The following is a 72,089-nucleotide window of genomic DNA, read 5'->3' on the forward strand; positions in this document are numbered from 1 at the left end:
AACCAGATAATCACTGCTTTTGAAAAATTTGGATAAAGCCTCAATGGTTTTATGTGATGTAAGTAAGGCCTTTGATTGTACCCCTTATGAAATATTGCTTGAGAAACAAGAATTTTATGGAGTACAAACTACAGAACTAAAAATAATTGCTTCATGCTTAAGCCACAGAAAACAATATGTACAGTGAGAAATAGATATTCTGTATGAAACAAGTAGAGGCAGGGGTACCACAAGGATCAGTTCCTGGCTCATTCTTCTTCATAACTGCCATCAATGATTTGCCACATAATGTTCGTCAATCTGTGGTCTGCTATGCAGATGATGCAACAGTAATTGCAGCTCACCAAGACACATCAGCATTACAAGAAATGTCATTGGACTCACTAAATGCTGTGGTAAAAGATGCAGAATCTTATGTTAGGACTACCTAATGATATAGGAACTAGAACAATTGAACTTTTAGAATTCCATATTGACATTTGCAAAACAATATTATGGGTAACATACCTAATGTGGAAACTGAGAGATTTACTTACTCCTAACTACTTAAGATTGACATATTTTGGATTGTTCCAGTCCCACATTTCTTACAGACTGCTAATATGGGGCCACTCTACACATATAAGTGATATAATGAAGATAAAAAAAAAGTAATAAGAGAAATGTGCAAGGCTGGACAAACAGATAACTGCAAACTATATAGTTGGCTGACTGAAAATCCATTTTATAATATAACAGAATTTTTTGATGCAGAAACGTGAACATATGTTAAAATTAAAAATATATGGCTAAATGTTTGTAGTGGGTAATTCAGTATAAATGCTTGTAATTCTGTATATAATTAAGCAAAAATGTCTGTGATTGAGCACTTAATAAAGGACACCAAAAATACACTCCTGGAAATTGAAATAAGAACACCGTAAATTCATTGTCCCAGGAAGGGGAAACTTTATTGACACATTCCTGGGGTCAGATACATCACATGATCACACTGACAGAACCACAGGCACATAGACACAGGCAACAGAGCATGCACAATGTCGGCACTAGTACAGTGTATATCCACCTTTCGCAGCAATGTAGGCTGCTATTCTCCCATGGAGACGATCATAGAGATGCTGGATGTAGTCCTGTGGAACGGCTTGCCATGCCATTTCCACCTGGCGCCTCAGTTGGACCAGCGTTCGTGCTGGACGTGCAGACCGCGTGAGACGACGCTTCATCCAGTCCCAAACATGCTCAATGGGGGACAGTTCTGGAGATCTTGCTGGCCAGGGTAGTTGACTTACACCTTCTAGAGCACGTTGGCTGGCACGGGATACATGCGGACGTGCATTGTCCTGTTGGAACAGCAAGTTCCCTTGCCAGTCTAGGGATGGTAGAACGATTGGTTCGATGACGGTTTGGATGTACCGTGCACTATTCAGTGTCCCCTCGTCAATCACCAGAGGTGTACGGCCAGTGTAGGAGATCGCTCCCCACACCATGATGCCGGGGGTTGGCCCTGTGTGCCTCGGTCGTATGCAGTCCTGATTGTGGCGCTCACCTGCACGGCGCCAAACACGCATACGACCATCATTGGCACCAAGGCAGAAGCGACTCTCATCGCTGAAGATGACACGTGTCCATTCGTCCCTCCATTCACGCCTGTCGCGACACCACTGGAGTCGGGCTGCATGATGTTGGGGCGTGAGCGGAAGATGGCCTAACGGTGTGCGGGACCGTAGCCCAGCTTCATGGAGACGGTTGCAAATGGTCCTCGTCGATACCCCAGGAGCAACAGTGTCACTAATTTGCTGGGAATTGGCGGTACGGTCCCCTACGGCACTGCGTAGGATCCTACAGTCTTGGAGTGCATCCGTGCGTCGCTGCGGTCCGGTCCCAGGGCGACGGGCACGTGCACCTTCCGCCGACCACTGGCGACAACATCGATGTACTGTGGAGACCTCACGCCCCACGTGTTGAGCAATTCGGCGGTACGTCCACCCGGCCTCCCGCATGCCCACTATACGCCCTTGCTCAAAGTCCGTCAACTGCACATACGGTTCACATCCACGGTGTCGCGGCATGCTACCAGTGTTAAAGACTGCGATGGAGCTCCGTATGCCACGGCAAACTGGCCGACACTGACGGCGGCGGTGCACAAATGCTGCGCAGCTAGTGCCATTCGACGGCCAACACCGCGGTTCCTGGTGTGTCCGCTGTGCCGTGCGTGTGATCATTGCTTGTACAGCCCTCTCGCAGTGTCCGGAGCAAGTATGGTGGGTCTGACACACCGGTGTCAATGTGTTCTTTTTTCCATTTCCAGAAGTGTATCTTAAGACTTAAAGTGTATAGTTAACATCTGTAATTGTGTATACAACTAAACATACCGGGATTATGTATAAGACATAAACCCTATTCTGTTATGTTAATGGTCAATGGCAAATAAAGATGAAAATAAAAAGTTGAATGAACTGAGTGGGAGGCCTGAAGCAGAAACTGGTGGCTCCCAACCCCAACTAATGGGATAACAGTATACATCAGTATTTTGTGATGCACCTTCACATATCCTTGACTTCCGGAAGGCATTCGATACAGTTCCGCACTGTCGCCTGATAAAGTAAGAGCCTACAGAATATCAGACCAGCTGTGTGGCTGGATTGAAGAGTTTTTAGCAAACAGAACACAGCGTCTACAGACGTTAAAGTAACCTCTGGTGTACCACAGGGGAGTGTTGTGGGACCATTGCTTTTCACAATATATATAAATGACCTAGTAGATAATGTCGGAAGTTCCAAGCAGCATTTCGCGGATGATGCTGTAGTATACAGAGAAGTTGGAGCATTAGAAAATTGTAGTGAAATGCAGGAAGATCTGCAGCGGATAGGCACTTGGTGCAGGAACTGGCAACTGACCCCGTAACATAGACAAATGTAATGTATTGTGAATACATAGAAAGAAGGATCCTTTATTGTATGATTATATGATAGCGGAACAACCACTGGCAGCAGTTACTTCTGTAAAATATCTGGGAGTGTGCGTGCAGAACGATTTGAAGTGGAATGATCATATAAAATTAATTGTTGGTAAGGCAGGTGCCAGGTTGAGATTCATTGGGAGAGTCCTTAGTAAATGTAGCCCACCAACAAAGGAGGTGGCTTACAAAATACTCGTTCGACTTATACTTGAGTATTGCTCATCGGTGTGGAATCCATACCAGGTCGGGTTGATGGAGGAGATAGAGAAGATCCAAAGAAGAGCGGTGCATTTCGTCACAGGTTTATTTGGTAACCGTGATAGCATTACGGAGATGTTTAGCAAACTCAAGAGGCAGACTCTGCAAGAGAGGCGCTCTGCATCGCGGTGTAGCTTGCTCGCCAGGTTTCGAGAGGGCGCGTTTCTGGATGAGGTATCGAATATACTGGTTCCCCCTACTTATACCTCCCGAGGAGATCACGAATGTAAAATTAGAGAGATTCAAGCACGCACGGAGGCTTTCAGACAGTCGTTCTTCCCGCGAACCATACGCGGCTGGAACAGAAAAGGGAGGTAATGACAGTGGCACATAAAGTGCCCTCCGCCACACACTGTTACAGAGTATAAATGTAGATGTAGATCACTTCAAAAGGTGTACTCTTGAACATTTTTCTCTGCATTTTCAGACCATGAAGTGTTTGATTGTATCGGAGGAGACTTCAATTATCCAACGATCAAATGGGATAATTACAGTTCTGCAAGTGGTTTACATGACAAAACACCCTGAGTACCGGTAACAATACTAAAGGCCTTCTCTGAAAACTACCTAAAACAGGTAGTTTGTAAGTCCCCTCATGATGGAAATGTGTTGATTTTAATGGCAACAAATAGACCTGATTCTCTTGATGATGTCCATGTTGAAACTGGTATCAGTAAGAGTGATGAGACTGTAGCAATATTGATTACAAAAATGTAAAAGGCAACTAAAACAAACAGATTTGTGTGTTCAAAAAATTAGATACAGATGATAATAATAATAATAATAATTATTATTGTTGTTGTTGTTGTTGGTGGTGGTGTTGTTGTTGTTGTTGTTGTTATTATTATACCTCAACCAGCTGCAGATGAAACACACAGACTCAGCAAAGACACTGCTTAGCAGTAAACCATCTAACATTAACTTAAAAGGTGAGAAGAACACTTTATCAAAAATTCTGATTAAGACATTCCAATTCTTCCACTAGATGTGGACAGTGCTACAGTGGTGATGAGGAAAGAATAATACCACATTAAATTTGGGATATATTGCACCAACAAAGATACAGAGAGCTTCCACAGCATCTGAACTTAGTGCAATGAACAAGCTAACAAAAGCTGCCTCCAATTTCTCCTGCAGCTACTTGTATGAAAAACTGATCATTTTACCAAAAAATTAAAATCGTGCAGGTTGAATCCAACAAATATTAGGGTCAATTTCGATGTTGAATAACTCTTTTTTGTTCCTCTTAATAAAGTGATATTACACTTGGAAGTTTATTTCACAAAGGATATGGTAGATCTCTCTAAAGACTGTCCCTCATACCCTAAATTTCAATGGGACAATAAATTCTATGAGGAAAATGATGACATGACCATGGGGGACAGCCCAGTTACAATGAATTACTATATGGAAAAATGTGAAGAAACAGCTCTTCAGACAGTCAAAAATTGAACCCTTGTTGGTTTGGTTATGAGACTGGTATTTTCATGATTACCTTAAGGGGAAAACTCTAAATTTTCAAAATGACAATTGTACTATAAAGTTTACAGTGAGAAAAAGTCAAAATTCATTGTTGGATCTAAAGGCACACAGAAAATCTGATGTAATTTTAAGGCTGAAGTCTACAGAATGCCCATTCAAATGTACAGAAGCCTTTAAAAAACCTTCATTCACTATACCAAGCAGAAATTGGTGTACCAGACTAGAATCTGCAACACAATCTACTTGGAATAGAGCTCCATCATTTAAGAACTGACGACCTGGATCTTCTAGTGAAAAAGAACCAACCAGAAAAGCTTTTCTCCCATTCATAAACATCATCAAAGACGGTAAAATTAGAGTATTAAGAAGAAACGGGTATTGGTACAGTGTTTAAACCACCAAAATAGGAGTGTGACTATTTGAAACCTTTAAAGGACCTACACATGCCACTTACCACAGTAGAAGTATATAATATCCCTTCCACAGGTGCACAAGTTTACGCAGAAAATACAAAAAAAATGCATTATCATGCAACTTATGGAACACAAGGTCAATTTTTGTCTGGGAAATACAGATAAATCTGCAGTAGCAAATCTTGCATTGGGACCAGGGAACTACGAAATTTGTTACTCCATTACTGTGGTTTTATCGGGCTCCAATCATTATCACACTATGATGTGGAAGGAGGCCACAGAAATTCAAAGGCATAAACACAACTTTAATAGAAAAGGAGGAGGATTGAAATTAGACCAGTTGTGGACCTTAGTGCTAAATAAAGTACACAATGCCACTATGAGCATCATAACACACATCAGTGTGACGGACCTTGGGCAGCAGTCTGTCATGACCCAACTGTAGTGTAGATTGTATGGAGTTTGGCTAGCTGGGGACTGTCTAAATTTGTAACTGCCATCTATAGATTGCAGTTAACAATCTAAGTAATTATAGAACCGGCATCTCCATCACCAGGAGATGAAACATTAACCACAGAAATATGCCGCAGACCACACATTCCAGCTAGTACGCCTGCTTGGGAGCAGCAGTCAGTGTCGGCACAGCCAGAAATGAGTGGGCAAACTTGCACCCGGGCTATAGCGTATGCAGTCATGTTCTACTGATTGAGAGAAGCAGACAAACTGAAAAGCACTTGTGACTAAAGATTTAGCCACAATGGCAGCACCGTCATTTTTATGTTTGAGAAATAGGGAAAGAAGGTAGTAATAGCATACAACCCAGTATTCTAACAAACATAATGCTGTCACAAATACATGCCAAAATGTTAAGGCCCTAGTTAGCAACATTAAATGTAGACCAAACTTTTTGTTTAAAGAAACTCCTCTGCTTTTTTGCCAGCGTATATTGACAGTGTAGTATGAATCCACTTTTCCTCTAAAACCAATTACCAGTGATTTTTATGTTTCACTTTATTGTAAAAAATAATGTTGTTTGCCTTTTTTAAATGTACAATATCTAGTTCACAGATATTAACTCTTATTCTGCCACTTTTAAAACAAAGCTCATAGATAAAATAAATTTCCTCACAAGGGGAGGATACAAGGTAATGGAATCGAAAGCAGAGTGAATGGTGATGTAGTTAATGGTGTCAGTTATCTCAGACTAAAGCTGATGATGTGCCACTTTCTGTACAGACAAAATATCAAAGCATGGGTAATGTTAGTCTAGAACTCATGGGTTATATGTTTCGATGCAAGTTATTTCATTTTTCTCAGCATCAAATTTAGATTACACACTGGTTTCATGCTACAAAATTAACATGCAACACCAATCATTATTGTTGAATGTTAATCACGCCATATTCCCTTATGTTTATTGAAAACTTAAAGCCAATATTGCATGGTATCGTTGTTATAAAGCTCATAGTGCAAAAGCAGTTTATGTTACCAATGTTTCTATTACTAATTTCAAAATAAAAATTATAAATCTTACCAATAAATAAATTAGTGTGTTCCTGCTGCATATTACATATGAAATAAATGGTAATTTATGTCCTTGTCTTTTACTTTGTAACCAATGTCTTGTGGGAGATTATCAAAAGTGAAAGCAGGGCAGGGATAAGGCAGGAAAATAAAATGTGTTTTGGATTAGGATCAAACTGATGCCAAACAGCTCATGGATGTGTCAAGATGAACACTTTACACTCTTTGAACTACAGCAACCATCGGTCAGCAGCCATACGCTACCCTTCACACAGATTAGATTAGATTAATACTAGTTCCATGGATCATAAATACGATATTTCGCAATGATGTGGAACGAGTCAAATTTTCCAATACATGACATAATTAAGTTAATTTAACAACATAATTAAGTTAATATAACAACTTTTTTATTTTTTGTAATTTTTTTGTTTGTTTGTTTTTTCTTTTTTTTTCTTAATTTATGTCTAAAAATTCCTCTAAGCAGTAGAAGGAGTTGTCATTCAGAACTTCTTTTAATTTCTTCTTAAATACTTGTTGGTTACCTGTCAGACTTTTGATGCTCTTTGGTAAGTGACCAAAGACTTTAGTGGCAGTATAATTTGCCCCTTTCTGTGCCAAAGTTAGACTTAATCTTGAATAGTGAAGATCATCCTTTCTCCTAGTATTGTAGTTATGCACACTGCTATTACTTTTGAATTGGGTTTGGTTGTTAATAACAAATTTCATAAGAGAGTATATGTACTGAGAAGCTACTGTGAATATCCCTAGATCCTTAAATAAATGTCTGCAGGATGATCTTCGGTGGACTCCAGCTATTATTCTGATTACACGCTTTTGTGCAATAAATACTTTATTCCTCAGTGCCCCAAAATAAGATGCCACATGCAAGCAATGAGTGAAAATAGGCGTAGTAAGCTAATTCTCGAAGATGTTTATCACCAAAATTTGCGATGACCCTTATTGCTTACGTAGCTGAACTCAAACATTTCAGCAGATCATCAATGTTGCACAAAGTGTGGGACTATTAATGTACACACACACATTTTCTTACTTTAAGTTCTAGTATTTAATTTGCAATTAAATAACGAATTTTGCATGCTTAAAAATTATGACCATAGTTCAAGGGTTGTAAAATAGACTCTGAAGTGTAAAATAGACTTGCAAGTGGGTTAATAGAGGGGTGAAGGCAGCAGAGGCAGTTCAGAACCCTGTAATTGTATGTGGAGAGAGTGCCTTTTGACAACTCACATCAGGAAAGAATTTTATTGTTTCTAAAAAGATCGTTCAGACATAAATGATGTTCCATATTCAGGAAGTCTCAATAGGGTACGACCATTCATGTGTCATACAATATTTGCATTCAATAGGGGAGGTTAAGAAGTCGAGTGTAGAGTACTGAGTGGTGTAATTCAAAGCAACAAAAGTCAATGGGTTGACTGTTACTGTACTTTTGCTTGAGCATTATCAGTCTGCTCACTGAATAATTTCTATGCAATATTGTTATTTGTGGTGAGTTATGACACTTTTATGTTAACTTTCTCAGAAAAAATTAATGGCTGAGCAGTAACAAGTGACGTATACACAAGCACAGGTCAGTGTGAACATATTTTGCATCTGGTGGCTGAAAAAGTGTGCTGTGTTCTAGCAACTCCTCCCTCAGTTGTGCCCACCAACAAATGAGATACATTTCGGTCACAAAAAAATGACAGACAACACACAAATGTCAAGAAAATTTGTTTCCAGAAGAAATGCACTTCAAACCCTGTTTGGCAATATCTGTAACTCAGAATGAGTCCGCTTCTACAGGTGTGAAATTGGTGAACTACCTGAGCACTGTCTAGGAGTTTTAGATAATTTGAAAGAATATATTTTGATGATTGATAAATGTTTGCTGTTGTGATGATCTATTGACATAAAACACTGTCAAAATATGCACTGTAGAAATACAAATGAAATACAACTTTCCATGATAACCTAACAACAAAAGTCTATTTTACTGAAAAAGTGAAGTAACACAAGTGTGCCTATATCAGCACGAATTGTTAAGATCCGCTTTGGGCTTCGAAATGGCCTGTGTTTACTTGCTGTCTTGTCATACTTGAGCAGTATGAAAATGAGGAATTTCATAAATATAGTTAAGTATTTACATAAACCATAAGTTATGTCAGCAGAAGAAAGAGGCATTATAAGTTGTGCAGTATCATAAGTTTCTCGTCAAGCCAACAGAGCCTTCGTTTAACAGGTGACCATGTTACCCAGAGCTAGCGAAGCCCTGCAGTGGCTAGGACAGATAGAGCACAACTTGAAAGACAAGATTAGTTGCAATTTCCACTTGGAATTACTTTCCTGGACTCAAAACCATAAATTGATAACCTTATTTCACACCTTACATAAGAATCATAAAAATTATTCAACAGCAGTGACAAGTACAATAAAGTGATAGCATGTTAATTCTGTGCCACCCAGAAAGCAGCTTGTCAGTAGTCACAGAGGCACCAAACTTATTCCATATGGTTGCCAACGGCTGAAGGTTGGAATACCAAAAGTACACATCAGTGTGTTTTACTGCCATTTCTGTAACAAACTACAGGACTAAGAGTAGTTACTTATAATACACAGGTGCACTAATTCCGAATTAAATACAATGAATCAGTAAATGTAACAGTTATTTCTCTTATTCTGTCTAAAATGCACTGAATACTGTAAAGCTCATTCACCAGACAGGATTCACATTTTTGGAGCTTTCAAGTGGTTATACTGCCATCATTATGGGTAGGCAACACGTCTTTTGATCATTATACACTTTGAAAATATTTGTCTTAAGCACATTGTCATTGGCAAAATCCCAAAACAGAGGAACTCAAATGAAAAGACAACAACACAGCATTGACTGCAAAATGTGAACCTCTAAAGACACACTTCACAGGCTATGAATAACAAAGTTTCGAAACAAATAGTCTACTGTGCACAGAAACTGTACGCCACAATTGAAAAAGCGGTCTCCGAAATGAGTTGAGACAATTAGACCAGCTAACATGAAAGGAAAAGCAGTTTTCATGAGAATGGAAACAAGGAACAAGGAACACTGACAGTAATGGCCAGAATACGTCATCCTTACATAAAACAGTTGTTCAGTCTATAAATAGTGAAAGAACGACAAAAATCATCTACTCATAATGATCATAATATGATCACTTCTGATACTTTATCAACTAATGTGAAAAACATCTATCTTAAAGAGCTTTTCAACTTGCAATACGCGTAAGACAGAGAGAACCCGAAACCGAAATGAAAACTGGTTCACCAAGCTGAATGTGGTGCTGAGATTCTATGAACCATCTGCCTAGAGGGTTGGTAACTTAGCCATTGAAATTTTAGTATGTATGGCACCTCTGGGCTACGATGAAAGTCAGATGAGAATTATCGAGTTGTAATGCAATGGCATAGATGGTTGTAGAATTTGTAGAGAGTATCCATAATGTCAAACTACCACTATGTCAGATTATAGCCCAGAATTAATCTGTCTGTGAAAGAATTGCTCAGTACTAAATGAATAGCATCAACAGCTATGCACCCCACAGAAAATACAGTCCGATTATATGGCAATTATAGCAAAATGCTCTATGCTTACAACTTTCTGCCAACAACTTAATTTCTTTTGTAGTACACTGTTACTCTGTTGTGGAGGCAATAAACTGGTGTTACAGTCTGCCACGACATCATTCTCAAGCACCACCTTCACCCATCCACTCCACTCCCACTGTGGATGTCTGGTAACGTATGACAATTAGTGCAGATGTATATCTTCAGCTTGATTCCTTGATGATGGCACAGATTTTCAGAGATGATGGGGTAAAGTAATTGCATAAATCTGGAGTGAGTGACCCTAGCCCAGAAATGACCAACTCAAAATTTATAAGGGAAAATCTTTCTGATACCTCTGACAGTGGCCCTCTTCTGCGGGATCTAAAGTGCATACTTTTAAGAGCTATGAAAACTTTTTCATCTTTACTACAGCGAAACACTTCTCTTCCAATGAACAAGTGCTTGTAGCTCTCACACTATGCATTGGAGAGCTCATGTTTACTACATAATGTGTTCTTGTTTTGGTTCCATACTGCCTCCTCCCAAAACATGTGAAGTAAAGAGCTTGCAGTAGAAGAGGTCCAATGTCAAGAGGTATCAAAACAGTTTTTTATTATGATTTTCGTTTCAGGACCAGGGTCCCTTACCTCAAACTGATACATTTATTCTTCTCCATCATCTCTGAACGTTTGTACAATCATCACATGATCACCCTGTTGTTATCGTTCTCCTTCGAGACATCCACAGTGGGTATGCAGGAGAGTTGGTGTGAACAATGGTGTGGTAGAACATCAAACTTTTTTCTCGCCTCCACAATGGGGTGACCATCTGCTGCGAAAAAAATTAAGTAGTTGACAGAAAGATGTAAGCGTAGAGCATTTGGCTATGATTAACTGGTGTATAATAGGCCTGTTTTGTTAAAATTCTACAGTCGTCTGCTCATCTATGCTGTTGCATCACAACTCTATAATTGTTCTCCGAATCTCAACGTAGCCTAGAGGTTCCATTCATATGTAAACATCAGGGGCTAAGTTAATAACCCTCTACGCAGATGCTTCATAGAATCTCAGTACCACACTAAGCTTAGTGGACCAGTTGTTATTACAGGTTATCTCTATCTTGGTAGCAGATATATTGTACTCATAATGATTAGATACTTCTTGTTCTTTCACTACTTGTAGACTGAGTGGCAGTTTTCCTTGAGGATGACTTATTCTAGACATTAAGGTAACTAACTGCTTCTTTCGTGATAACAGAGGGGAAAATCGTATGTGCACTGCATACATTTACAGGTTTAATTTTCAATGGGTTTTTGAGCCCACATTTTACATCATTGCACAAGATTTTCTGCGCAGTAGCCTTTATTGATTTGGAATTTTATGTTGTACATAGCTTACGAAATCTCCCTGTTGATGTTAATGTTTAGTAATCAGTTCTGTCTTGTCTATATAATTATGGTTCTCTCTTGGGCATAGTGCTAATGACAGCGATCTCAAGTAACAGATTTTCTGAGTTTATAGTTATTATAAAGATGTGCTGCCTACTCATGATGCTTACAGTATAACCACTGGAGACTCTACAAAAATGTGAATCACGTCTGGTGAATGACCTTTCCAGTATTCAGTAGGCTTGTCACAAACACAAATTATTATGACAGCTCCTGATTTATGACATTTGGTTTGCAGTCTGTGCATCTGAGTACTATTAATGACCATGCTCTAGTTTCTATACCTAGTTATAGAAATGTGATTAAGCCTCTTTCATATCCTATGGGTATTAAGGTACTCGGCAGCTGTGTCTTTGAGACAGCAACTGTCTCACTCCCCAGCCCATTCTAAGGACACATTGGGTAGTATTCTCTTTGACCAATGAGTTACTTCCTGGGTGGCACGGAATTATCCTGCTCAATTCACTTGATGTATACCATTTCCGTTGAACACTGTGAGTGATTTTCATGATGTGTGAAACAAGGTTATCAATTTATAGCTTTGAGTCCAGGAAAGTCATTCCACATGAAAACAACAAGTATCTGATCTTTTACATTGTCATTTAGCTGTTCTAGCCACCACCAGAGTAATAAGGGACAGTGAAATACAAAACACTTTGTTGGAACTGAGGTAAAACGGTCATCTGTAAAATGGAGGCTGCTTTGATCTATGGTTCCAGTCTTACTAAAGGATACATTTTTAGCCTTTTTGTGACAGTTACAGGCAGCCAGAACAAAAATAAGTACAGGAATCTTAGTTTTGTTCATACACTGCCACATTTTCATACTATTGACAGTGGCCCAGGACAGCAAGTACAGACAGACCATTTCGAAGTCCAGAGTAATATCTTACTAATTCATGCCTAAATAGGCACATTAGTTACAGATACCATATGTTTCACTAAAAAAAAGACTCATAAGGTTATTATGGTATACAGTGTTTCTTTTTTATCAGTACAATGCATAGTTTAATAGTGTTCTAGATCAGTTTGTTGAACATAGCTGAAGAGAGATCATCATCAACAATATAATCTCTCACATTATCTAATACAGTCTGAAAATGCTCAGATAGTTTACCAATTCTAAGCCTGTGGAAACCTACTCAATATGAGTTTAAAAGTTGTCAAACCTAGTTGGAAGTGCATTTTCATCCAGGTAGGAATTTTCTCAACACTCTTTTTTATTAAGGAGTGGGAATGGTAAACATTTGAGGTCATACGATGAGAAGAATAAGTGCATGACAGGTGACTTCCAAAACAAATTTCTGGAAGTTCAGTTTGTGAAATCAAGTGTGTTATCACATAGCAGCAAGATGTGATGGAGTTTTGTTAATTGTTTTTCCAGCACCATGCGCAAAAACTGTCTCAAGTTGTGGCAACAAATACAAGTATCAACTATGATGGGTGAAATTGTGCGGGAGGAGTTTCTAGCACACAGTACCCTTTCTGAACCACCAAAATATTATGTTCTCACTGCCCTTTGCTCAACTATTTGTCTTTTGTTGGGGCTCAGCTATTTTGTCCTAAGAAGTTATTATAGAGGCATTGTAACTAGCAACAGTACTGCAGAGTATTTCTCAATGATTGAACTGATGACATTCACACAAAACTGCAGTAACAGTCCATTTTATTTCTGTAGGTCTGAATTACGGCATGTAGTACTACTACTCCCCCCAACTACTGAACCTTGCCTATAAAATGAACATGTTGCATGATGCTTAAACGGTTGCAAATCATCATGTGTTATCATGTCTTCCTGGATGTCTAAAATCATTCATGCCAGAACAATCTTTTATGAAACAAGAAAATCCGTTCCAGATATATTCGGCACTAAAGCCCTTGTCCCACACACAATACAAAGGTTTAGAGCTGCCTCCTATTAAAACCAAACCAAAGAATATGTTTCAAATGTTAGACTTTTCTCCACTTGTGAACATTTTGCAACACTTTAACAACATTCGAAAGTTTCAAGGATGCAAACTGCGAGATGATACAAGGCAGCATTACAGTCACCTGACATCCAGTGACAAGTTACATGTAGCCAGTATTCACTGAACAGCGACGAAACTCTCGAGTGTACTCTGTATGGCAGAACAATTTCTGGAAGTTTTTGCTATTACATGTGATTTAGAAAGTGAAATGAACTACTCTTGAGGTTCCACCAGACTTTAGTATTCAACCAAAATATGAATACAGCACTGTAACAGCTTGTGAACAGTGACAGCATTTATCCATATGCTTCCACAACCTAAAATGTTACCATATTGTGTATATGGCCGGATGTAGAATTCTGAGGGGTGGTCTGTAACACTGACCGCCTTAAGTGATGGCATAGTTTTTTATGTTTAAGAATGTACTTAATCAGGTGACGCAATTTTGTTCTTGATACTGTCAGGCCTACAGCTCAATTTGTCTAGTAATATAAATCAGGAAGAAGCTTTTTTTTTTACCACTAGAAACTTTTTGGTTGATCTTATAACACTTCAAGTATACAGATATTCCACATGCCATCATGATGCAACCAACTGAACAGGAATGCATACTACCACTAAATTATCCTAAGAATATTGCTGCTAATGAGATCACATTATAAATTTTTTCTTCAACAAAATACATCACTAAGTCCTGAGACTAGCAGCTTATTACAAGTCCAGATGTAGCAATGAGGCTACAAAATTGGACACCAAGTGATGATTACAGTCACACGACTCCATACAGTGTACGGAGAGGGTACCTTGTATCACTACTAGCCACTCTTCCCCGATCCACTCTCAAATATAGCAAGAGGAAAAAACTGCCTGCAAGCTACTGTTTGACCCCTAATTCCTATTGACTTCACACTCCTTAAGCGAAATATATGTTGGCAATGGCAGAATTGTTCTACATTCAGCTGCAAATGCCATTATCTACATGTTCTCAGTAAGGTTCCACAAAAAGAATTTCTTCCCTACACAGATTTCCCCACGAGTTTGGAGAGCATTTGTGTAATACTTGTGTATTAATTGGAGTTACCAGTATCAAATCTAGCAGCATGCTTCTCAATTGCTTCAATGTCATCCTTTCATTTGACCTAGTGGGGATCATAAACACATGAGCAGCACTCAAGAATGGGTCTCCTTTAGAAATGAGCTACATTTTCCCAAAATTCTCCCAGCGAAATCAATATTTTAGTGGTATTTCCACCAGCTTAGAGTTTTGCCATACATTCCATTATCAAATAATCATAGTATGAACCATCAGCACCTTCAGTGCCATTTACTTACCCTCACATGCTCATTCCATTTCACATCACTTTGTAATATGATGTCCCAGATACAGATCTTAAGTGATTTGAGGTAATGCATACATATTTAACAGATATGATCGTCCAGCAGCACACAGTAAATACTGTATTAAAATATTATAGGATTGTCTTCCTGCTAATCTGGATTAAATCACACTTTTCTAGTTCTAGAACTCATTGCCGATCATTGCAACAAATAAAAATTCTAAATCATACTGTGTCCTCCTACAGTCAACAGAACTTTCTCTTTCACTACCACATCATCACCAGTCACAAATTGTTGCTCACCTAAGAATGTTTACATATGTGTAGACAAAACGAGTGGTCCTTTCACACTTATCTATGGCACTCTTAATGATACTCTATTATCTGATGAACGCATTGTCCACGACAACATACTAGGTTCTACTATTTAAGAAGCCTTTGAACCACTAGTACCCATGGATATTGTGTGAGAAACAGGAAGTTGAGTTTCTCACAAGCGCTCCTTTCTAAATCCGCACCAAGTTGTGAACAGAAGCATTCTGCCTCAAGGAAATGTATTACATTCGAACACACAATATGCACAAGAATTCAACAGCAGAACAATGTTAAGGACACTAGTCTGCATTTTTGCAGGTCCAGTCTATTACCCTTCTTACAAAAGGTGATTCAGGAGGGATGTCACAATTTGTGAGGTGGTTCTACATGTGAATATAAACCCAGAAAGTGCTATTAACATGTGTTTGATTTTCAATTGTTAGGGAACTGGAGCAGGTTAAAGACTACACCACACATTACTGAACGATTACGAACGCATGTGTGAATATTACCAAATGTACACCTGTCGTCACTAATGGCCGACCCAATATGAGTGCACAGACGCAATTTCATGTGTGTATTTGTAGGTTTCGCAGTTTGCTGAAGTTCTGCACCAAATACGCCACATTTGTGCATGAGAATGAAATTTTGGACGCTCAAAAGGAAGAAATTGCTCAGTAAGTCACCTCGCACTTCTTTCTTAGGAGGATGATTACAAATTTTAAAACAATGATGGCAGGAAGTATAATCTATCAAAGAACTACAGTAAATATGGAAAATAAATCTTGAAGCACTGTCCTTTTTAGTATGTATTATTCTTGAAGATACATCAGTTACTTATGTGCCATTAACACTTTAAATAACTGTATAAATGGAGAGTTTCCTAGGCCCGATGTTCTATGTGGGTGGTCTCTGAAATGTTATACTCCTAGTTGCCTCTCAAAGGGGTAAGGGATGCCTATTTCCACATCATCCATAAGGAGTCAGTGATGTTTTCTTTTGGTTGATGAGTGACTGAATAGAAGCCGAGACTCACTTTTCTTGGTTTCTCAGCAAGAAATGAATTTCGACCAATTTTTACGTGTCAACATTTCTGTTATTTTTTGAAATGAGAACATTGTTCCTTGTCATATAACAAATCTGAAAATTAGATTGGTTGGCAAGACAACAAATGAATGGAGAATAAAAAATCCACATGAAAATTTATGGCACAACTTTACCAAAAGCTGGACTCTATTGACAATAAACAAACAACTAAACTTTCTGTTTGTGATTCGCCTTTGTCATCATATAAAACCACATACCTGCAACTCAGTATAAAAAGACAACAATAAGATAAGTACATTCACAGGCATTGTGGATTTGAGAAAGTAGTGACAAAGGAGGGGACAGCTCGATTATGTGCTAGAAAGTAGACATAGTTAAATTTCAACCAGTATATGAACTGATGACAGTAACAAACTTACACATGACACACAAAGCATAGCAATATATTCTGGTATGTTCACACAACCACTATTCCGTTTGGTCATTATCTACTACTGAAACAGCTCACGTTTAGCTGTCTCCTGTTCCAACTGTTTTGTTTTAAGGTTAGTCAGAGACACTACTTTTGCGTGTATTAATGTATTTGTTAAAATATCAAGTCACAATTTCGCTCTGTGTTAGATTAAATGCATTGCCCTGCATAATTTTTTTTATTCAGAGCCTCCATAAGGATAGCATCCATTAAATATTAGAAAACCAAATCACTTATCCACAAAATGAATATTTACATAGGAAAATATAAACTGACAGCCAAAGGGCAGGTGGATCTACAGGGATGAACTTCAGCATGAACTCAATACTTCAGCGGCATTTCCACCAACTTACAGTTTTGTTCTACATTCCATTATCAAATCATTATACTATCAGATAATGAACCATCAGTATCTTCAGTGTCATCACCAGTTAAAGGAATAAGCGAAACACCAAGGAAAACTCAGTTTAAATTGTATTTTAATAATAGTCTTTTATACAAATTATTTTAATCTTCTTGCACAACTGTTGTTTTTTCTGAAACATAAAGACCATCCAAAAATTTTCGGATGTCCTTATTCTTCACTGTTGTCGACTGCTGGATAAGGGCAGCTGAAACAAAACAAAAATAAAAAATTCTTTTGAGAACAGGTGGAAAGTGTTCTTCGAAAATCACCAACACAAGCAACAGGTTAGACATAAATAGTAAGTATAACTATTATTTTTCTTTATATATAAAAAGCAGATGCTTTAAGTTACCAAACAAGAAAGCGCTGGTATGTTGATAAGACACAATAAAATAATAAACACACACACACACAAATATTCAAGCTTTTGCAACCCGTGGTTGCTTCATCAGGGAAGGAGAGGGAAAGACGAAATGATATGGGTTTTAAGGGAGAAGGTAAGGAGTCATTCCAATCCCGGGAGCGGAAAGACTTACCTTGGGGGGGGGGGGAGACAGGTATACACTAGCACCCACACAAATCCGGGGGGGGGGGGGGGGGGGGGGGGGGAAGACAGGTATACACTAGCACCCACACAAATCCATCCGCACATATGCAGACTTACAATATCTCAACACTTTCTAAACTTTTCACACTAATCAAGGAGATGTAAGCATAGTCTTTTCCAAATGTACTCTGACCAAAAAGAGATTTTGGTAGCTGCAGTCCACAGTTTTCGTTAATCATGCCTTTTGAATTTTTGTGGAGATATTTCCATAGAAACAAATATTTCTCTATGTCTAACCAAGAAGAGATATTCCAATTTTCATACATTTATTTTTAATGAAACGAAATATTTTCTTAAAAATTTTCATCCTCTACTGCACTCCTGTAGGTGCTGAATTTCAAGAAACACTGAAACATGTAGTTTTTTTAAAATTTCTAACCGGAAGTCAAATACCAATTGTCATAGATGCAGCAATAAAATCCTTCAGTAGTTCTTTAGTAATTATCTATTTTCAAAAAACTTCCACCAGCTATATTACCCCGTTAGTGACTGGATTCCCCAAAATGCTGAAACACGTACTTTTACTTCCTGACAGAAACCAAATAGCAGTTTTTTCAAAAGGCCTTTCATTCTCTATTTTACTACCTTAGGAGTGGAGTTTTGGACAATGCTTACATTATAAGACCCACACTCTCTTCAAACATCAAATTTCTATCCATCCTTAGTCATTTGGACTGGGCGATGAGTCAGTGAATTCAACTGACCAAAAACAATGATGCGTATATTTTATTCCTAACAGAGAAGTCAAATACAAATTTTCATAGATTTAGCTTCGAAAATGCTTTCATAATAAAATTTTCATAAAAAATCTCATCCCTATTTCACCCCCTTAGGGGTTGAATTCCCAAAAACATTCAATAGTGTTTTTATTTTTCAATTTGTAACTGAGAACATTTAGCTTTAAAAATATTTCATTAGTTCTTTAATAATGATATACTTTCGAAACAACAGGGTGTAAAAAGGATAAAAAGTTCTTGCATTTTCCTCGGATTTACCTATTCAAAACACACTTTTCCACATTAGGTGACAGTATACTTCCCTCAGAACTGTAAAACTCATCAATAATTTGGACGGCCAGTGTTTTACACACTGGCGTATACGCTGCATATTTTTGTATTACGAAAGTAGAAATTCCAATTCCACCAAACATAGCATGTTACTTTCCAAAGCACTGAATTCGAGATTACGATGTGCATTTATAAGTCACTCATAATTCATGTCATGGGATCTGGTCAACTGATGACAGCACATATTCAGAGCATAAGACACGTGATGTCACCAAATAGCAACATCACTTAAGTAATGTGAAAACACAAATAGGAAAAAGTTTCTGGTTTAAATTAATATACATAGTGTAACTTCAAGAAAAGCTAAGCATTCACATACAACATTTGTATTTTTATGTGTGTTGCACTTTAAGATATGCCACACTAATATGCCAGTAAAATTTTAAATAGTGACGTGTGCCTGGCCTTGTGGGCTCGAAATTCTTCGAAGTAACTGGTCCTCAAAGTTTTAAATGAGAGTCAAATGCTCTGTGATTTCAGAAATTCATTGCACATTCACTCGCGTAACATAATTCATCTTGCTTAAAGGAAACTCACTTTGAAAGTAATGCTTTTCAAACCACCATTCACAATATTTTCCTGCTACCTGTTAGAAACAGGTTCGTTTTAACAATTGCCAGAGGGCACCAGAGAACAGGCGTTACTGCATGTATGCAGCTACAATGATGTAGGAAGCCCATATGTTCGTACATACGTAGCATTAATCTTACATTACGTGATGAAAGAAACAGGATGTCACAAAATACTCCAAAACCACTGGAATTTTGTAAGCCATACTATAAAGCACACTTAGGCTTATTAAAGTGCACATTCATATGTCCCGATTCACAATGAAGTAGGACCCCCACCTGGTACTAAGCTTGGAATTACAAATACTCTATTATCTCATGTTTGGTTCATTATTATTGCATTATGGCTTATGTGCCATAAGATGAATATGTGCTCTTGAAATCCTGCAAACAGTTCCATCCACCCTACAGGTAGCCAGAAATGGGAGAAGGCACTGCGCATACAAGACTTCAGCTCTACTCGTGTGCGTGAGCCTGCTGGCAACTACCCAAATGAAACTCAATCTCAACAGTTGCGATTTCACACTCATCAAAAGCTGTTTGTTGTTACGAGGAGTTGCACAGTTTTCATCCTAAAGCCTTTGATAAATTTTGCTGTCAAGAAGACACTTGTGTGTGAACTGTGTTTGTGGTGGTTGTAAATGGCGCATTTTCTTCACACTATGTTTTATTTTGGTGTTTTTCTATCGTTTATGCTTTACTGCTGCCACATTATTCTGCAGTAATGGGCTAAAATGAAATTCATTGTTAGAGCATAAATTATTTCAATCGAAATTACAAAAATTTAACCAAAAGTAAAACAATGAAAAATTCCCATGTTTCTCCTGGTCTTCTCCCAGGTTCCCCCCCCCCCCAGTGCATAAATCTTGCAATTGTTGCTCCAAGTGAAAGGAGTCATAAATGACAAACCTAGACCTGGCCAGAGACCACACACCTCGAACCTTTGGACTAGTACTTAACAACTGAGCCAAACAAGCACACAAGCCTTGTCACATTTCATAACAGTTTAGTAGCTCACTGTTAAAAAATGTGTAGTACACGGTCTACACATGTTGCTGTTAATACTTTCAAGAGTCCCCGACTGTTATATAAACATTATTAACTGGCCACAATGGGAAAATTATTTCACTGCCAGACAATTATATAAATGGCAATAGTTGCTACACGATCACCTGGAGTAAAATTAACCCTTTTCGTGGCATGTAGACCTTTGTGACACACACAGGAAGTTAAAGGGGTTGCGTTGTGAACACTGGAGGTCATGAGAGCCTCGAGAGCCAACGTTAATACATTTTAATTACTTGTTGAGTGACTGGTGTAACTGCTGCAGCCTCAGCTGTTTCAAGGTAAGATAAATCTTTGCTTTTTCCTCTGAATCAGATGCTCAGGCAGTTCTGTGACTGCAGATTCCTTGACTTGCACCATCAGGTGGTGAGTTTCCAGGTTCCACTAAACACATCAGGAGTCCACTACATACAGGAAGCGGCTACACGGGTAGTGGGAAGTGCGTGGAAGGGACTGGCAGCTTTTTAGGTTAGAGGATCTCAGGAAACCACAGAAAGGGAGTCCGTCTAAAAGGGGGCAGGTGCGACACAGTAAGGTAGTTGTAGAAATGATCGTTATTGTAGTTGTGAAGAGTCATAGCTGTGTTGGGAAAAAAACATAGATCCAAGTCCTAATAGAAAGCACTGAAACTCAAATAGTTACAGATATAGAAAGCTGGAAATAAGTTGTACAGAAACACATCAGACACAATCAATACCTTCACTGCGCGATAACTACAGTGAAGTCACTGATGACAGTGACATTAAAGCAGAATTATTAAACAAGGTTTTCTGAAACTGCTTCACCAAAGAAGATCAAGTAAATATTCCTGAATTACAATCAAGAATGACTGTGAAGATCAGAAACATAGAAGTAGATACCCTCAGTGTACCAAAGCTGCATAAACAGGATGTATACATGGACAAGGAGGGGGGGGGGGGGGGGGGGGTATCCCGGGTTTTTCCTGGTTTAAAATACACTTTTTCCGTGTTAAGTGACAGTATACTCTTCTTCGGCACTGTAAAAGTCGTCAATCCTTTGAATGTTTATGGTTTTCTACACCGACAATTTCCCAGCACTTTAGAAAACCTCGAAACTCAGGGGGAACGAGTTTCGAAAGACGTTTGGTGAGCACCATCACGTATACTGCATATTTTCGTATTACAAAGGTATAAATTTGAATTCCACCAAATAACGCATGTCACATTCCAAAGTATTTAAATTGAGATTGCGATGCGCTTTTGTAAGCGTCATAGCTCATTCACGTTATCTCACCAGCTGCTGATAGCTATAGCACACGTGATGTAGTCAGGCAATAGCAAGATCGTTTTTAAGTATCGCGAATACACAACTAAGAAAAGTTAATGCCTTAAATTAATGTACATAGCATTCACATATAATACTGGTCTCTAAGATTAATAAGTTGGAAGAGAAGCTAAGCTTCCACATATAATGTTGATCTTTCTTGCGTGTGTTGCACTTTAAAATACACACACACAAATGAGCCAGTAAAATTTTTAATAATGACGCAAATGTCTCATCTTCTGAGCTCAAAATACTTCTAAATGGTCATCCCCAAAGAGTTGATTTTTAAATGAGAGTCAAATGCCTTGTGATTAAAGAAATTCATCGTAAATTCTCGCACATAATTCACCTTGCGTAAAAGGAAACCGGCTTTGAATGTAACCACCATTCGCAATATTTTCCCGCGACCTGTTAGAAATAGGTTTGTTTCAGCAGTTTCAAGAAAGCGCCAGATAACTGGTGTCACCGCGCTTGCGCAGCTATGATGATGCAGGAAGCCAATAGGTTCGTACGTGTAAAACAATAAAAGATCTTACATGATGTTATAAAAGAAACAAGACATCAAAGGATACTTCAAGAGCATCTGGATTTCGGGAACCATACTAAAGTGCATAATTCGGCTTAAAATGCACATCCGTATGTAAATTTTCTTGGAGTACCAGTGCTCATGTTTGGTTCTTTATTATAGCATAATGCCATACGTGCACTTGAAATGCAGCAAACAGTTGAAACTAGCCAATAGTGTGAAATTAAACAAATTGACTGCCTCAGTACAAAGGATTAATAAAAGCCAAATCTCTTTAGCAAACCAGCAAAAATAACTTCATTGTTCTACTATTAACATATTTTAGCCTGCCGTAATTATGCGAACGTATTTTAAGTCATTTGATAGCTCCCACCACAAAAATCTATTTCGTTATCATTTAATGTGAGAGCAATAAACGAAGAGGACACAACAAAATCACTGAATGTAAACACAGGTCACGTGGAGACAACCCACCTCCCCACTACAACTCTGCTCTGTGCATCAAGTCCCGGATCTACGATATTTCCGAACCAGGGCAATGTTAAGTAGTGGTGCCTAGACATACTTCCGTAACCAGAAGCAGGAGAAGGTACTACTCATACGCCACTCAACTGCGCAAGAGCCTGCCCGCAACTGCTCAAAAGAATCTAATTTAAACAGTTGTCACGTCACACTCATTGCAGACAATTTGTTATAAAGCATTGCATAGCGTTCCTAGAGCCTTTGACATACTGTACTGTTGGCAGACACTTGTATGAGCACTGTTTTGTTGTTATATACAGCGCATTTCCTTTGCAACTTAAGTTTTATTTTCTTTTTTCCTCCCATTCATGTTTTGTTGCTGCAGTATCTTTCTGCAGTAGCGGGATACAATAATATCCTTTATTATAGTATTGTTTCTTACAAGTCAAAATCACAAAAATTTAACTGGAAACTAAAACAATGAAAAATTCCCAGAGTTATAAACAATTCCTGGGTTTTTCCCGGTTTTCTCCCGGGTGGAAAAATTCTCGGATTTTTCTCAGATCTCCCAGCTGCCCCGGGTCGTATACACCCTGTTAAATCACTTAATAAAGGCAAGGTCTTTAGTCCCGATTGTATACCAGTCAGATTCCTTTCAGAGTATGCTGATACAATAGCTCCATATTTAGCAATTATATAAAACTGCTTGCTCACAGAAATATCTGTATCTGAAGACTGGAAAATTGCTCAAGGCACACCAATACCCAAAAAGGGGAGTAGGAGTAATCCGCTCAATTACAGGCCCATATCACGAACACTGATTTACAGCAGGTTTTTGGAACATACTGTGAACATTATGAAGTACATCAAAGAAAACAATTTACAGACACGGATTCAGAAAATATTGTTCTTGTGAAACAACTATGTCTTTATACTCATGAAGTAATGAGTGCTATAGACAGGGGATGTCAAATTGATATCTTTAGATTTCCAGAAGCCTTTCGACACCGCTCCTCACTAGTGTCTTCAAACTGCTTGCCTATGGACTATCACCTCAATTATGCGACTGGATTCGTGATTTCCTGTCAGAAAGGTCACAGTTCATAGTAATAGATGTAAAGTCATTGAGTAGAACATAAATAATAACCGGCATTCCCCAAGGAAGTGTTCCCGTCCTCTATTGTTCCTGATCTATATTAACAACATAGGAGACAATCTGAGTAGCTCTCTTAGATTCTTTGTAGATAATGCTGTGATTTACTATGTTGTAAAGTCATCATATAACCAAAATGAATTGCAAAATGATTCAGATATGATATCTCTATGGTGCAAAAAGTGGCAATTGACCTAGAAAAAAGAAAAGTGTGAAGTTATTCGCATGAGTACTAAAAAATCCACTAAATATCGATTATGTGATAAGTCACACAAATCTAAAGACTGTAAATTCAACTAAATACTTAGGCATTACAATTAAAAATAGCCTGAATTGGAACAATCACATAGATAATGATGTGGGTAGAGCCAACCAAGAACTGTGATTCATTGGCAGAACACTTAGCAGGTTCAAGAGGTCTACTAAAGAGTGTGCTTACGCCACACCTGACCGCCATATTCTGGAGTATTGCTGTGCAATGTGGGATCCGCATCAGGTGGGACTGATGGATGACATCGAAACAGTTCAAAGAAGGGCAGCTTGTTTTGTATTATTGTGAAACAGGACATATCGCCACAGACATGATACGTCAATTAGAGTGGCAATCATTAAAACAAAGGTTTTTCTTTGCCACGGGCTCTTCTCATGAAATTTCAACCACCACTATTCTCCTCCAATTGTGAAAGTGTTCTGTTGGCACCCATCTACATACGGACAAATGATCATCACGATAAAATAAGGGAAATCGGGGCTCGCACAGAAAAATTTAAGTGCTCGTTTTTCCTGCGTGCCGTTTGAGTGTGGTAGAGAGACAACTTGAAGGTGGTTCATTGAACGCTCTGCCAGGCACTTTATTGTGAATAGCAGAGTAATCACGTAGAGGTAAAGACCGTGTCCAGTGAGGAAAATACCTCGAGTTGGTGAAGCAGATATTGTTGAACAGTTTGGCAATGCTCACTAAATCTCTACGACAATATTGACAATGATAGAAGTATGTTTCATGAAGATGACAGTGAAAATCAACAGACAGCCTCCTGTCTTGCACTTTTGAAAACTGTTCACTGATGGAGAGAGAACAAAAGAGGAAACGAAGTCACGTGTTAGTTTGCCCAACATATGGAACTACTACAATATAACAAAGAACCAAGTGGACGTGTTTTTGCACTATTGTTACTGATTGCAGAATACAAATTTAACCATGAAAACAACCAGTCTTTATTTTGCACTGGGTGTAAAACGTGTCCTATTTTCATGCTGCCACGTCTTTTTGTCGCTTTGCAGCTATAAAATAAGCACTACGACCTGATGACGCTGCTACAACAGAGAGACTTAAATGTGACCCTGCTCTACTTCAGAAATTTATGCTATGTTCGTGGCACACAGCCAGAAGAAGCAAGTAGTTAGTGATGACAAACCCTATTTGCTTACAGGGCGTTATGCAGATCTCATGTACATATGCCAAACAAAGCAGTAAATTATGGCGTAAAGATGATAAACTTAGCTCATGCTGATACCAGCTAAATGTTCAATACTTATGTATACGCAGGAACAGGATAGGATGGCAAAATCCATAGGGGGGGGGGCAAAAAAAAAAAAAAAAAAAAAAAAAAAAAAAAAAAAAAAAAAAAAAACCTTCACAGGTCCCAATTTGAGCTTTTCTCGAAACAGCCCTAATTCAGGGCAGCAACCGAAAAGTGACAGGTGACAACTGGTTTGTTCAGTCAAGGCTGGGAATGAGCTTGGTAAAAGAGGGTTGATCTACTTAAGTACCACACAGAAAAATAAAAGGGTTTACCACCACACTTCACCACCACCACCAAAAAACAATGCCTCAATGATTCACAATATGGATTCTCCCCAGATGGAAAAAGTCCCTCGTTTTCCTCAAAAGTGAAAAGCAACGAGGTTTTGAACACTATCATCTACGCATCATTGTAAAGGAATTGATGAAAATGGTAAATCTGAATGCAACTTTTTTCACAAGTAGGCGTTGACACACTGAATCACAAATGCACAATTTACTAAACAAGACAAAAGGATGAGAGATGGCATCTTTGTGAATTTAGTGGACTACCAAACACTGCCATGATAAGCTTCCATACTGTCCACAAAAGTTTTGTTGCTATCCCAAGGGAACTTATCGAACACCTGGGATGCAGCTTGCAGAACCACACAAGAGAGCAACACTAGCAAATACTTCAATGAATAATGATATCAAATCTTGGATATGTAAAATACCAAAAACTCAGATTCCCACCTCACCATTCCGATGGATAAGCTAGAGAAAAGAAAATACTGTCATTTTTGTCATCAGTGCAGGAAGACAACTAATAAATCTGTCGACTGCTGAGAGCCTGTTTGTGTGCAATGTTCAAATAAAATCTGCACTTCTTGCCTTAAAAAATATAATTGGGTGGATGAGGTAGATAATGATGTATGTTTGCCAGTCTGCAACGCATAGAGCATTATTTTCAATTTTCATGGTATTTTGCTATTTTGTATAAACTAAATGTTATACTACCTCTTGCCACTGATCTGCCTTTACTTTCGTTATGAAAATTTCTAGTCAGGTACAACTACTCCGAGACTGATGATAACCAATTCTTAACTATTACTTTGTTATACCAAAGGGTATCCAAATTTCCTAGTTTGAGTTTTCTCATTTTGGAAGACTAAGTAGAAAAATAATTATTGTTGAAGGATACTACTAGGTTCCTCCTGCAGTCATTTTCCCCCCTCAAGTACTGAGTCATTTTTTGTCATGTGCTACATTCATTGTAGAAATAAGGATTGATTTTCCCCTGATTGTTCAAGGACAAGAATTTTTTTTCATTATAATCCAAGAAAAGTTGTGACAGTTTACATCTGTTTCATATAATTACGCTGAAATGGGTTTTTAATAAAACTGTTGGAACAAACACAGGTGTAAATGTTCCTATACCACCCTTACATTTGTAGTTACACATGTGAAAGTTCAGAATGCCACATTTTGGACAGTCACAACAACAGAATGTGAATGAATTGGGGTGGTGGACCAAAAAGGCCCACGTGTCGCCATTCACAAGAAATTTACACGTCATGAAAAGGGTTGCCTTTGTTTTTGTACAAACTGGCTAGAAATTGAAGTAATGCGGTTTTGATATCAGCAATATACCACCAACTTGGATTATAACTATTAAGGTTTCAAATACAATACCATCAACAACATTTATATACCTAAGATGACTTACTGGAAACACCAGTGAGAGGTTAAAATTTGAGATACGTTATAAGTAACTGTTGTAATTTAATATGCTGGTACGAATTATATTTTGTCCCCTTCCCAACATGTATTTTTCTATAGTGTATGATTAAAAACACAATGTGTACCAAAATATTCCAAGATCACTCTTGTGTATTACAATTCTGCATTTACCTTGCAATCTTATTTACAATGAAATATAACTTACAAGCTGGAACAAACACCAGCAGTTATGGATTCTGTACCAACATTAAAGATGTAATCACAAGGTGAAATTCAACAGCCGTGAGGATGTGTGTTAAATGTGTGTAATTTACAATAAATCTAGACTTTTGGCTGCTACGTAACACACTGTTATAAAAAATATCAGAATAAATATCAGAGTTACATTCATCCAATGGCAGTTATTTACTTTTGAATACATCAGTATCTACACTAATGGCCAAGGAAACTGCAATCTCTGGTGGAACATGACATGCTATGTGCCAGCTGGCAATGCCATTCCTGCCACAATCAACTGACAGTCATTAAATCATTTCAATCTATCTATATCAAACAATATTAAAAAAGCATGAAAGAACAATCTCTCAGAAGTACAAAGGCAGAACAAAATATGAAAAGCAATACGATAAAATAGGTTACATATTCTACACACTGTGAAATGGAAGACTTACCCTACCTACAATGAGAAAATGCCACAGCAATAATTACCTGATCGGGAAACATCTTCAATGCTGTTTCCTTCAACTATCAATTCATCTTTTTGCTTTGCCGAGTTTGTCACAGTAACACCTGGGGCCATTTTCACCCTACGAATGTATTTCTCTCCCAAAAAGTTACGAACTTCAATAACTGTGTTGTTCTCAGTTGTTACACAGTTAATAGGGAAGTGAGCATATACTGCCCTCATTTTGTAGAGGAAACCCTGAAAAACAAATGTGTGAATAAGCAAAACACAAGCTTAAAACTAATCACAGTTAAAATGTCACCAAACTGAAAATGAATTAAGAGGTATTTCTTACCTTTGTTACACCTTTTAACATGTTTTCAATGTGCGAGCACACAGTACGCACAGCAGCAAGCTCTTTCTTAGTGCCAAACCATTTTTCAACTTTGAGAAGTTTTGGGTTCACCATCTGTGAAAAAATAATGACTTGTGCATTGAATTTACCAAAACACAGTTGATTTGTTGTGACTAACCACATTTAGCAGAAACTTAAGGTACATACACTGCTTGGTAATGGCACAGCAGGCATAAATATGTACTCTAAAGCGTTTAACACTGTTGTGTCAAAACCACCCTATAAAATATTCTTATGATAAAAATATAGTATTTTTAAAATCTTTTGTATCAGTGATTTTTTGAGGGGAACATGGCGTTTTGTTCAATTTGTCTAAATTGAATTACATTTAACTGTGAGTACTCTTCACAGAAATGTTTGATTAAGCATGAAGTCCAGTATCTGAAAATTAATAAGTTACTCACAAAAAAGGAAAAAAAGTGTGGCTGGGACAAATGATAGAAGAAAAGATGCGCCTGGAATGAAGAAAATACAAAAGACTATGCAACAACAACAGGGTAAAACATAAGAACACCATGGAACAGCTTGAACTGAACTATTAGGATAGGTCTTCAACAGAGTGATAACGAATGGCACAATGAAAATACAGAAAAAATATGACCAAGAAGAAAAACTTTTTGGCTAGACACCACATTTCAGTAGATGAGATGGGTCATTACCCAGCACAGACCACAGTACAAGGAGGCTTAAGATTTCTTTGAATGTCTGTACAGGTTGACAAAAGATGAAAATGACACGCTGCAAGTAATTCCAGATAAGGTGTATAAAGCTATTAGAATATAAGAAAGTAAAAGATAAATCAACAAAATAGGAACACAACTCATTTGCTATATTGTTAACAGGTGTCCTGCAAAGAATGAAGATTCTCCAAATCTGGAACAATGTTGCAAGTGTTCCAATTCACATGAAATGGAACTACAGGCTTACCAAATTCACCTTCATATTGTGCAAGACATTGCATAAAAAATAATAAATTAACAATCTGACTTCAGAACTGTATACAGCACAAAGGACCCTTTGCATGGCATTTTATATATACATAAAATTGTGGAATAAGTGTTATGAAGCTTCGGGCAAAAATCTGAACTGAATCTGTGTTGGCAGGTGTTGAGAAAAAGCCAAAGTTTCATTTCAGTACCATGAAGAATACACCCTCTTCAAATTCTCTGTCATACAAAACCTATTTAGAGCCAAAGTGCTGGCAACGGCTTGCTCTTCCTCTGTAGGGTGTCAGTCACCACTGCAGCGAGTTCCAGTATTCTGTGATGCCAGTTATCAAAGACCGCTGTTGTTTCCACATCATCTGCAGTGGAAGAACAACAAAGCAATGCCAATATTCTTGCAGTCTGTGTGTTTATTCATGTACTATCAAAAAATTCAATGCTACTTTGGCAAAAGACTTAATACCAGAACATTAATCGAATGTAGCACTTTCCACTGTGTGTGTGTGTGTGTGTGTGTGTGTGTGTGTGTGTGTGTGTGTGTGTGTGTGTGTAAACTTCTGTTGTAACTGAATAGTTTTGCAATGAAAGTTCTCATACATGTATGGATACCATAAACATACATTTATGCTGCAAAAAGTGCATTGCAAATGAAAATTCAGTTGTTCACACAGTACACTGCTGGGGAGAAAACTTGACCAGCTTTTAATCAGCTTTAGAGCAAGATCGTGATATCCATGAGATGAGAAAGAAAATTAATCCAGAATTAAATGTCTAAAAAACAAAACAAATGACAGTAAGCTGACTGCAACAGTTATTGCAAGAATAAATTACAGTGGAAAAAAACCCTCTGAAGATAGTACCAACAGGCAGCCACAGATCGCGAGATGAGCGAAAGTTCAGAGCATTGGACTGAATTATGATTGCAATCTTTTATTTATGTATTGTTGCTGTTGGTACACATGACCTACATCCTAGAAGATATAGCCATCTGTAGTTCACTGTTGCTCAAGCACAGCACTATGGAAGGCTTGGAGGGGGAACAGTGACATGAGCTTAGCTGAAACAAACTGCCAATTGCCTGAATCCATTGGTACTCAGAATAGAATAGACTTTAAAACTGGCCCAATACTCAACAATAACGTGCATTACCGCAGGAGATGCAGAGAGTCTACACTGGAGCCAGTGGCATACTTACATGTGTCGTGCAATAATGTTGTCGATGCTCACCATGAGGTACGGCGCAAACAAAAGGGTGTGTGTCAACAGCTGGTTCTACACAGCCAACGAGAGAACAGTGGGCAAACACTATGTTTTTGCAGAGGGGGGGAGGGGTTGGGGGAAGCATTGCAACACCCTCACGTCAGTATAGAAGTAAAATCCACTGAGTTTGAAAGAAGCCTCAAGGAGGCTTTTAAAGAATAGGGGGTCGTCTTATACTCACATAAATACGGTATGAAGTGATTGTGCTAATACAATCTTTGTTCAACCCTAGGAACTGTACATCTGTCATCTAATGACAGGTCAAATGTGAACTGACCAACAATTACTTCTGCCACAATGATAAAATAATCCTCCTTGCCACACAAATATCCATTTTAGCCTCTGTCACTTGCCACAGGTTTTGTAGAAACTGTTCAGCAAGGCAAAAACAATTAACAATGCCATTACTTTCTAAAATACATCAACAATACGAACTGCCATTCGTACATATTGCAAGGTCTTTAAAAATAACAACTGAAAAATATAGCATTTTTTATTATAAATGGAAAGTGACATATCTTTGCTACTGTAGAATGTAGATTCTCTGTGTAGTAGTTACAACAATATATTTACTAAATTGCCAAGACATTTTTTTTTTCATATGAACACATGGAAAACAACTGTTGAAAGTGGTGTGCCTAATCATATAAGTTAAAGTGACAAGTTTTTACACGTACACTCCACATCTGAGGATTGAGAAGTTCGGAGACTAAGGACTACTCTAATTATAAGACTTCCTGTTTTAACCTCACCTAATCCCAACTTACTCTGTTTATGTTTTATATGAGTATATTTTTTTAAATTTATGTATTGCATATGACGCGCCTGACACTGTTGTACTGAATGGTCCAAGGAAGAGTAACAAACAAAATAAAATACAAAAAACAGGCTGTTCCATTGCAGACGGTTTATGTTGAGGCAGTAAAATCCAGGCTGTCCAAAGATCTTCATTCGTATCTCAACAGAAGGACTGCCATTAAATTACTTTATGGACAAGGGAAAATGTGACACACCTACTGGAAAGTTATGACTTTCTAAAGACAAAGCTGCAAGTTTACTTCCGCCAAGCTATTTCACTGTCGAGGCTGAACAAGGTTGTAGGACAACTGGAACCATGTTCATGTGACAGAATTCAAACGACAGTTTGCCTTCAGCCTGACAATGTATTGAGGAAAATGACTCAGGGTGCAAGTGACCAGTTCATACCAGGAAATGAACTGATTTCTGATGCTAAACAGTATGGCAACAAACATGAAGTCCTTGATCATCAATAGGAGGCAAAAAATGCCCATGAGACAATGGAAATGTTTATCAAAGAAGATACACACACACACACACACACACACACACACACACACACACACACACACAGCCAGTCACCTGGGCGCAATGGACTTAGCATCCAATGATGTCAATGGCCACACATGGTTGGTTGTGTGTTTTCTTCCTACATCTGAAGGACTGGAATAGCTTATAATATTAAGCAGTCTTCTTACACTGTTCTTATCTGTCACTCAACACCACCTATGTGGTGAGCACTAACCTATTTCAGGTTTAAGATGCTGACTTGTTTTACCAATCACTGCAGCACAAAACAACCTGCGATAACTAGGAAGGGAATAGTCCACATAGTGTTATGCACTTTATTTATGTTTTCCTTTACTCTGTCAAGCACTTAAGTGTGATCTGCATAGTTGCACACAGATGGATATTGCTGTATGGACTTAATTCAGGTAGGACTGTACTGTTCGAAGTAATGAACACAAACAATGGAGTGCAAAGGTGCAAGAGCGAGGTATCAGAATGACTGCAGCATGCAGATATAAGTGTACGGTGAAGATGATGTAAATGCATTTTGCCTTCCAACAAATAATTCCCAGTGCCCCACCCCAAGCCAACCAAACGGGAACCCATGAGAAACTTATGTACCATAAGTTGTTAGTTACCAATCTCACTGTTGTAGAACACCACAGACACACTGCTGTCGAGTACTACAGACTGCAAAAGTGTAAGAGTAACAGTCTTCTGCACAGAATATCACATTTACTAGCACTCATGAGAAGCTGAAACGAAATTCATCACATGATGTAACATTGTGTAAAAATATAAACTAGTTTTCTATATATCATTACACAAATAAATAATTACTTTGCATTTGTTTTCATAATTTAAAAAAATATAAATTTTTTACTATCCTACTTCACTTCTAAAATTTGCTTCTGCCTACCCTGAAATGCTGAGAGTCGTTCCACATGAAATCAAGCAATAAAAGAATGGCAAAGTAGCAATCTATCTTTTCCTACATTGTAAGCCTGAACCTTGACAGTTTAAAACTTTGTAATATTTTGTCATTTTAGTCAACCCATCAAAATAACATAAAATCCAAAATTAAAGAGTTCTGGGCATTTTATTTACAAGTTATATTAGTTTCCAAAACTGTGATTTTTGCCACATTTCAAAATCTTAAAATGGACTTCTCAAAAGTCTGACATATATGCCTGAAATTAATACAATTCTAGTCAGTTTATTATAGGTTTTAAAATATGTGCTGCTTGACAAAACTCATTAAAATGCTAAATTTTCCCAAACCAAAACAATTTTGAAAATTTCCAAATCTGCCTTATGTTGCCAACTGCTCTTTGTTACAACCTGGTTCATAAAACAACTGTTAAATGAAACTGAGCACAAAGTAAGCACACTTTGCTTTATGATTTTATATTTGTACTAAGCTATGACAAATGATTAACATGTTGTTGTGGTCTTCAGTCCAGAGACTGGTTTGATGCAGCTCACCATGCTACTCTATCTTGTGCAAGCTTCTTCATATCCCAGTACCTACTGCAGCCTACATCCTTCTGAATCTGCTTAGTGTAGTCATCTCTTGGTCACCTTCTACAATTTTTACCCTCCATGCTGCCCTCCAATACTAAATTGGTGATCCCTTGATACCTCAGAATATGTCCTACCAACCGATCCCTTCTTCTGGTCAAATTGTGCCACAAACTTCTCTTCTCCCCAATCCTGTTCAATACTTCCTCATTAGTTATGTGATCTACCCATCTAATCTTCAGCATTCTTCTGTAGCACCACATTTCGAAAGCTTCTATTCTCTTCCTGTCCAAACTATTTATCGTCCATGTTTCACTTCCATACATGGCTACACTCCATACAAATACTTTCCGAAACGACTTCCTGACACTTAAATCTATACTCAATGTTAACAAATTTCTCTTCTTCATTAACGCTTTCCTTGCCATTGCCAGTCTACATTTTATATCCTATCTACTTTTACCATCATCAGTTATTTTGCTCCCCAAATAACAAAACTCCTTTACTACTTTAAGTGTCTCATTTCCTAATCTAGTTCCCTCAGCATCACCCGACTTAATTCGACTACATTCCATTAACCTCGTTTTGCTTCTGTTGATGTTCATCTTATATCCTCCTTTCAAGACACTATCCATTCCGTTCAACTGCTCTTCCAAGTCCTTTGCCGTCTCTGACAGAATTACAATGTCATTGGCGAACCTCAAAGTTTTCATTTCTTCTCCATGGATTTTAATACCTACTCCGAATTTTTCTTTTGTTTCCTTTACTGCTTGCTCAATATACAGATTGAATAACATCGGGTAGAGACTACAACCCTGTCTCACTCCCTTCCCAACCACTGCTTCCCTTTCATGTCCCTCGACTCTTGTAACTGCCATCTGGTTTCTGTACAAATTGTAAATAGCCTTTCGCTCCCTGTATTTTACCCCTGCCAACTTTAGAATTGCAAAGAGAATATTCCAGTCAACATTGTAAAAGCTTTCTTTAAGTCTACAAATGCTAGAAACGTAGGTTTGCCTTTTCTTAATCTTTCTTCTAAGATAAGTCATAAGGTCAGTATTGCCTCACGTGTTCCAACATTTCTACGGAATCCAAACTGATCCTCCCCGAGGTCCGCATCTACCAGTTTTTCCATTCGTCTAAAGAATTCGCGTTAGTATTTTGCAGCTGTGACTTATTAAACTGATAGTTCGGTAATTTTCACATCCGTCAACACCTGCTTTCTTTGGGATTGGAATTATTATATTCTTCCTTAAGTCTGAGGGTATTTCGGCTGTCTCATACATCTTGCTCACCAGATGGTAGAGTTTTGTCAGGACTGGCTCTCCCAAGGCAGTCAGTAGTTCCAATGGAATGTTGTCTACTCCGGGGGCCTTGTTTCGACTCAGGTCTTTCAGTGCTCTGTCAAACTCTTCACGCAGTATCGTATTTCCCATTTCATCTTCCTCTACATCCTCTTCCATTTCCATAATATTGTCCTCAATTACATCGCCCTTGTATAGGCCCTCTATATACTCCTTCCACCTTTCTGCTTTCCCTTCTTTGCTTAGAACTGGGTTTCCACCTGAGTCCTTGATTTTCATACAAGTGATTCTCTTCTCTCCAAAAGTCTCTCTAATTTTCCTGTAGGCAGTATCTACCTTACCCCTAGTGAGATAAGCCTCTACATCCTTACATTTGTCCTATAGCCATCCCTGCTTAGCCATTTTACACTTCCTGTCGATCTCATTTTTGAGACGTTTGTATTCCTTTTTTCCTGCTTCATTTACTGCATTTTTATATTTTCTCCTTTCATCAATCAAATTCAATATTTCTTCTTTTACCCAAGGATTTATACTAGCCCTCGTCTTTTTACCTACTTGATCCTCTGCTGCCTTCACTACTTCATCCCTCAGAGCTACCCATTCTTCTTCTACTGTGTTTCTTTCCCCCATTGCTGTCAATTGCTCCCTTACTCTCTCCCTGAAACTCTCTACAACCTCTGGCTCTTTTAGTTTATCCAGGTCCCATCTCCTTAAATTCCCACCTTTTTGCAGTTTCTTTAGTTTTAATCTACAGGTCATAACCAATAAATTGTGGTCAGAGTCCACATCTGCCCCTGGAAATGTCTTACAATTTTAAACCTGGTTCCTAAATCTGTCTTACCATTATATAATCTATCTGAAACCTGTCAGTATCTCCAGGCTTCTTCCATGTATACAGTCTTCTTTTATGATTCTTGAACCAAGTGTTAGCTATGATTCAGTCCATATTCACCTACTATATTTCCTTCTCTCCCTTTTCCTACAACCGAATTCCAGTCACCCGTGACTATTAAAATTATCGTCTCCCTACACTATCTGAATAATTTCTTTTATTTGATCATACATTTCACCAATTTCTTCGTCATCTGCAGAGCTAGTTGGCATATAAACTTGTACTACTGTAGTAGGTGTGGGCTTCGTATCTATCTTGGCCACAGTAATGCGTTCACTATGCTGTTTGTAGTAGCTTACCCACATTCCTATTTTCCTATTCATTATTAAACCTACTCCTGCATTACCCCTATTTGATTTTGTGTTTATAACCCTGTAGTCACCTGACCAAAAGTCTTTTCCTCCTGCCACCGAACTTCACCAATTCCCACTATATCTAACTTTGATCTATCTATTTCCCTATTTAAATTTTCTAACCTGCCTGCCCGATTAAGGGATCTGACATTCCACGCTCCGATTGTTAGAACGCCAGTTTTCTTTCTCCTGATAACTACATCCTCTTGAGTACTCCCTGCCCGGAGATCCGAATGGGGACTATTTTACCTCCGGAATATTTTACCCAAGAGGACGCCATCATCATTCAATCATACAGTAAAGCTGCATGCCCTCGAGAAAAATTACGGCCGTAGTTTCCCCTTGCTTTCAGCCGTTCACAGTACCAGCATAGCAAGGCCGTTTCGGTTATTGTTACAAGGCCAGATCAGTCAATCATCCAGACTGTTGCCCCTGCAACTACTGAAAAGGCTGCTGCCCCTCTTCAGGAACCACACATTTGTCTGGCCTCTCAACAGATACCCCTCCGTTGTGGTTGCACCTACGGCACGGCTATCTGTATCGCTGAGGCATGCAAGCCTCTCCCCAACGGCAAGGTCCATGGTTCATAGGGGGGACCATTAACATAAGTAATGTAATGTATAGTATGCATTTTCCATGTTATGTAATATTTAATTTACAGCAGCTCATGTGGCAGAAAAGTTGCAGTGTCAAAAACTCATGTGGCAGAAAAGTTGCAGTGTCAAGATTTAAAATTTCGAAATTTCCCAAAAGAATGTTGAAAGGCACATTTGGGAATACGGTGAGTACCAATCATGGTCAATAGAGTGGAAGAATAAACTTTCTGTATTCCAACATGTGCAGTTCAAAAATCAATTGGACGCTTAAGCATTTTAAATCACGATACTGGCACATTTCTGACTCTTGGGTTGCCTGAAGACATTCTTGCAAATGAAAGAAGTGGATTAATAATTGCCCATAAAATGTAAGTCAAAGTGGCTTCCTTGACATTTGTGGAAGGACAACATGATCAGATATTAACTTCCTTTCAACTGTTTAAGCAGAGTAAGGATGTACGCCAGCAATGACTAATATGTAAAAAATGATGAGCACGTGCAGCATACAAAAAGGAGCTGGTCAAGAAGATTTTATAGTCATAGCAGTCCCCAGGACTCCTTGTTGGAAGTATCAAGCAATAAAAAACCTCATACTTAGTAAATTAAATTCTGCAACTGACATTGGAAGAACATACAGATTAGCCAATAAAGAGCCATGAAAAGCCTTGCATTACACTGAAAAAGAACATGTTACAACAGTAATCTGTCAGTACTGCTTGAGACAAAGGAATTTGAAAGGAAACTGCAGTACATAACTTCAGACTTCTCATGAACCACGGACCTTTCCATTGGTGGGAAGGCTTGCGTGCCTCAGCGACAATTTTTCCCATGGGCATGCAGCTCTACTATATTATTAAATGATGCCTGCATCCTCTTGGGTGAAATATTCCGAAGGTAAAATAGTCAACCATTGGGATCTCTGGGCAGGGACTACTCAGAAGGACATTGTTATCAGAAGAAACAGAAGAGGCATTCTATGGATCAGAGTGTAGAATGTCAGATCCCTTAATTGGGGAGGTAGGTTTGAAAACTTAAAAGGGAAATGGATAGGTTAAATTGAGATATAGTGGGAATAAGTTAAATTTAGTGACAGGAGGAACAAGACTTCTGGTCAGGTGAATACAGGGTTAGAAATACAAAAATAGGAATGCAGAAAAGCCACTATGAACAGCACAGTGAACGCATTATTGTAACCATAGTAGACACGAAGTCCACACACAACATGGCAGTGCAAATTAGTATGCCACCTAGCTCCACAGGTGAAGAGATCGAGGAAATGTATGGAGAGATAAAAGAAATTGTTCCAACAGCTAAGGGAGACAAAAATTTAATAGTAATGGGCAACTGGAATTCGATAGTAGGAAAAGGAAGAGAAGGAAAAGTAGGTGAATATGGATTGGGGGAAAGGAATGAAAGAGGAAGCCACCTGATTAAGTTCTGCACAGAGCTTCATTTAATCATAGCTACACTTTGTTTAATAACAATGAAATAAGGTTGTATATATCGAAGAGTCCTGGAGACACCGGAATGTTTCAGACTGATTGTATAATGGTAAGACAGAGATTACAGAACAAGGTTTTAAATGTAAGACATTTCCAGGAGGCAGATGTGGACTGACCACAATTTATTGGTTATGAACTGCAGATTACAATGTAAGGAACTGCAAAAATGCAGGAATTTAAAGAGGTAGGATCTGGATAAACTGAAAGAACCAGAAGTAGTAGAGAGTTTTAGTGGGAGCATCAGGGAATGGGATAAGAATGCACTAAAAGAATGGGTAGCTCTGAGGGCTGAAATAGTGAAGACAGCAGATAATCAAATAGGTAAAAAGATGAGGGCTAGGAGAAGTGCTTGGGTGACAAGACAAATTGAATTTAATTGATGAAAGGAGAAAATATAAAATGCAATAAATGAACTAGGTGAAAGGGAATACAAACCTCTAAAAATTGAGGTTGACAGGAAGGGCAAAATAGCTAAGTAGGAACGACTAGAGGACAAATGCAAGGATGTAGAAGCATAGGCTAGGGTGTAAGGTAGATGCCTCCTACAGGAGAATTAAAGAGATCTTTGGAGAACAGAGAACTACCTATGCAAATATCAAGAGTAGATGGAAAACCACTCCTAACCAAAGAAGGGAAAGCAGAAAAGTGGAGCTATATGAAGGGCCTACACAAGGGAGATGTACTTTAGGGCAATATTATGGAAATGGAAGAGTACACAGAGGAAGATGATTGACAACTTGCTGAAAGACTTAAATCGAAACAAGTCCCCAGTCATAGACAATATTCTGTTGAGAGTTACCGATAGCCATGACAAAACTCTTCCATCTGACAAGCAAGACATATGAGATACGTGAAATACACTCAGACTTCAAAATGAATATAATAATTCCAATTACAAAGAAAGCAGGTGCTGACGGCTGTGAAAATTGCTGAACTATCAGCTCCATAAGTCACAGCTGCAAAATACTAACAAACCCTTTACAGAAGAATGGCCTCAGGGAAGATCAGTTTGGATTCTGTAGAAATATTGGAACACATGAGGCAATACTGACCCTATGACTTATCTTAGAAGCTAGATAAAAGAAAGGCAAACTTATGTTGCAAGCATTTGTATACTTAGAGAAAGCTTTTGACAATGTTGACTGGAATAATCTCTTTCAAATTCTGAAGGTGGCAGGGGTAAAATACAGGGGGCAAAATGCTATTTACGATTTGTACAGAAACCAAATGGCAGTCACAAGAGTTGAGGGGCAAGAAAGGGGAGTGGTTGAGAAGAGAGGCTTGTAGCCTATCCCCGATGTTATTCAATCTGTATATTGTGCAAGCAGTAAAGAAAACGGAAGAAAAAGTTGGAGGAGGAATTTTAAGTCCAGGGAGAACAAATAAAAACTTTGAGATTTGCCAATGCCTTTGTAATTCTGTCAGAGACAGCAAAGGACTAGCAAGAGCAGTTAAACAGGATAAAGTGTCTTGAAAAGAGGATATAAGAAGAACATCAACAAAAACTAAACAAGGATAATGGGATGTAGTCAAATTAAAGCAGGTGATGGGGAAGGAATAAGATTAGGAAATGAGAGATAAAGTAGCAGATGAGTTCTGCTATTTGGGAAGCAAAATAACTGATGATGGTCAAAGTAGGGAGGCTATAGAATGTACACTGGCAATGGCAAGAAAAGCTTTTCTGATGAAAGGAAAATTTGTTAACATTGAGCATAGATTTTAGTGCCAAGAACTCCTTTCTGAAAGAATTTGTATGGAGTGTAGCCATGTATGGAATTGAAACATGGATGATACAGTTTAGACAAGAAGAGAATAGCTTTTGAAATGTGCTACAGAAGCATGCTCAATATTAGATAGGTAGATCACTTGGCTAATGAGGTGGCGTTGAAAAGAATTGTGAGAAGACAAATTTGCAGCACAACCTGACTAGGATACATTCTGAGACATTAAGGGATCACCAATTTAGTACTGGAGGCAAGTGTGGGGGGGTAAAAATAGAAGGAAAACAAGAGATGCAGATTCACAATGATGTAGGTTGCAGTAGTTACTCGGATAGGTTAGCGTGGACAGCTGCATCAAAACAGTCTTCGGACAGATGACCACAAAAACAACAATTAGTAGCAACTACATTGTGGTTTAAGAAGTAACATTAATGTATATGTAAAATGAAGGTATAATTAAACAAATTATTCATAATCTTGTTTGAGCAAGTCACGGCATATGTTGAAGTATCTTCACAGTTAACTCGAGAAAGCCATGTGTGAATCTAAATTTGTAATGTAATAAATAGATTGTCTCTATAAAAAAAATAATGATTTTAAGGCCTTATTTGGTTCCTGAGTTGTTATAACTTAGCAAGCAGTCCCATGCCCTATTGAAAATGCACTAGGTGCTGCTGTTACCACTAACACCTTTAAACTGCTTTAAAAGACTGGTTGTAGTGACACACTGCTCTCTAGCTTAGCCCAAGGTATAGGTTAGATTGGAAAGTAACAGTTTGGCAGTCAGTTGAAACACATGAAGGTGGGGGATGGGGACCACTCTTGTGGTGATAGAACTGATTAGCACCTTAGCCCGTTTGAAAAAAATCATAAAATAACATCATGTTATAGCTGCCATAATGTTTACGATGTTCCTGTATCACGGGTCAAAGTCGACGACCCTAATGTATCATTCCTCTCTATCCACCTCTGGTTGCAGAAATTAATTTAAATTTCCATCGTACCATTGCAGTGACAGCAACTAAATTTTCTGTAGAGTTACGAACCTGCAGAAAACATTCATCAAACAAGGTAAGTCTGAGAACCAGCTACTAAGAGCAACAACAGAAATGAATGGAAATTCCTGTGTAATAATCACGAGTGTTCCCTGGGAATTTGGATTAAAGAAGAACTTTTTAATTTTCTTATTTCGAAAGACTAGTGGCAGCATAGCTGGAAGAAAGCCAATTATTACAGAAGATGATGTATGACCTAATGGGGAATCTGACTAACAAAAAGTGAAAGACACTATAAAAATGCAACTGACTCGACACAAATGTTTGCTGTCTGAAAATTACCACACACGAGATTTGCACCATTCCATGTGACAACTACCAGACACCTTTTTATTTATAGCAAGAAATTTTTTCCCTATGTAATTGTCAGTCGTGAGGATTTCACACAAATAAAATATTACAAAACTGTAATTATCAGAATTGTAGCACAAGATACATTTTTGCATAAAAATTAACCCCATTAGACATGTCTTATCGATCAACAAATCTTACATAGCTGATATGAAGAGACCATATATTATTCCTGCAGCTTCTAGGATTTTAGGATAGTGGGAAATTCCTAAATCAATTATAAATGTAGGAACGTGTCTGTAACATGTAAATACTATCGGATTAAATAAGACCATTCACCAAAAAGCAGACGTGTGAGTTGTCAATAAGGACAGACAAACGAAAGAAAACTTGCTACCTCCAGAAGTTATCCTTTGACGAGCTGGAGTGAAACACAGACGCAGCACAAACTCATCACAGGATAACTCCTAAAGCTGTGTCTATCAACAGCTCAATGCTTCTACTTTCAAGTGAGTACAATCCTTTAATCCAAATGTCGTATGTGAAGTACACAAGCGGCAAGACGCAGTCAATACCTTCACTGCGCAGTGCCAATGGTACTGTTACCGACAACTGTGCCGCTAAAGTGGACTTATTGAATGCAGTTTTCCGAAATTCCTTCACCGGGGAAGACAAATGGAATATTCCAGAATTTGAAACACGAACAGCTGCTAGCATGAATTCCTTAGAAGTAGATACCTTAGGGGTTGCTAAGCAACTCAAATCGCTTGATACGGGCAGTCTTCAGGTCCAGATTGTATACCGCTTAGGTTCCTTTCAGATTACACTGATACTATAGCTCCCTACTTAGCAATCATATACAACCGCTCGCTCACCGATAGGTCTGTACCTACAGATTGGAAAATTACGCAGGTCGCACCAGTGTTTAAGAAGGGTAGGAGGAGTAATCCATTGAACTACAGACCTATATCACTGACGTCAGTTTGCTGTAAGGTTTTGGAGCATATACTGTATTCAAACATTATGAAGCACCTCGAAGGGAACGATCTATTGATATGTAATCAGCGTGGTTTCAGAAAACATCGTTCTTGTGCAACGCAGCTAGCTCTTTATTCGCACGAAGTAATGGCCGCTATTGACAGGGGATCTCAAGTTGATTTTGTATTTCTAGATTTCAGGAAAGCCTTTGACACCGTTCCTCACAAGCGACTTCTAATCAAGCTCCGGGGCTATGGGATATCGTCTCAGTTGTGCGACTGGATTCGTGATTTCCTGTCAGGAAGGACACAGTTCGTAGTAATAGACGGCAAATCATCGAGTAAAACTGAAGTGATATCAAGTGTTCCCCAGGAAAGCATCCTGGGACCACTGCTGTTCCTGATCTATATAAATGACCTGGGTGACAATCTCAGCAGTTCTCTTAGGTTGTTCACAGATAATGCTGTAATTTACTGTCTAGTAAGGTCATCCAAAGACCAGTATCAGTTGCAAAGTGATTTAGAAAAGATTGCTGTATGGTGTGGCAAGTGGCAGTTGACACTAAATAACAAAATGTGTGTGGTGATCCACATTAAGTTCCAAAAGAAATCCATTGGAATTCGATAAATAGTACAATTGTCAAGGTTGTAAATTCAACAAAGTACCTGGGTGTTAAAATTATGAACAATTTCAGTTGGAAAGACCACATATATAATATTGTGGGGAAGGAGAGCCAAAGGTAGCGTTTCATTGGCAGGACACTTAGAAGATGCAACAAGTCCACTAAAGAGACAGTTACACTACACTTGTTCGTCCTTTGCCAGAATATTGCTGCGCGGTGAGGGATCCTTACCAGGTGGGATTGACAGAGGACATCGAAAGGGTGGGAAAAAAGGCAGCTCGTTTTGTATTATTACATAATAGGGGAGAGAGTGCAGCAGATATGATACGCAAGTTGGGATGGAAGTCATTACAGCAAAGACATTTTTCAGCGCGGCGAGATCTATTTACGAAGATTCAGTCACCAACTTTCTCTTCTGAATGCGAAAAATTTTGTTGAACCCTACCTACAGAGGAAGGAATGACCATCAAAATAAAATAAGAGAAATCAGAGCTCGCGAAAGGTTTAGTTGTTCGTTTTTCCCGTGCGCTGTTCGGGAGTGGAATGGTAGAGAGATAGTACGATTGTGATTCGATGAACCCTCTGCCAAGCACTTAAATGTGAAACGAAGAGTAATCATGTAGATGCAATTAGAAAATTCTTTATAAGCTGCACGAGCAAAATATTTAAAACAGGATAAAAAGAGTGTGCCGAGACACAGTATAGCTATATTTTTTAATCATATTTGCATTATGATATTGAACTGTTTGCTAGTTGTTTACATAAATAAAAGGAATAACTTAACAGAGCAAATCTGGGAGTAGCATTGAATTTGTAGGTAACAACCTATGAAACTTTGTAAAACACTGTGGATGAAATCTAAGTTGGCAGGAAAGCTAAAATGTGAATCAATGTTTCATATGATTCCCCCCCCCCCCCCCCCAAGGGGCTAGGGGGGTTGGTGGGTGAAGTTATTATTGTCAAAAGTAGTAATATGCTTACTCATTTGATCTTTATCATACATGCACAGGTGTTGCCAACATCTGTGTGCGAGTAGCCAAGTGCAAACTTTAGCCACAAACTAAAACCAAAATTATAGAAATTTACTAGTTATGGATACAGCTGTCAAGTTTTCGAGCTACAGCGATCAATCACTTTACAGAAGAAGAAACAAAAGAGTAAAAATGGGGACACTTGTGGTAAAGTAGTTTCAAAAACAATTTCCACAGTGCCTGGACAAAAGTTTAGAATGTGTGTGTTTTGACTGACATTAGAAATGGACTTTATTTTGAAGCTATTACAAAACTTGAAGTAGCTCAGTAAGCAATGGAGATGCTTGTTGCACATTACTAAAGAAGACAGGAAAGCAAATTCGTTGACAGACTGGACTGGAGATAAGAGAACATACAGAATCAACATGGGGGTGTATAGCTGGAGATCATAATGCACGAAGAAGTCGTGAAAAGACTGTCATCCAGCGATAATTGCATGAATGATAGTTGTCATGGACTTCTAATTTTCACAGTCAAATGATAGTAAGATGTGGGTTTACACAAGGTAAACATACCATTGAAAGGGCAACATTAAACAACTTTTTCTGTGAACCAAATGGCGTGGTACGCACCGAACTACCTTTCACCATGAAGGTATTCCGAGAGCACTATTCTAAACAAATTCCCTTTAAATACACTATCTGTTCAGACGCGCATGTTAAGTGGTTCGATGAGTTCTGTGAAATTAATGTTCAAAGCAGAGTTTCTAAACGTAAATATAATGTTTTCTAATCGTAATTATCACAATTTGTTGCTACTTACACGAATGTCCAACGCTAAATGTTTGAATGACCTCTTCAGCACGCCGCGGGGTCCCTTGACGGTGACCAGGCGTGACTTAACCTTCACGCTGCACCCGTCGGGGATTTTAACAGTTTGATTCGTTACTATTGTCTTCATCCTGAGAGTAGAAAAAAAACACTGAGCAAATAATACATCGAAATATTTCAGAAAAAATCAATATAAACAAAGAAAATTTAAGTTTGGTTCCATACGTAGAGCATCACAGTTGCAATATGAAATATTTAATTCACCTGGAAAATTCTCAAATGAAGCTAAACACTATTTTAAGGTATATTCACACTATGTACAACACCGGTTTTCGACTATTAATCAGATTATAACAGATATAACATTTAACAACATTACCTCTCTAATCACGCGTCTGCCACCCCGACCGGAAGAAAGAAACCTCGAACCTCTTTGATCGCCAAAGATAGTTGTTCACAACGTATCGGGTTAGACAACATATGAAAGTTTTATATCGACAGTACTTAATTTCAATTTGATGTAGTTATACAAAAATTAGAATTTAATAAAATAATGTTGTATTAAAATAGTGCATCCTCGATTGCCTTTAAATACGTGTGTTAGTTGTAGCCACTATCTTAACATTACATGTTATACTGTTTCTTTGATAAAATTAATATGGCTCTCATGACTGTGTGTGTATATTTTTGCTGTGTGCGATGTGTGGAAAAACTTGCTTACCTAGCGTTGTTTTGAGTATTATTTTTGAGGTATATTTTAACCTCAGTTATTATTTTGCACCGGTGATTGCTAGTTTATTTTGCAACAAAATTATATTCGCAAGCACAATTAATTAGGGTTCCGAATAGTTCTTGTATCTGACATTTTAGTATGGTTCATCTGCTGTGCGAAGGCGTTACCTACGCTGGATGTGTTTAGCTGGTCACTACACGAACGGAAATGCCACAGGGTTCATGCTCATGAATATGACATTTTGAAGTTAATTAACTTCATTTCTTCCGCATATACTTGATGAAACTTAAAGTAAAGTACTGTAGTCTCATTAGACCTAACTGCTTCATTTACATTATTGATGATAAAAATAAATCCATTTAAGATCCTGACATTCCACTGTACTTGAATTATTTCAAAAATTTTCCCCTCCTTTTCCTCTAGATGAATGTCATCGTTATCCGCAGGACACTTGTAATGTAGGTTTCTTCAAATTACTGCAACCGATTCATTATCAGATGGTACATATCATAATTGTCTGCAGCAGTGTGGGAGTCATGTAAACTGCAGTACAATTATCGTCACCGGGAAACATCCAATACGTTTTCCAGTATACTGTGTACCCCACTATCCAGCCAACAGACACCAGTCACTGTAAACAAAGCAACAAAATCTAATAATGTGAATAAGTCTCGTCACAGGCAGTGCATACATGTTTCGTCTATACATCTTGTCACAGGTACATGACTCCTACACTGCCGCAGGCAATTAATATATGTTCCATCTGATAATAATAAAATTGAAGAACAAAACAAAAGGCGACTGATTGCAGTAATTTGAAGAAACCCTTATTCATCACAATTGCAGTGTTCCTCATCCACAATGGATAAAACTTTCTCTTATAATGTTCCATTTGCATCAACCTGGTCCAGCCGATGTATACATTGGAAAATAAAATCATAGTTCAGTGCCCCATTTCAGTTGCAGTCTAGAAACACTTTTGAAACTGTAGTTCTACATTTGTCACAAATGAACACACTGATTGTGCAGCATAATCTGACAGAAAGGCAACACTGTAATATCACCCAGAAATTACGGTATATCGCCCAATTGTTCTGTTTAACATGTTTAACCCAATTGTTGTTGACATGTAATATACTTGTTTGCCAGAGGTGTGTGTTTTAGAGAGAGAGTAGAGCTTTGTTGGCTACATTTTACGTTATTTTCAACCTAAACTCACTTTTTTATGATTGAAAAATTATTATTTTAATGGTAGCATAATAGATTAATAAAAAATAAAAGCAGCTATACTCCAATTAAAATTACATCATTGTGGCTGACAGATTGCAGGGGGGGGGGGGGGGGGGGCGCTGTGTTGTTGGTGCACGTCCAGCCCTGCTGCACAAGGTGCTGGACGTACCTGCAAACTGGGCAACAGAGTGAGCGCATGGTGCTCAAGAAGGAACTATAGTTGAAGGCGGCTGGTCCCCAGGACTCGACTCGTATAAATGTCAATCACAGAGTAATTTTAATTGCAGTATATAGTAATGTTAATAGCACTGAAATGTAATACTGAGACCATTCACACCCTTTCTGTATAGGTGAATTATGTGATAATAAAGAGAGCGAAGAGAAGAGGAAGAAAATAATTCAGGAGAGTGACTACATAATAATGTTCACCTATTACCTCCAGGCAGTTTTGTAACTAAGCTTCTCATGCAGCCATTGTTGTAAGAGGGACCACTACACAAAATATGGCCAGCACTGTAATTACAATGGGATTAAGTTACAAATTAAAATCTGTGTGCACCATCCTTAGGCTTGAACATGAGTGTCTGCCCCAGGGAAACTTACAGTGACGACCAAGCCCTGTCCATATAAATCTGGTCAGTGAAATTACAGTCATCATCATTAACTACACAGTCATGTAATTATGAATCTGTGCAACAATTAACAGCGAAACACTGTGATTCACTGCATTTCTTCCATTTAAACATACTATCAATGAGAAGTAAACTTCCAGCACATGAACTATTTTTGGAAAAATTTCAGTGTGACGTGCTGTGCCTAGATGAGAACTGGCTATAGGAACATGAATACAAGATGTATATTCCAGCTGGCTATAAACTTTCAACTTTGTGCTTTAGATCAAATATACAAAAAGGAGAACTATCAGTAAAATGAAAAGTGAACTACACAATTAAGATAACAGATTGAAAAGCATTTAGTATGTGAAGGAGAAATTGAAACTGATGCCTTTCACTTCCCTGACAGCGAGATCATGTATTTGTACTTTATTTGTCTCATAACGTACATTTACAGATCATTCAATCATGCTGTATAGGAGATGTGTTAATTTTAGCCTTATGATATACATAATTGCTTATATTGGACACAGTAATATTATTAAAGTGTTTTCCTTATGATGTAACAGTACATTATCTTAATATATGTACTATACAATATTATACACAGTGCTATAATATTAGACAGTCATACTATTCAAATGATGGCCATAGTAATATTATTAAATTGTTTCTCTTATGACATAACAGTACATTATCTTTATATTTGTATACAATATTATACACAGTGCTATAATATTAAGCAGTCGCACTATTCAAATGATGATTTCATTGTTCATAAATTCCTCAAGTGAATAGTAGCATTTTTCCAAAAGAAGATCGTATAGTTTTCTCTTCAGTGAATCTGTCTCGAATGTCGTGGAAGCATGAAATTTTCTTTGTGTCTGGTGTTGTACATATGCTTGAGATAGTTTTCTTCCATTAGCCTAGTGTTACTATGTAAAAAGATGATAATTTCAAATATGCACAATGCAGGGATATGTAATATTTTTAGGTTCTTGAAAAATGAGTGGCAGCATGTTCTCGGAGGGGCGGCACACATTTTTCTAACAATTCTTTTTTGAAGTGGATTCATGACATGTAGCTTGAATTTCCCAAAAAAATTAAACCATATCTAATTATGGATTCGAACATGATGGCAAAAATCCACCATGAAAACGAGCTTTCAGACCAGTTTCCCATGACATGTGGTGTAAAACAATGCTGTGAACTGGCTCCCACATTCTTCTCACTTCATTTTGCAGCTGTTATGAGAGACGCGACCAAAGCCCGCAGTGGTCAAATGGGTCTTGATTCGACAACAGACAAAACTGTCTTCAACATCTCTCACCTCAGGAAAAAAGTCGCGTAAATAAAATATCTATCTTAGAAACTCTTTACGCAGATGACGTACACAAGAGTGTGGAACAATTCGAGCACATCCACCTACAGAACCTGGATGATAAACGAAAGCTCAGCAAATCTAAGCCCAAGCCTAATTACATCTATACGCATAACTCCAGGGGCAACTGTATTGCACTTGGTGCCACCAGATCTTCAAAGCAAAGTTCAGTTTTGCAAGCCACATCTGAGCCCGCGACAGTATGGGCGAGGAGGACGTGATTGATGATGGATTCGTAGTAGCTGTGGTGCACCACTTTTCTGCAGCCTGTGTCTGTTATAACAAATAGCATATATAGCATATCCATAGCAAAGACAAGGTGATATCTATGTACCATGCCCAGAACTAGTACTAACATTTTTGTCCAACATACAAACAATCTGTAATATATCTGTTAAGATATAAAGAACATAAAAATTTTAATTTTTGGTGACATCAGTATTAATGTATTGATTAAAAATTCTTAAAGTAACTTCCTGCTGGATAACCACAAGTCATACAATTTCTTGTGCCTAAATTATAAGTCTACCAGGCAGAATGCCTGCCTAAGTAATTTTATATCAAAAATTTGAAGTGATGATGTAATTTTAACTGTTGTTGAACCTATGTTGTTGACCATGATATAATATTCCTGAAATTAATGGGGTACAAAAAAATCATGTTTAATCTATAGAACCTAGACTTGTGAGACAATTGAAACCACTAAACTAGGGAAATCTCACACAAAGACTTGTAACATATGACTGGCACACCACTGTCATGGAAAATGAATCACTTGTTGATGCTTTATGCTTTTGATTATTTCTTGCGTACTATATTTAATTAACACTGTTCCCTCATAATTAAGCACAACAAGCTAAATGCAAGGAAGAGAGAAAACAAAAATGTAACTAACTGGTACACACATTACTTGAATAATTTAAAGATTCTGTTAAAAATCTACTATAACACTTAACATTCTATCAATGAGCATAGGTATTCATATGAAAAAAAAAGGGTACAGAAAAGGCACCTGACACTGTCTCACGTAGCATTTTGATTAAGAATTTGAAACATAGGGAATAACTAAAACACAACTTGCATTGCAGAAATCATATTTGGCAAATAGAAACCAGATGGCTATTGTAAATTCAAATAATAAATCTGACCTGAAAGTAAAATATGGAGTCCCACAAGCATCCATGCTGGGATCTTTCTCATTTATTGTTTATTTGAATGACCCCCGAACTAACTACACTACAAATTTTTGATGTATGCTGATGTCACAACTTTTATCATATCACATAATGATATGAACACTATCAAACATATGAACAACACCATATGTGGAAAAAGAAGGCTGTCATTAAATAATAGTAAAACTGGACAAACAGTTTTTTTCTCTTAGGAATATTCATAATGGACAGTGTCACTCAGTAAAGTTAGGAATCTACCTCGATAGTAAATTAAACTGGAACACCAACACAGAAAAGCTCTGCAGTAAATTAGCAAGAGTTCTATATCTCTTAAGGTAAAAGAAGGATTGTGTGAGTAAATAGCTCATACTTATAGCATACTATGCCTTTTTCCGTACACACTTATATTATGGAATACTTCTAGGAAACTCTGCTGGGGCAAAAAGAGGCCTTTATCTGGCGTAAGAAAACCATTAGCTGTATATTTCGCTTGAATAAGTTAACTTGTAGTAAACAATACTTTGTTGAACATAGGATATTTACACTCCCCAGTCTCTACATACTCAAGGTATGAATGCATCCATGCGTGCTAAACAGAATACCTGAGAGTATGAAAGTGTGTCAGTGTGCACTTACATGACACTAGAAACAGTTATTTACTAGACATCTTTGGAATCGATTAAGTAAAGTAAAAAATAATTTTTTAGATGCAAACGATTTTTCAACAGTATACCTCATAGGATAATGGCATTAAATGGAAATAAATTTAAAATAGTGGTAGAGACAAAGCTGAAAGGGAAAGTGTTTTATAACACAAACAAATTTATATGTACTGAAGAAAGCAATGAACTTTTTGTTGTGGTTGGCAGGAGAGCCCACCATGCTTTTCTAAAGGAGGCTGATATGCACGCGTTTTAGCTCACGCAGGCTGGCGTGAGGTCTGGAACATGACAAGGGAATTAGAAGTGAGAAAAACGGATGTAGCTGGTGGAATACTTAACTTTAATCCATTAATGACGAACGTCGCTCTTTATGGTACATGATTCACAATATCAATAGTACGGATACTGGCGCCTTGCTAGGTCGTAGCAAATAACGTAGCTGAAGGCTATGCTAACTATCGTCTCGGCAAATGAGAGCGTAGAAGTCAGTGAACCATCACTAGCAAAGTCGGCTGTACAACTGGGGCGAGTGCTAGGAAGTCTCTCTAGACCTGCCGTGTGGCGGCGCTCGGTCTGCAATCACTGATAGTGGCGACATGTGGGTCCGACGTATACTAACGGACTGCAGCCGATTTAAAGGCTACCACCTAGCAAGTGTGGTGTCTGGCGGTGACACCACATTCTTCCCCCGCAAATCGGCGTACAGTTGTGTCATAAGGCTTCCGCCCACCGCGGGGAGGACCGAATGTTGAAGTATGCGACGAGGTGGGGAGCCTAACAACAGGTGAGGCTGTGCTACCCGCACCCTGCCATTCGGACCGCGGGGAGCTAGGAAACGCCTGAAAATCTGCTCCAGTGTGCACGCCAAAATGCGGTTTATGCGCCCGTAGAGAGACAGGAGGTGCCGAAGGGTTGACCTCCATCGGGCCGGGGCACCCAATGGGCGAAGACGACATTTGGTCCGGAGCGGGCAAGAGTTCCATGTCGGAGGACACCTGTCACAGGAAGCGATCGGCGGCGCGTGACCCAGCGAGGTGCCCGGTGGTTGCAGTGGCGCGTCCACTGTGGGCGTCACCGGCGGGAGAACAGGTGGCGGCGGTGGCAGCGGCGGCAGTGTGGCGCCATGTGGCAAAATGGAAGGCAATGTCGGTAACACCTGGGGCTGAGGCGAGCCAGTAGATGGGTCCCCAGGGCGCTGACCGGACGGCACCGTCGCTGAAAGCAGACGGCAAGCGGCAGATCCCGTGCGTTGACAGAGCCGCAGCTGATTGAGATGCCGACGCACCTCACCTGAGGCCCCCAAAACCAGATACATAGCGCGTCCGAGGCAGCGAAGAATGCGCCCTTTGAACCAACGCCGTGAACCTCGATATTGGCGATAGTAGACAACGTCACCGGGAGCAAAGCAGGTGTCTGCTGCTGCACAGGAATCTGATGCAGCATTGTAGCAAAGACATCAAGGTTCGATGACGACAACTGTGGAGCAACTCAGCCGGCGAGCGACCATCTCAGGGCTGAGAGCGATACGAGGACAAAAAGAGCAATAACGCATCTTCCCGAGAATGGGACTCTTTCAACTTCAACATCTGTGACTTGAAAGTCCTGACCAATCGTTCAGCGGCACCGTTTGACTGTGGCGAAAACGGCGTGGACGTCAGATGTTGAATACCATTAGCCTTGCAGAATGACTGAAATTCTGCGGACATGAATTGTGGGCCATTGTCGGAAACAATAGTCTGTGGAAGACCTTCAATGCAAAAGATAGTGGATAACGCTTGGATGGTGTCAGAGGACGTCGTGGAAGACATACAGACAACAAAAGGAAAATTACTGAATGAATCTACCACAACCAACCATCAAGCATTCCAGAATGGACCAGCAAAATCGATGTGTAAGCGTTGCCAGGGGGAAGTGGCTTTTGGCCATGCAAAGAATTTCCGCGGTGGTGCTGATGGTTGTTCGGCACACACCATGCAAGAAGAGCACATGTTCGTAATCGCGGCATCGATTCCGAACCAAGTACAGTGCTGACGAGCAAGTTGTTTCGTTCTCGCTATACCCCATTATCCTTTATGGAAAAGCTGTAAGACAGAGGACTGTAACGAATGTGGTACCACGACCCTGGACTGATCATTATCAGAACGCAACAGCAAAACATCACGTCTTACAAAAAGTCTCTCCTTGTTAGCAAAAAATCAGCTAACCAACGGGTCCCCAATCCGTGACTTTGGCAAGGGCCATTGCGTAGCAACAAAACGCAGAACGGGAGCAAGGACAGGGTCGGCAGCTGTGGCTGTAGCTACACGACGAAAATCAATCAGAAACGATTCGACCATGTCATCGGTTTCCGCATCAATGAACATGCAAGGGAGTTCGGAGGAATCGAATGCCCTATCCTCAGCAACAGGCAAGCGGGACAACGCATCGGCGTTTCCGTGCTTAGCAGTGGACCTATAGAAGATATCGTAGCGGTACTGCGAGAGGAAAATAGACCAGCGAATGAATTTCTGCGCTGTACGTGGAGGTACAGTCTTGGTCGGATGAAAAACCGATGTCAAAGGTTTATGGTCTGTGATTGTGGTAAAATGACGACCATACAAGAAATCATGAAACTTTGTAACACCAAATACGAGAGCCAATGCTTCTTTCTCGACCTGTGAATAATTTCTTTGCGCAGACGAGAGCAATTTGGATGCAAAGGCAATAGGGCGATCGTGCGATCCATCTTTGTGTGCAAGCACAGCACGGATTCCGAAATCCGATGCATCCACCATCAACAAAAGGGGCTTCTGGGGATCGAATGGCGTAAGGCAAGTATTGGAAAGCAACGCCGATTTCAACTGGCGAAAGGCACGTTCGCATTCCATTGTCCAGACGAACGGAACACCTTTACGGCGTAAGCGATAAAGCAGAGCTGAAATGGAAGAGGCATGCGGCACATATTTATGGTAATAGTTGATTTTTCCCAGCACACTCTGTAGCTGCTTCAAATTCTGCGGCGACGGCAAGTCTTGTATGGCACGAAGGTGCGTGGGACTGGGATGTATGCCTTGAGCATTGAATACATGTCCCAGGTAGGGCAAGTCCTGAGCAAAACACACATTTGTCCTTTCGCAAGCGAAGACCATTTTGTCGCAAGACCTGAAATAATGATCTGAGATTGGCCAAATGTTCTTCTTCGGTCTTTCCGGAGATCACAATATCGTCCAGATAATTTGCTGCCGTAGGGACCGACGCACGAACAGTTTATAGATATTGCTGCAACAATGCAGGGGCAGATGCACACCCGAATGGCAGTCGTTTGAATCGATACAAACCAAGATGCGTGTTAACCACCAAAATGCGGTGGGATTCTTCGTCCACCGGTATTTGCAAGTACGCATCTGCTAGGTCCAACGTCGAAAAATATTTACCCAGGCACAGTTTGTCAAAAAGATCTTCCGGGCGGGGTAAAGGAAAAGTTGCAATCACTAGTTGTGGATTCACTGTTGCCTTGAAGTCCACACAAAGTCTCAACTTTCCGAAAGGTTTTAGCAAAATTACTAAGGGTGATGCCCAGAGAGAAGCCTGCACACGTTCAATTACACGTTGTGATTCCAAATCGTGTAATGTTTTTGCGACCTCATTACGCAATGCGCGGGGAACACTGCGCACTCTGAAACATTTCGGTTGCGTGTTTACTTTAAGTTCCAAATGTGCTTTATAGTTCTTAGCCCAACTGAGGCCTGGTGCAAAAATGTCTGCAAATTCTTCACATAGACGAGAAACACTGTCTGAAGGCACAGTCTGGTTCACTGATAGGACCTGATTTACTATAGACAAGTTAAACAACTAAAATAAATCGAAACCAAACAAGTTCACTGCAGAAGAAGAACGAAGGACATAAAATGACACAAGTTTTGTTTATCCTTTGTATGTTGCAAGAAGGCTGCACTATCCTAACACAGGGATGGTTTGACCTGAATAGCTATGCGACTGAACATTTGCGGCATGCAACAGAGGTGTGCCCAGCAGTTTGTAAGTGTCTTGATTGATCAGTGAGACTGCAGGTCCGGTATCGAGCTGGAATGGTATCACTTTGCCGTTAATGTCCAAGTCCACAAAAAGTTTGTTGTCCTGCTGACGACAAGAGCGACTGTCTCGTGCAACGTGAACTGACACTGGTACATAATCACTTGCGACTTGACGGGAGCTCCGACAATGTCAACGCACACTATTTTTGGGACGATCATAGTCACTGTTAGAGAGAGTGGCACTGAGCGGAGCGGAATGAACTGCATGAATTTCCATGGGCAAAGTTTCACGAGCCTCAGTAGCCTTGGTTCGATTCCGATTCCGGCGCGAAGCAAAGGTCCTGGAATGGTTTTGAGCTTCTGATCGGAGCTTTTTCTGGCAAACACTCTGAACATGTCCTTTTGTATTAGAATAAAAGCAAATAGCTCGGCGTGACGGGCAATTCTCACGCGAATGTTTAGTAGCACACCGCGGGCATGATTTAATCACTGCATTTGCTTGCCGGCGCGGTACACGTGGCTGAGAGCCTGGTGGCAGTGGCACGGCCAGGTGCGAGGACTGTTTACTGTTCCGTGCAGCTCGCCCGGCGGGCTGGTCAACGTGACACACTGCTGGCGAAGTTTCAAATGATGTCTGAGCAAAGTCAAGTGTGTCCTGCCGATCCAATATGTCCATCACTTGTTGAAGGGAGGGATTTACTAGTTTCAAAATCTGTTCCCTTATACGAACATCAGAAACGTTCTGTGCAATTGCATCATGTACCATAGTATCTGAATAAGGGAGTCCACATTGACACTCAAAAGCACAATCCCTAGTAAGGCCTTGCAAGGTTGCAACCCACTCCCGATTAGTCTGACCTGCCGTACGTTTTGTACGAAAGAAGGTATACCTTTTTGCAACTACATTGACTGATTCTTTGAAATATGCATCTAATGCAGACAAAATTTCTTCGTAGGACACAGTTGCTACGTCGCGTTGGGGAAATAATTTGACTATAAACGGTACGTATGTACCCCGACGGAGGAAAGGCTGCCGCTTGTTACCTTGAATTCTGTAGGCGGCGAGATGGAATCCAAATTGGCGTGACCACTCCGTCCAGCTTTCCAGTGCAGCATCAAAAGGTCGAAAAGTTGGTGCAACAGCGTGTTGTGGCTGTGTTAGCGGTGAAGCGGCTGCTGCCGCATCGTTTTGCATTGCACATTGACCCTGGACGAGCTGTCCAAGGGCGTCCAGTAAGGCCTGCGTCTGCTGATTCTGTAAGCGATAAAATTCGGAAAGTACATCTGGAGATTGTGGCGAAGCCATTACACAAGTAAATCAGGGCAATTTAGATAAGAACACTTTGACTCTCGTCGCCAATGTTGTGGTTGGCAGGAGAGCCAACCGTGCTTTTCTAAAGGAGGCCGATATGCCCGCGTTTTAGGTCTGGAACGTGACAAGGGAATTAGAAGTGAGAAAAACGGACGTAGCTGGTGGAATACTTAACTTTAATCCATTAATGACGAACGTCGCTTTTTATGGTACATGATTCACAACATCAATAGTACGGATACTGGCGCCTTGCTAGGTCGTAGCAAATAACGTAGCTGAAGGTTATGCTAACTATCGTCTTGGCAAATGAGAGCGTAGAAGTCAGTGAACCATCGCTAGCAAAGTCGACTGTACAACTGGGGCGAGTTCTAGGAAGTCTCTCTAGACCTGCCATGTGGCGGCGCTCGGTCTGCAATCACTGATAGTGGCGACACGCGGGTCCGACGTATACTAACGGACCGCGGCCTAGCAAGTGTGGTGTCTGGTGGTGACACCACACTTTTAATAGTGTGATTGTGAATACAGTCTTAAATGTAGCCTACATAATCAATGTAAAGAACCTGTGATAATCTAAACCTGTAAAAGAAATATTTATGCAATATTATTTATATATGTAAACCATTGTATAATTATGTATGTAGTGATGATGCCTTATACAACATCACAGTTGGCCACAAGCAAATAAATCAATTTCAATTGTTCAGCAACACTGTGATACACATTGCTTTTCCATTCTACTCCATGTTATTCTCTTGTCTGGTTCAAAAACTTTTCAGGTCTTTTTTTTAAAAAAAAGTACTAAGAAATGCGAAATAGAGTAAAAACATTTGGATCACATGTCAAAATATCTTTCCTCGTGTTTAATGCAATCAGTCTGCTGTGGCAGTTGAAAATAGGAAAATGAGAGCTGAAGTTTTAAATTTCACATTCAAGAAATCATTCACATAGGAGAATAGTGCAAACATACCACTATTTGACCATCACACACTCCTGTATGAACGACATAGTAATTAGCATCCATGGCATAAAGAAATAACTAAAAGATTTGAAAGCAAATAAATCACCAGGTCCAGATGGAATCCCACTTTGGTTTTACAAAGAGTACTCTATGGCATTGGCCCCTTACCTATCCTGCATTCAGTGTGAGTCTCTCGCCCAGCACAAAGTCCCAAGTGATTGGAAAAAGTGCAGGTGATTCCAGTATATAAGAAGGGTAGCAGAAGAGATCCGCAAAATTACAGACCGATATCCCTAACTCTAGTTTGTTGCAGAATTCTTGAACATATTCTCAGTTTGAACATATGAAACATTCTACAGAGTGAGAAGCTTTCGTCCGTGAATGAGCATGGTTTTAGAAAGCATTGCTTGTGTGAAACTTGGCTTACCATTTTCTTACATGATATACTGTGACTATGGATGAAGGGCAACAGGCTGAGTCCATTTGACATGGTGCCCTATTGCAGGCTATTAATGGAGGTATAAGCATATGGAATAAGTTCACAGATATGCTTAAGCAACAGATCCCAGTATGTTTGTACTTGACAGCGAGCATTCATCAGAGACAAGCATATCATCGAGAGTGCCCCAGGGAAGTGTGATACGACAGCTGTTCTCTGTATACGTAAATGATTTGATGGACAGAGTGGGCAGCTGTCTGTGGTTGTTTGCTGATGATGCTGTGGTGTACGCTAAGGTGCCAAAGTTGAGTGACTGTAGGAAGAAACAGGGTGACTTGTACAAAATTTCCAGTTGGTGTGATGAATGGCAGCTAGCTCTAAATGTGGAAAAATGTACGTTAATCAGATGATTAGGAACAACAAATGTGTAATGTTTGGATACAGTAATATTAGTACGTTGTTTGACACACTCAAGTTATTTAAATATCTGAGCATAATGCTGTAAAGCAATATGAGGTGGAACGTGTATGTGAGGACTGTGGTAGGCAAGGCGAATGGCCAACTTTGGTTTATTGGAGAATTTTAGGAATGAGTGGTTCACTTATACAGAAGACTGCCTATAGGATGCTGGTGCAACCTATTCTTGAGTACTACTTGAGTGTTTGGGATCCGTACCATGTCAGATAGAAGGAAGACATAGAAGCAATTCAGAAGCAGGCCAACTTCAGTTGGAAATACCACATAGATAATATTGTGGGGAAGGCGAGCCAAAGGTTGTGTTTCATATGGCAGGACACTAAGAAGATGTAACAAGTCCACTAAGGAGACAACTTACACTACACTCGTTCGTCCTCTGTTAGAATATTGCTGCACGGTGTGGGATCCTTACCAGGTGGGATTGACGGAGGACATCAAAAGGGTGCAAAGAAGGGCAGCACATTTTGTATTATCACGTAATAGGGGAGAGAGTGTGGCAGATATGATACGTGAGTTGGGATGGAAGTCAATAAAGCAAAGACGTTTTTCGTCGTGGCAAGATCTATTTACGAAATTTCAGTCACCAACTTTCTCTTCCGAATGCGAAAATATTTTTTTGAACCTAACCTACATATGTAGGAATGATCATCAAAATAAAATAAGAGAAATCAGAGCTCGAACAGAAAGGTTTGGGTGTTCATTTTTCCCATGCGCTGTTCGGGAGTGGAATGGTAGAGAAATAGTATGATTGTGGTTCGATGAACCCTCTGCCAAGCACTTAAATGTGAATTGCAGAGTAATCATGTAGTTGTAGATTTTACCGACAAGTTTTAATGATCTGTAAGTGTTATAGAGATGTTTTGGGAACTCTAATGGAAATCCCTGGAGGCAAAGCAACATTCTTTTTCAGAAAAACTATTGAGAAAATTTAGGGAACTGGCATTTGGATCCGATTGCCAAACAATTCTACTGCAACCAACATACATTGCGCATAAGGACTGTGAAGATAAGATATGAGAAATTAGGGCTTGTGTGGAGGTTTGTAGACAGTTGTTTTTTCCCTTGCTCTGTTTGTGAGTTGAACAGGAAAGGAAGTGACTAGTAGTGGTACAGGGTACCCTCCACCACACACCATATGGTGACTTGCGGAGTATCATTGTAGATGGAGATGAAATGTTATTCTTTTTCAGAATGGTAATAATTCTTCTCTTTTAGCAGCTGATTTCTATGTTCAATTTATCCATAGTTGATTCACCTGATTGGTCCAAGTATCATTAGAGGAATTGTATTTATTCAGTAGCTGTTATTCACCTGTAGAATAACTGTGAAACGAGCATCCACAGACATGCCAAACAGATTATATTGTGGAACTGAGGGTGTGTCCTCGACATGAGTTTCGGCTACTGGGAACCCGCTGATGATAATTATATGGGTAATTTTAATTTGCCCATATAATAAAAAAATAATTTTTAAAACATAGGAAGTAAATAAATTTCATGCAAAGAAGAATAAATACTGTTGTATATAGTACATAAATGAAAATAGTCAATTTTTGAAAACATTATGTAAGTGGGTACATAAAAAAATCCTCTCACCAAGTGGCAGCAGGAGAACACACATATAAAAGTTATTAGGTATGCGAGCTTTTGGAGCCAGTGGCTCCTTCTTCTGCCTGAACGATTGAAGGAGAAGGAAGTGGGGTGAAGTAAAAGGGCTGGTGAGGTTTATGAAATGGGGTAGAGTTTGGAAAAGTCACCCAGAACCATGGGTCAGGGGAGACTTACCAGACGGGATGAGAAGGAAAGATTGATTGTTGTCCCAACAGACCAGGGATTCTGGGTGACTCATCTGAACTCATCCCCTTTTCCTAAACCTCAATAGTCCTTCTCCTTCACCCCTCTTCCTTTCCCTTCAAGCTTCTTATGAGAAAAGGAGCCACTGGGTTTGGAAGCTTGCATACATAATAACTTTTATATGTGTGTTCTCTTCCCACTGGTTGGCAAGTATGTTTTTTTCTATCCAGTTATGCTGTATATAGTATCATTCATATGTATCACAATGTTTTTCATACAAGTGAGATAAGAGTTTAACACTCTCACGATGACAAGATCATTAGAGAAGGACCATAAGCTTGAATTAGGGGAAGGAAATTGGCCTTTGCTTTTCTAAGCAACCAAACTAACATTTGCCTTAAGCAAATTTGGGGGACTACAGGAACCCTAAATCTGGCCAGCAAAGCAGAGAATTTAATATTGATCCTCCAAGGTACAAGTTCAGTGTGTTACCAGTGTCCTGCCTGTACGTCCCCATGTATACTCCATAAGCCACTTTATGGTGTGTGACAGAGAGATCTTACAGTACCACTACAATTCCCTCTTTCCTGTTCATAAGCTACTGTATGAGTTGTAATTTCCCTGAGTTTTTTGTGCTCTCTTTGCAAGACATATGTGGAATTATGTAGCATATTGCTTAATGTCGTGGAGTATTTGCTGTCAGACTTTTAAGAGTAAATTTCTCTATGATGTATGATTTTTCTCTTGCAGTGTATGCCACTGTAGTTTGATGAGCATCTCTGTAATGCTTTCATGAATATGAAACTTGCAGTGATTAGCTATAAAATCAGGAGCTAATGGTTTAATGACAGTAATGGCCAAATGTTAACAATATGTATACTGACCATATAGGAGGGACATTGACTCACAGACTGGCACAATGAAAAGACTGCTGTGCTTTTAAGCTTTCAGCTGAAGAGCCTTCTGAAATTGAAAACATGCACACATTCACACAAGCACAACTCACACACGTGCATGACCACTGACCCTGCCTGCTATGGCTGGACTGCTGACTGCAACTGCACCTGACAGGAGCAACAATCTGGCATGGGTGGTGGGGATTAATGAGGAAGTATGGTGCAGGGATAGCAGGGTAGGGTAGGGGAAGCTGCTGTGCTGCTTGGGGGAGCATGCAGGGATGTGTTGGGGGGGGGGGGGGTAGGTAGGTTTGTTAGGTGCACATGGGAGATTTTTGGGGATGGGGGAGTGCAGCAGAGAAGTAGAAAAGGGAGAAAAAGACTAGTGAGTGTGTTGGCAGTGTAGAAGACTGTTCAGTGCTGGAGTGGGAGCACAGAAGGGTGGAGGAAAGGGTCAAGCAAAAGATGAAGTCAGGCTGTTTTAAGGAACATAGGATATACAGCAGAAAGAGTTCCCACATGTGCAATTCAGGAAGGTGGTATTGGTAGGAAGGGTCTGGATGGTGCAGGCTGTGAAGCAGTCATTGAGATGTCGCACAATGTGGTGGGAAGCATGATCGGCAGCTGGGTATTTCAGCTGTCTCTTGGCCACAGTTTGTTGGTGGGCATTCGTGCAGACAGACAGATTGTTAGTAGTCATGCCCATATAGAATACTATACAGTAGTTGAAACTTAGTTTGTAAATCACATGGCTGCTTTCACAGTTAACCCTGCCTTAGATGAGATAGGAGATACCTGTGGCTGAACTGGAGTAGATTGTGGTGGGGATGTATGGGACAAGTCGTGAATCTAGGCCTATTGCGAGGATATGAGGTAAGGAGTTGGGAGCAAGGGTGGAGTAGGGATGGGGAAGGATATTATGTAGATTCTGTGGGTGTTTGAACACCACTGTTGGAGGGGTGGGAAGGATTGCGAATAGGATATTCACAATTCAGGGCATGACAAGAGGTAGTCAAAACCTGGCACAGATTGAGATTCAGTTGCTCCAGTCCTGAGTGGTACTGAGTTACGAGAGGAGTGCTCCATTGTTGCTGGATGGTGGGTATGATGGGAAGTAATAGAGACAGAGTGTGGGAAATCAATTTCTGTGCAGGATTGGGAGGATAATTTTGATTTGTGAAGACCTCACAGGTAACCTTGGTATATTTGGAGAAGGGCTACTCAGCACTACAGATGCGATGACCATGGGTGGCTAGGCTATATGGAAAGAACTTCTTGGCCTGGAATGGCTGCCAGCTGTCAAAGCAGAGGTCTTGCTGATTGTTGGTAGGTTTTATATGGGCAGAGGCACTGATGTAGCCGTCTTTGAGGTGAAGGTGAACATTGAGGAAGCTGGCTTGTTGGGTTGAGGTGGACCAAGTGAAGCGAATGGAGGAGAAGGTGTTGAGGTTCTGGAGAACTGTGGATGCGGTGTGTTCACCCTCGGTCTAGATCATGAAGACGTTATCAGTGAATGTGAATGAAGTGAGAATTTGAGATTTTGGGTGGTTAGGACAGATTCCTCCAGATGGCCCATGAGGTGATTGCCGTACCACAGATTTGTGCATAAGTAATCCATCAGAGGAGAACTAACTACGAGTGACAATATACTGGGTCATGGTGTCCAGTAAGGGTGTTGTAGGTTTGGAGTTGGTCAGGCATTGGGGAAGGTAGTGTTCTAATGGCAAAGCTGTGGTTATTGGGGATGTAATGTAGAGAGAAGTGGCATCAACAGTGATGAACAGGGAACCATTTGGTAAAGGAACAGGAACTGTGGAGAGTTGGTGGAGGACATAGTTGGCATCTTTTATGTAGGTAATGGAAATATGCTGAATGTGTCTATCCATGAAAGCAGAGATTCTCTCTCTAGGGCCACAGTAACCAGCCACAATGGGGCATTCTAGGTGGTTGGCTTCATGCACTTTATTAACCATGTATAAAGTAGAAGAGCAGGGAGTGGCAGGGGTTAGGAGAGAGATAGACTCAAGAGAGAGGTTCTGGGATGGGTCTGTGGATTTGAAAAGAGCCTGGAGATCCTGTTGGATTTCTGGAATGGGACCACTGTGGTAGGGTTTGTAGGTTGGTGAATCTGTTAGCTGCCAAAGTCCCTCCACCAGGTAATCCTTGCATTTCCAAACCAAAGTGGTGAAGCCTTTGTTGGCATGTAGGGGTCAATTTTCAGGTGGTGGATTGTGATTCTTCCTGTAGAAGTTGGGTTGGTTTTCAAGTTGAGAGATTTAGGGAATTATGGTGAGGCAATGTTTGAGGTTAAGAAATTCTAGAATGTTAACAGAGGGTGATTTGGGGGCAGTGGGGGTGAATCACAGTTGGATGGAGAAGTGAACTGAATCTGTATATTACATCAAGAAGGAGAACCTTCAAAGATGTGGAGAATGAGCCGATATATATCTTAATACGAAACAAAATCATTGTAGGAATTTTGTCTGTATATTATATCAACAACAAATCATCACTACATAACAAATGCTATTCACATTTATGCCATCTCAGTTTAATTGAGAAAATTAATACGAAATCTACTACTTTGGAAAATAGTGCTTCCTTTTCAGTTTCATTACAAAGCTGCTGGTTATTTGCTATTAGCTGCTTAATATTTGCTTGATAACATGATATTTTTGAAGGAAATAAAGTGTTTGTTCAGCAGAAGTGAAAGTATTAGGTAAAGTAGATAAGTGTACACCTTGCAGAAGCATTTTAAAGATCTTGGAATTCTTACACTCACATCTGAATACATTTACCCCACAATGGTTCTTGTTGATGATGAAAATCAGTTTTGAGTGAACTGTGATGTACATAGTCACAATACAAGATACAAAAATAATAGAATTTTCCTCATTGTCCAGTGTTCAAATATAGTTACCTACTCTGGTGCTAAGGAATTCAACAAGCACCTGTCTAACATAAGGGAAGAAATTGGAAATCCATACCAATTCAAAAGAACATTAAAAATGTACATCATTTGCTACTTTTTCTACAAGCTATCTGAATATGTAGTGTCAAGATTCTAAAATTTATTATCTACGTTACCAGTAACAGTGTTGTTATAATATCATGACAGAGATTTTAAGCACAGATAACAATGAAACTGAATTTAATGGCAGAAAATGAAATTGTAAATAGTCTGTATGGTAGAAGTGATTGTTCGAACTAGACTGACATTAAGATATAAATATGTACATATGTGTAGTGAGTTATGAATAATGAAACCAGGGCTGTTTTCTTGGGAGGGGGGGGGGGGGGGGGGCTTCGGGCAGCAGGTTTTAAGGGGTGGTGTTATTTGTGGAAGACTGTATAAAATTCATGGGCATCAAACAAGGTCCTAAAATTTAAACCTCCTGTTCACAGGGAAAAATTAATTGACAGATATTAACAGTGCTGATTTGCTTCCACACCACATGCAAATTCCTAAAATTAAATCTTCTACTCACCAGGGAATATTAGCTGACATGCATGCAAAAGTGAGTTACATAGTGTTGTTTAGTCTTGATACTGTTAGCAAAGGTTAGAAATAGCTTTTATAACTTACAAGTGAGTGTTCTTACATGTTTCATTATTGAATCATAATTAAGTTACAATGTGGTGAAAATGACGTTAAGGTACTTTCACACCAGCATGGTTTTATTAGATTTTTAATAAATTCTTAACAAAAAATATTCATGCACTTTTTTCCTGTTCATAAACAAAACAATGTATTTTTGAAACTTTCTAGGTGTGTTTTATAAACATAATTTTTTTAACTTTTTTCAGTCAAATGATGTACTAACTTATCATTGCATTTTTGATATGTTTTTGCAGTGTCTCTATACTGTTTCTATGTTGAACAGTATCTGAACTTGCTGGCCAGAGATGCTTGTTTTTCATTTCTTGCCTAATTACAATGTGTTTGGCACAAAACATCATGAGAATATCAAAAAGAAAATACTTTTCGATACCATGCCTCCATCCTTGCTACCTTCCCTGTTTTCCTTTCCCTGTTGCTTCATAACCTGGGTTGTGAGTAACTAAATCCACTTTCCCTTCTTCCCTTTCTTTCCCCTCTCTCCTCCCTGATGAAGGAACATTTATTCCGAAAGCTAGGAACTTAAATTTTCGGTTGTTTTTTGTGTTTCTATCGGCTGTACTGAGCTGAGGTAAGTACTGGCCAGCCCCTCTATCTCTTTGTTAGTAATTGTTTCACATCTTTATATGAGATTTTCCATTAATTAGTTGAATAATGTAATTGGATAGATAAACTATCTACTCACAAAGTGGTGGGAGGAGAACACACATGTAAGAGGTATTACAGTTTGTAAGCTTCTGGAGCCAGTGGCTCCTTCTTCAGGCTGAAGGACTGAAGGGGAAGGAAGAGGTATGAAGGAAAAGAAATGGTGACCCTAATTCAGAAAAGTTGCCATGAATCCCAGGTCAGTGGAGAATTACTGGATGGGATGAGAATGAAAGGCTGATTGTTGCTGACTACACTGGACAAGATTTGGAAACCTGAGAGTTTAAAGGTGGAAGATAGGGAAATGTGTATGACAGAGATTAGTGCCAAAACATTGTGCATGAGTTAATAAGAGCGAAAAGCTAACTGCATTGTATGTGATAGAGGTGGGGGGGGGGGGGGGGGGCAGCAAAAAATAGATAGGTCAGAAAATGAAAGATGTAGAAAATTGAAAGGGAATGAAGAAAGGAATAGTTACTGTAGAGTAATGTCAAGAGTGAAAAATTAAGATAAATTAAGTCCAGGTGGGTGGGGAGAACCGAGGACATGTTGTAGCACCAGTTCCCACCTGCGGAGATCTGAGAAACTGGTGTCTGGATGAAGAAACCACATGGCGTGTGTGGCAAAAGAGGCACCGAGGTCATGACTGTCATGTTGAAGAGCATGCACTGCAACAGGATATTGTATGTTGTGAGTATATGCCCTCTGCCTAAGCCCATGCATCCTAACTTATAACCACCTGCATTCACAGTAGCTGCGGATACAGTGCTTAAACAAGTGGTGCACATGGTATGACACGGGTGGTGTGGCTGTCTGCTAGCCCATGAATCTGACCTGCTGCATAACTGCAATGCTTCCCCTCATCACCTTTCCCTGTTAGATGGTAGCTGAAGGGGGGAGGGGGGTACTCCTCGTGTTGTGATTCCAGCAACTTTGCATATGGAGGTTGTCAGCCTGTTACATCAAGGTCAGTGGTGAGCCTCCTGCACTAAACAACTAGCACATAAACATATATTCTGACCTTGTAATAATCATGAACTGGAGCTCCTCATCATGGCCTGCCACAAGCCAACTCAACAAGCAGCACCGTTACTGTTTTTACCCTTGGCCAGCGCCCATATTATCTCCAGAAAGAATCCATATCGACTTTGCTGCACCTTTTTAGATGGTTTTTGGTTATTGGTTTTTGATGCCTTTTCCAAGTTTCCATATGTTGTTTGTTGTCCATCTACCACAGCAGACAAAACTGTCAAGAACCTGTCAAAAGTTTTTTTTCTGTCAAAGGTCTACCTTGTACAGTAGTTTCGTAAAAAGGTCCTTAATTTTTGGCTCAATCCTTCAAAGATTTTTGCTCATGGGATGGCATCTACCACGTCAAGGTGCCTCCCTTTCATCTGCAATCCAATAATGAGGCTGAATGCTGTAATGGGACACCCTTTTCTAAAATAACCTTTCTTTTTATAGAAATAGTCAATACCAAGTAACTTGTGTAGGTGGTCATTGTCTCAGCTGTTTAACTGAAAGAATTTCATTTTATTCTGTATAAGCTGTTGATGTTGTTGTGGTCTTCAGTCCTGAGACTGGTTTGATGCAGCTCTCCATGCGATTCTATCCTGTGCAAGCTTCATCATCTCCCAGTACCTACTGCAACCTACATCCTTCTGAACCTGCTTAGTGTATTCATCTCTTGGTCTCCCTCCATGATTTTTACCCTCCACGCTGCCCTCCAATACTAAATTGGTGATCCTTTGATGCCTCAGAACATGTCCTACCAACCGATCCCTTCTTCTGGTCAAGTTGTGCCACAAGCTCCTCTTCTCTTCAATCCTATTCAATACTTCCTCATTACTTATGTGATCTACCCATCTAATCTCCAGCATTCTTCTGTAGCACCACATTTCGAAAGCTTCTATTCTCTTCTTGTACAAACTATTTATTGTCCATGTTTCACTTCCATACATGGTTACACTCCATACAAATACTTTCAGAAATGACTTCCTGACACTTAAATCTATACTCGATGTGCCACATAACTACCAGTGGAGGAGTCCCTTATGTTCTTTCTCAGTTCTTGGAGAATGACTCCAGTCAGGGACAAGAGCTTGGCTGACCTCTTGCATGGCTGGCAGCAGCACTGTTCCATCTACTTCTGCTGCGAGATGGGCATCCTATAGCAGCATGAACATCACCAAAGATAGTGTCTGGAACTTCGTTCTGGACCCAGAGGTTCAGATGACACCTGCATTGCAATCCAGCCATCATCCACAGCCAGCACATGTGACATGCATTCATGGTGCATACCAAAGAGTGCCTTTGGGCATGCCACTACAATCAGCTGCATTGACTATGCCCTCCCATCGTCCAACCACCCCTACAATCAGCTGCATCCTCAAGTGAGCACAGATGGCCCCATGTGATGTACCATGCAGGCATGTCTTCCACCATCATTGCAGTTCGCTGTGGGCAACATGCTGCCTGCTCATACCCTCCCACACTCCACACATTCCAGATGTAGCCTCTTCGCTCCCCTCACACCCCCTTCTGACCCTGGAGATTGAGAGGAGGGATGTAGTAGTCCACACAGTACCTCATTACCTCCCATCTGCCACCACTACTGTGGCATGTGTTAATATGTGTGCACATGTTCGGGGCCCCCACCAGAAGCTACCAACTTCTGTCCAGTACCTCTATTGCCTGCACCCAGTAGCAGATGGGCTTTGGTGGGCAAATACTTCTTATATAGCCTTGTACTGGCTCTGGCCATCAGCCTTGTATATGTTCTCTAAGTGTATGATATGTATGCTTTCACGCCATGACTTAATAAATAGTTGGTTTCTTATGACTGTGTCTTTTATTGTGTTTGGTGTTAGAACAATACTATTTTAAGTGTAATCTGCTTGTGTTGCAATACATTAATCTATTGGATTTTGCCTGCAAAATGTTTTATAATGATAGCATTCTTTTTATTTATTTATTATTTTTAAATTTGTAGTGATGAAGATGTCATAACTCAGACTCATGTTGGTGCTGTATGGCAGATACCTTAGCTCTTTGAAGTCATACTGTTGACTCATTTGGTAAAAAATGAGTAGTAATTTAAATAAATGATAAGTGTAAGTAGATGGAAAGACCAAACATTTAACTGCAAAGTTGGTAACAAATCATGTGGATCAGTCACAACCATCAAATATTCAAAAGTGTCTGCCTGAAGCAATTTAAGGTAGAATGCTGGCACAGATCTGCTGTAGGTGCTGGACACAGAATTATCAGATGAATCTGAAGTAGCAGTATTCATCCACAAAAAAAGATTACTTAAAAGAATCCTTACAAAATTGTTTAGGCTTTCGTGGCCACAAATTATATTAGAAATGTCACAGAGCCAAACACTCAACGAAGTAAGAAATCAGAAAAAGAAATTTCAGCTACGGCCTTTCTGCCATACATTCCCAGAGTGATGTACACTGTAGAAACAAGGTGTAAAGACAATTTTCAAGCTGACAAGGAAGATCAAAGAATGACTTAGATCAACAAAGGATAAAAGGGGCCCACTTGCAATGTCGGGAACATACTGCATACCATTTACATGCGGAAAAGTTTATGTTGGAATGAATGGACGATCAATCAACACCAGGATCAAAGAACATAAGAAATATTGCAGGCTGGGGCAGGTGGAGAAATTGGCCGTGGCACAGCATGCACCGAGTGAGACTGACCACGTAATAAAATTTGCCAACATAGAAGTTCTGGCTGTAGAGAAGCACTACCACACCCGCTTGTTCAGAGAAGCTGTAGAAATACACAAACATGGGAATAGCTTCAACAAGAAAGAAGAAAGCCTTAAGGTAAATGGATCCTGGCTTCCCGTACTCCAGCGAACGACCGTCACAGGTAGCAAGAGGAGAACCACACCGGAAATGACCGCAGAGAAGCCCTTGGACGTTGGCGCACCAGGTACACATAGTCTGTGGCCATGAGCTCGGCTCCAGCAATGGAAGGTGAAGCTTTGACAATGGCAGCCACTCGTGCTGGCGAAATGTCAGTAAAATCATCAGACAAACGTCGGCCGAAGAGCACAAGAGAGAAGCAAATAGGCAGTTAGTCAAAAGAACCCTCCTTCAACAAATTCTTGAAAGTGCTCTGTTGATGTTGAACCTTTACCAACTTTAATTAATGGAAGTGTTAAAAACAGATTGAAAGAAGAGTTGTACATTTTGTCATGAATTTGTTATTCCAATGTGAGAGCATCACAGAAATAATCAACAATTTCTGATGGCAAATGCTATAAGGAAGGTGTTGAGCATCATGGGAGCCTTACCTTCAAAATTTTGGGAGCTCATGTCCCAGTGCAAGTCAGGTAACTCATTAGTTATTCCACCTTGCACCATGAGCAGAAAGGTAAAAACAGAGGAACTTGAGGTGATGCAGAGGTGTGTCCACAATGCTTCTTGTGTATCCTCTGTAAATGATGTCATAGGAGCCTGATAATTGATTCTAGTATACTATGTAACCTTCACAACTCCTTGTATGGTGGCTTGGAGACTGCAAATGTAGATGTAAATCTGGGGTGCTATGTGGATGAGCACATTGTTGTGTTAAAAAAATCTGTTGTTGTTTTGTACCAGAGATGCAGCTTCAGTTGTGCCCAGTATTTGGCATTTGTCTGTAGTAGTGTATCTGAATTCCCAGTTAAATTGTTTTGGCATTTGAACTACTATTTTGTTGTATTCATGAAGCTCAGAAGAAACTGACTCTCACTCTCAACTTATAGTTTCTATAAAATTCTGAGATTTGTTTGGACACCCATTGAACAGGAGCTTTCATTTACAGATGTGCATGCAGAATATGTAGAACTGTTGTTTTTGATACATTTAATCTCATAGTCTTTTATTTTCACTCATCAGTTAAGCTGCACTCTCTGGTCTACTATCCTAGCACTTTCTTCTTTGGTTGTCATGGATGAAAGTATGCTGCTGTGATTGATGTAAATTCCATTGTCTAGCTTAAAAGCATTTGCTCTAGCCTAAAAGCTTTTACTCATGGTTTCATAGTTTTGTATGACTACTGAACACCTTGCGTTAATAGTTTTCGTATAGTGTGTGATCTTTAATTAAGACTTTCATTAATAAATAATGCTCAGTATTGTAGAGGCTCGGGGTTCTGTAGTGGGTAGGTAAGGACAAAACCAGTCACATTAAGCGTGGTATCAGTTGATTTATTTATGTAGCCCAGTGTACGATAGAGACCTAGTGCTCACTTCCACAGGTGGGGTTTGATACTGAAACCACAATCCTAGGCGGCCGCTGAGCTCAGAGTATCTTGGGAGCAGAGCACCCATGTGTAGTAGACACTCCAGACTGGCAGCGAAAGTATGTTAGATGCTGGCACTGTGGTCAGGCACAGACTGATTGTGCTGCTAGAGAGGTAAGTGGGAGGCCTGCCTCAGATGTGGCAAGTCGTCTGGACCTAAGTATCTGGCTGGCAGCCACAAGTACAGGTGGATGCCTGGTAAATCTATGGCTGGTAGTGTCTGATTTGATGCCTTTTGCTGACTGGACAGCTGGTACTTTTATATGTCACAGGTTGGGCGCTTTTGTTAGCAGATGCCACATCTATCTTGTGGTCCCTTGACATGTCCTGGATTTCAGCAGAACCATTGGTCATCTGAGGTGGAAGTTGTGGCAAAATACTGATGGTGATTACTGCAAGCACTAGGATTAAGTCTACGAGCATCAACACCAGCCAGTGGTGCTACATTCTTCTTGTCTTTTCTACAGTTCTACTTTTTATACACTTCATGCTAGACACATCTTCACCTAGTCTTTATCGCCCTATTTTCTTTGGTCACTGTGGTGACTATCGACCAAGTCATGTATAACGTCTTTGTCTGTCAAGCTTTTTGTGAGCAGACTGTGGTCACACTCAAAACAGTAAACATGTGTGTACGGAGAATTAACAAGATGTGTATATCTGTATATGTGTGCTTCGGACCAATAAAATAGTGCTTATTGCATGTAGTATAGTGTACATAATTGGATCCAGCAGTCCTACAACACTAGACCCATACTGGTGACCCCAATTTTTTCTGAGTGCTACAATGAACTCTCATCCCACTGAGCAGTACACAATGGATCACTTGCTGCCCACTACACCACACATGTGCCGACTAGGTTTTCCAGCAGACACTCTGGAATGATTTTCCAATTATCCACCTTGTGTTCACAATAGTTCGACGCAGTTTCCAAACACACTGACTAGCTGTACTCAACGGGACAGTGCTTCTACATTCCCATAGCCATGTGTGCTGGCATCTGGGCACTGGGAAATTTTTGCTATTTACGCTGCTATCAAATATTTCAAAGACGATATCGAAGGCCACCATCTCGTGGTATTTACCGACCACGAACCGCTCATATATAGGACCTTGGCGCATCTCTGGTAGAAGTACTATACGGAGAACTCTCACATTCCCAGCTAGTCAAGCCTTCACTCCGCCCCCCCCCCCCCCCCAGATCAAATCTGCATTCGACTGGCAGCTAATCCCTAACATTTGCATGCCCCTCCTCGGACACATTCACTCCCCCCCCCCCCCCCTTCCTCCTTATTCCTGCATAAGGACTTGGCACATGCACTCACATCATGGTGCACAATGTCACTATCCGACTGGCACTCAGCCCTCCATAGTCGGGCCCACTGTAACACCTGCAGCGACTCTTGGTGTTGAAAAAACAAAAATATCTCCCAAATTAGCTCCCATGTCCTTAAAACATCAATTCACAAAATGACCCAAGTCCCTCCACAAGTAGTAATTACGAAAAATAAATAAAAAACAAATAGAAGGAAATGTCTAGTATAGAAAGCAAACGAAAAGAAAAGGGAAATTTAATTATAAATTTTAGAAACATGGGGAGGGCCAAAAACAGTAGAAAATATTAAAATATTAGTTGTTCCAATACGTAAGAAAATCAATATTATAGTCATAGAACGTAGGTCTGGGACACCAAAGGTAGTGTTTATTAAAGTATAAATAGCCATACGTTGTAATTACGATACTCCAGTCTCTAGTCTGTTCTAATTTGGAAGTTATTTAGGACGTACAGCTTTAGAGAACAACAATTGGGACTTTATTAAACGGGTATCATGAGTAGATCGTGACGAGATTGTTTTTGAGGATTGTCAATCCACGACTTTAATTTGGACATTTAGCAGATTAGATAAACGGGAGGGTGAATAGTAATCTCTTTGGCTTTAATGTCAATTTGTGTGAATATGTAAACGCTTTACTGAATCGAGAATTTTACCCGGATTCGGACTTTGAATTGTGACAGTTTGCGGATATTAAATAGAAATAACTTATTTACCGCAAGTGACAGTATATTATCTAAAATTTCTGGTTCTAGCGGGAATCCTACTTAGACATCTAATTAAAGAACTTCTTTGAATGAGATCGTATGAGTGAACCTATTTATTAATAATTCTTGTCAATAAACTGATTTTGTTAATTGGTAACATAATACAAGTCTTGAACATTAACTTAACTTAGATTAATAAACGCTAAGGTTACGTGATCTATGTCAAGAACAAACTAGCGATTCGTAACTAAAACAATTGAATGAAAGATTAAAGTATCCTCATCTGTAAACGTTGGTAGTATAGCTACTAAAGATTTTTTCTCTCAGAGTTGGGAAGGCTATACGTGTAGTGAACCACGTTTAGCATTGGGT

At 39.5% G+C, this 72,089-nt stretch overlaps 1 protein-coding gene and 1 long non-coding RNA gene across 3 annotated transcripts; one reads left to right on the forward strand and one right to left on the reverse strand.

Moving 5' to 3' along the window:
• Positions 1 to 17,273: 17,273 nt before the first annotated feature.
• Positions 17,274 to 44,881, reverse strand: LOC126278420 (60S ribosomal protein L9). 2 transcript variants are annotated; one of them, XM_049978531.1, is made up of 5 exons: positions 44,801 to 44,881; positions 44,414 to 44,552; positions 28,214 to 28,327; positions 27,903 to 28,116; positions 17,274 to 17,422 (listed from the first exon to the last, which is right to left on the reverse strand). In XM_049978531.1, exons 2-5 carry the CDS (start codon positions 44,549 to 44,551, stop codon positions 17,319 to 17,321), a joined length of 570 nt encoding a protein of 189 aa, XP_049834488.1. In that variant the 5' UTR covers position 44,552; positions 44,801 to 44,881; the 3' UTR covers positions 17,274 to 17,318. The 2 variants fall into 2 exon arrangements, with proteins under 2 accessions (XP_049834488.1, XP_049834489.1); XM_049978532.1 differs by lacking the exon at positions 44,801 to 44,881 and adding an exon at positions 44,686 to 44,760.
• Positions 44,882 to 44,977: 96 nt separating this feature from the next.
• LOC126278421 (uncharacterized) lies at positions 44,978 to 45,467 on the forward strand. The gene is made up of 2 exons (XR_007550696.1): positions 44,978 to 45,171; positions 45,292 to 45,467. It is a non-coding gene; the product is annotated as an uncharacterized LOC126278421 (long non-coding RNA).
• Positions 45,468 to 72,089: the final 26,622 nt, after the last annotated feature.

The sequence above is a fragment of the Schistocerca gregaria genome, chromosome 6 (assembly GCF_023897955.1).
Source record: "Schistocerca gregaria isolate iqSchGreg1 chromosome 6, iqSchGreg1.2, whole genome shotgun sequence".
Lineage (NCBI taxonomy): Eukaryota > Metazoa > Arthropoda > Insecta > Orthoptera > Acrididae > Schistocerca > Schistocerca gregaria.

What these genes read in the sequence shown, in the direction of transcription:
- LOC126278420 (XM_049978531.1), bottom strand. Translation starts at nt 44,551, where the DNA reads ATGAAGACAATAGTAACGAATCAAACTGTTAAAATCCCCGACGGGTGC. An exon ending in ATTTAGCGTTGGACATTCGT is followed by an intron (nt 28,328 to 44,413) that starts GTAAGTAGCAAC and finishes ATTTTTTCACAG; the next exon opens with ATGGTGAACCCAAAACTTCT. An exon ending in TGAAGATGTTTCCCGATCAG is followed by an intron (nt 17,423 to 27,902) that starts GTAATTATTGCT and finishes GTTTTGTTTCAG; the next exon opens with CTGCCCTTATCCAGCAGTCG.